Here is a 72089-nt window from a genome sequence, read left to right as displayed (position 1 = left end):
TCCTACGTCAATATCCATCCAGATAACAGGTATCATAACTCCTATAGGTTATTGTTTTCATATTTTTTGACAATATCTTTTGATATTGTTTGGAAGATATTGTCCTATTCTATCATCTTTCTAATTGTTCCGTTTTTATATGGTTTCATGCCTCAGTATATTCCATCTGCCTAGGGTTACCATCATGAATCATTATCACACATTATCAATATCATAGCTCGAAGATATTATTATTATGCATAATCATTAATATTAGAGGTATATATATATAAGAAAAGAGTCACCTTTTATTCAAGGAAATGTACAATCTACCCTTTGGCGGGAGAAGAAGATTATTGACAATACGCACCAATGAGATTATTAGATAGACTATCGTTGAAACAAGGGGTATATCCTATGTCACTATTCATCTAGACAAGGTTCTTCATAACTCCAGAAAAGTAGAGTTTAAATTCTATATAAACATCCAACTAATCTAAAGATTTACATGAATGGCTATCAAATCAGCAATGCTATTTTAATTATGTAGATGTCTTTCATAGATCTATGTTTTTATAGCATCTCCATCTCTATTTTCTAACTACAATAGGGATAACATAATTATTATCATGCAATATCGATACCGTAGCTCGTGTATATTATTATATACTATCATGCCTAATTGTTAATATTCTAGGTACATACGTCAATGGTTTCTTAGTTATATATTCCAACTGCCTAGGGTTACCATTATTTATCATTATCACGCATTATCGATATCATAGCTCGAAGATATTATTATTATCATACATATGGATATCTATTATATTTAAAAATATGCCATACATAGCCATTCATGTTTCAATATTTATTATTAAATATATGTAGAGAGCCATTGAGGCAAGAGGACTAGAATCATTATGGATTTTGGAGAAAGTGTATCATCACTATCCTTGGATCAAGGGTAGTCATACGTCTTTTAGAAATTGGGTTATATCTTCCAATGTCCTTATCCAGCTAGACTAGCAGTGCTGCCATTATTGACAACAATATTCTTATTATCACGTATAATCATTAATATTCTAGGTATGTATAGAAAAATGTGCAGCTTGTAGTTCAAGGATTATACCTTTCGACATCTGTCTAGATAGTCTTATCCTGTTACTCGTCACAACTATACTTCTAATCTTGTGATATTTTATGCATATGACTCTTTATATCCATAAAGATTAATTTGGTCTCATATATCCTTTTGGCCTTTTGAAGACATTTAATATAACATTTCAGTTCGTCTCTCTCTCTCTCTCTCTCTCTCTCTTTCTCTCTCCCTCTCCAGCACACACATACCCACAATAAGTTCCCGGATTGACATATGGATATCTACTATATTGAAAAATATACCATATATAGCCATTCAGGTCTCAATATTTATTATTATATACATGTAGAGAGCCCTCGAGGCAATAGGATTAGAATCCTTATGGCTGTTAGAGAAAGGGTATCACTATTATCCTTGGATCAAGGGAGTCATACGTCTTTCAGAAATTGGGTTATACATTCCAATGTACCTATCTAGCTAGACTCGTGGTGCTGCCATTATTGATGCTAGTGGTACCATTATTATTATCTCGCATAGATAGTCGTTAATATTCTATATACATATAATGAAAATAGTTTTTAAGATATATGTTTGTACGTTAATACCCATCCAGATTTGGGGTATCATAACTCCTATAGGTTATTGTTTTTATATTGTTTGACAATATCTTTTGATATTGTTTGGCAGATATTCTCCTATTCTATCATCTTTATAATTGTTCCATTTTTATATGGTTTCATGCCTCACTATATTCCAACTGCCTAGGGTTACCATCATGAATCATTATCACACATTATCGATATCATAGCTCGAATATATTAATATTATGCATAATCATTAATATTAGAGGTATATATATATATAAGAAATGAGTCACCTTTTATTTAAAGAAATGTACCATCTACCCTTTGGTGGGAGAACAAGTTTATTGACAATACGTACCAATGAGATTATTAGATAGACTATCATTGAAACAAGGGGTATATCTTATGTCACTATTCATCTAGACAAGGTTCTTCATAACTCTAGAAAAGTAGAGTTTAAATTCTATATAAACATCCAACTAATCTAAAGATTTACATGAATGGCTATCTAAATAAGCAATGATATTTTATTTATGTAGATTTCTTTCATAGATCTATGTTTATATAGCATCTCCATCTCTATATTCTAACTACATTAGGGATAACGTAATTATTATCATGAAATATCGATACCGTAGCTCGTGGATATTATTATATACTATCATGCCTAATTGTTAATATTCTAGGTACTACGTCAATGCTTTCTTAGTTATATATTCCAACTGCCTAGGATTACCATTATTAACCATTATCAAGAATTATCGATATCATAGCTCGAACATATTATTATTATCATACATATGGGTATCTATTATATTTAAAAATATGCCATATATAGCCATTCATGTTTCAATATTTATTATTACATATATGTAGAGAGCCATTGAGGCAAGAGGATTAGAATCATTATGGATTTTGTAGAACGTGTATCATCACTATCCTCGGATCAAGGGTAGTTATATGTCTTTTAGAAATTTGGTTATATCTTCCAATGTCCCTATCCAGCTAGACTAGCATTGCTGCAATTATTGACAACATATATGAACACGTTGCAGTTCGAGGATTATACCTTTCGACGCCTGTTTAGATACTCTTATCTTGTTACTCATCACAACTATATTTCTAATCTTGTGATATTTTATGCATATGACTCTTTATATCCACCAAGATTAATTTGGTCTCATATTTCATTTTGGCCTTTTAAAGAAATTTAATATAACATTTCAGTTCATCTCTCTCTCTCTCTCTCTCTCACTCTCTCTCTCTCTCTCTCTAGCACACACATACCCACAATAAGTTCCCAGATAGACATATGGATATCTACTATATTTAATAATATACCATATATAGACATTTGGGTCTCAATATTTAGTCTTGTATACATGTAGAGAGCTCTCGAGGCAAGAGGATTAGAATCATTATGGCTCTTAGAGAAAGGGTATCACTATTTTCCTTGGATCAAGGGTAGTCATACGTCTTTCAGAAATTGGGTTATACATTCCAATGTCCCTATCTAGCTAGACTCGTGGTGCTGCCATTATTGATGTTAGTGATCCCATTATTATTATAATGTATAGATAGTCGTTAATATTCTAGATACATATAATGAAAATAGTTTCTAAGATATAAATTCGTACATCAATATCCATCCAGATTAGGGGCATCATAACTCCTATAGGTTATGGTTTTCATATTGTCTGACAATATGTTTTGATATTGTTTGGAAGATATTGTCCTATTCTATCATCTTTATAATTGTTCCATTTTTATATGGTTTCATGCCTCACTATATTCCAACTGCCTAGGGTTACCATCATGAATCATTATCACACATTATCGATATCATAGCGCGAAGATATTAATATTATGCATAATCATTAATATTAGAGGTATATATATATAAGAAATGAGTCACCTTTTATTTAAAGAAATGTACAATCTACCCTTTGGCGGGAGAACAAGTTTATTGACAATACGCACCAATGAGAATTTTAGATAGACTATCGTTAGAAAAAGGGGTATATCCTATGTCTTTATCCATCTATACAAGGTTCTTCATAACTCTAGAAAAGTAGAGTTTAAATTCTATATAAAAATCCAACTAATCTAAAGATTTACATGAATGGCTATCTAAATAAGCAATGATATTTTAATTATGTAGATGTCTTTCATAGATCTATGTTTATATAGCATCGCAATCTCTATATTCTAACTACATTAGGGATAGCATAATTATTATCCTGCAATATCGATATCGTAGCTCGTGGATATTATTATATACTATCATGCCTAATTGTTAATATTCTAGGTACATACGTCAATGGTTTCTTAGTTATATATTCCAACTGCCTAGGGTTACCATTATTAATCATTATCACGCATTATTGATATCATAGCTTGAAGATATTATTATTAGCATACATATGGATATCTATTATATTTAAAAATATGCCAAATATAGCCATTCATGTTTCAATATTTATTATTACATATATGTAGAGAGCCATGGAGCTAGGAGGACTAAAATCATTATGGATTTTGGAGAAAGTGTATTATCACTATCCTTGGATCAAGGGTAGTCATACGTCTTTTAGAAATTGGGTTATATCTTCCAATGTCCTTATCCAGCTAGACTAGCAGTGCTGCCATTATTGACAACAATATTCTTATTATCACGTATAATCATTAATATTCTAGGTATGTATAGAAAAATGTATAGCTTGCAGTTGAAGGATTATACCTTTCGATGCCTGTCTAGATACTCTTATCCTGTTACTCGTCACAACTATAGTTCTAATCTTGTGATATTTTATGCATATGACTCTTTATATCCACCAACATTAATTTGGTCTGATATATTATTTTGGCCTATTAAAGACATTTAATATAACATTTCAGTTTGTCTCTCTCTCTCTCTCTCTCTCTCTCTCTCTCTCTCTCTCTCCAGCACACACATACCCACATTAAGTTCCCAGATAGACATATGGATATCTACTATATTTAAAAATATACCATATATAGCCATTCAGGTCTGAACATTTAGTATTATATGAATGTAGAGAGCCCTCGAGGCAAGAGGATTAGAATCATTATGGCTTTTGGAGAAAGGGTATCACTACTGTCCTTCGATCAAGGGTAGTCATACGTCTTTCAGAAATTGGGTTATACATTCCAATGTCCCTATCTAGCTAGACTCGTGGTGCTGCCATTAATGATGCTAGTGGTACCATTATTATTATCACGCATAGATAATCGTTAATATTCTAGATACATATAATGAAAATAGTTTCTAAGATATATATTCCTACGTCAATATCCATCCAGATTAGGGGTATCATAACTCCTATAGGTTATTGTTTTCATATTGTTTGACAATATCTTTTGATATTGTTTGCCAGATATTCTCCTATTCTATCATCTTTATAATTGTTCCATTTTTATATGGTTTCATGCCTCATTATATTCCAACTGCCTAGGGTTACCATCATGAATCATTATCACACACTATCGATATCATAGCTCGAAGATATTATTATTACGGATAATTATTAATATTAGAGGTACATATATAAGAAATGAGTCACCTTTTATTTGAAGAAATGTACAATCTACCCTTTGGCGGGAGAACAAGTTTATTGACAATACGCACCAATGAGATTATTAGATAGACTATCGTTGAAACAAGGGGTATATCCTATGTCACTATTCATCTAGACAAGGTTCTTCATAACTCTAGAAAAGTAGAGTTTAAATTCTATATAAACATCCAACTAATGTAAAGATTTACTTCAATGGCTATCTAAATAAGCAATGATATTTTAATTATGTATATGTCTTTCATAGATCTATGTTTATATAGCATCTCCATCTCTATATTCTAACTACATTAGGGATAACATAATTATTATCATGCAATATCGATACCGTAGCTCGTGGATATTATTATATACTATCATGCCTAATTGTTAATATTCTAGGTACATACGTCAATGGTTTCTTAGTTATATATTCCAACTGCCTAGGGTTACCATTATTAATCATTATCACGCATTATAGATATCATAGCTCGAAGATATTATTATTATCATATATATGGATATCTATTATATTTAAAAATATGCCATATATAGCCATTCGTGTTTCAATATTTATTATTACATATATGTAGACAGCCATCGAGGCAAGAGGACTAGAATCATTATGGATTTTGGAGAAAGTGTATCATCACTATCCTTGGATCAAGGGTAGTCATACGTCTTTTAGAAATTGGGTTATATCTTCCAATGTCCCTATCCAGCTAGACTAGCAGTGCTGCCATTATTGACAACAATATTCTTAGTATCACGTATAATCATTAATATTCTAGGTATGTATAGAAAAATGTACAGCTTGCAGTTCAAGGATTATACCTTTCGACTGCTGTCTAGATACTCTTATCTTGTTACTCGTCACAACTATATTTCTAATCTTGTGATATTTTATGCATATGACTCTTTATATCCACCAAGATTAATTTGGTCTCATATATCATTTTGGCCTTTTAAAGACATTTAATATAACATTTCAGTTCGTCTCTCTCTCTCTCTCTCTCTCTATCTATGTGAGTTTATTGATAAAGTATGTTCCTAATGTGCATCATGTTTTAGAGGACAACTCTAAGTTGAAAGATGACGGACCATTGACTGTAGAACCAGACTTAGTACTAGATAGGCGTTTTAAACATCTGAGAAATAGAGACATTGTGGAAGTTTTGGTTAAGTGGCAGAACTATCCAGTAGAGGATGCATCATGGGTTGATCTTAGTGTTTTGCAAAGAGAATTTTCCTCTCTTTAGACCAACTCTGAGGACAGAGTTAATTTTGATAAGGGGAGAATGTAATAGGACTAGTCTTTGAAGTTCTTAAAGTCAAAAAGAATGTAGCAGGACATATCTTTCGCTAGCACGATTTGAAAGATTTTTGAATAGTCTATTAAATAGAGCTTATACGAATGAGATGAGATATTAAGAGAGAACATATCTTCCTTTTTTAAAATAATACACTAAAAACGGATTTGATAAAGATTAATGAATAACAGATAGTCTATCTATAAACAGTAAAATTGTATTCCCGTCGTTTTGAGTACCTGGATCGCTCTGTTCTGAGTTCTTTTGTAAAAGTTATGATGAAAACAAACAGAAGGCAGCAGCAGTGTAGTGTACACAGGGACAGACAAACATACAACATCATACAGTTCTCCCTGCTATCAACCAAGAAGTGGATTGTTTCTTCATGGTAGAGTATGGCAATTGAGATTATGAAGGTATATAATTATGTTTTTTTACTTTGATTATCATGTTGAATTGGTTGCATGAGTATGTTCTTTTGGTTATTCTGTAGGCGATGCAGAAATCAATGTGTGAAACAGGATCTGTGCAAAGTGTCATGATAGAAATCTAACCTTTACGGATCGCTGAGCGATCACGTTCTTATATTATTCTCGCAGGTATACTTGGTACGAAAATCGTGCAGGATTTTCGAGGAAAAGAAGGATAAAAGCACGACGGGTGGTGCGTTTGGGGATCATTCAACGATCTCTTCTTCTGCGAGTGCGAGTGAGAGTGAGAGTGAGAGTGCGAGTGCGAGTGCAAGTGAGACGCTGCATGCAAGCGAACTGAAGCTCGGGGGTGGTTGGGAGGTTCGAGCTCCGTACAACGAAGTGCGCCCATATATTTTGCTCCTCTGTTGTATCAAAAACTATCAATACAAAGATCTCTTCCTCTGTTTTGCTGTCTATCTCTATTATTCGGTTCCCGTGACAAGAAATGAGTCACCTTTTATTTCAATGCAAGAAATGTACAATCTACCCTATGGCGAGAGAACAAGTTTATTGACAATACGCACCAATGAGATTATTAGATAGACTATCGTTGAAACAAGGGGTATATCCTATGTCACTATTCATCTAGACAAGGTTTTTCATAACTCTAGAAAAGTAGAGTTTAAATTCTATATAAACATCCAACTAATCTAAAGATTTACTTCAATAGCTATCTAAATAAGCAATGATATTTTAATTATGTATATGTCTTTCATAGATCTATGTTTGTATAGCATCTCCATCTCTCTATTCTAACTACATTAGGGATAACATAATTATTATCATGCAATATCGGTACCGTAGCTCGTGGATATTATTATATACTATCATGCCTAATTATTAATATTCTAGGTACATACGTCAATGGTTTCTTAGTTATATATTCCAACTGCCTAGGGTTACCATTATTAATTATTATCACGCATTATCGATATCATAGCTCGAGATATTATTACTGCCATAAATATGGATATCTATTATATTTAAAAATATGCCATATATAGCCATTCATGTTTAAATATTTATTATTACATATATGTAGAGAGCCATCGAGGCAAGAGGACTAGAATCATTATGGATTTTGGAGAAAGTGTATTATCACTATCCTTGGATCAAGGGTAGTCATACGTCTTTTAGAAATTAGGTTATATCTTCCAATGTCCCTATCCAGCTAGACTAGCAGTGCTGCCATTATTGACAACAATATTCTTATTATCACGTATAATCACTAATATTCTAAGTATGTATAGAAAAATGTAGAGCTTGCAGTTCAAGGATTATACCTTTCGACGCCTGTCTACGTACTCTTATCTTGTTACTCGTCACAACTATATTTCTAATCTTGTGATATTTTATGCATATGACTCTTTATATCCACCAAGATTAATTCGGTCTCATATATCATTTTGGCCTTTTAAAGACATTTAATATAACATTTCAGTTCGTTTCTCTCTCTCTCTCTCTCTCTCTCTCCCCAGCACACACATACCGACAATAAGTTCCCAGATAGACATATGGATATATACTATATTTAAAAATATACCATATATAGCCATTCAGGTCTAAACATTTAGTATTATATACATGTAGAGAGCCCTCGAGGCAAGAGGATTAGAAACATTATGGCTTTTAGAGAAAGGGTATCACTACTGTCCTTCGATCAAGGGTAGTCATACGTCTTTCAAAAATTGGGTTATACATTCCAATGTCCCTATCTAGGTAGACTCGTGGTGCTGCCATTATTGATGATAGTGGTACCATTATTATTATCACGCATAGATAATCGTTAATATTCTAGATACATATAATGAAAATAGTTTCTAAGATATATATTCCTACGTCAATATCCATCCAGATTAGGGGTATCATAACTCCTATAGGTTATTGTTTTCATATTGTTTGACAATATCTTTTGATATTGTTTGCCAGATATTCTCCTATTCTATCATCTTTATAATTGTTCCATTTTTATATGGTTTCATGCCTCATTATATTCCAATTTCCTAGGGTTACCATCATGAATCATTATCACACATTATCGATATCATAGCTCGAATGTATTATTATTACGCATAATTATTAATATTAGAGGTACATATACAAGAAATGAGTCACCTTTTATTTCAAGAAATTTACAATCTACCCTTTGGTGGGAGAACAAGTTTATTGACAATACGCACCAATGAGATTATTAGATAGACTATTGTCACTATTCATCTAGACAAGGTTCTTCATAACTCTAGAAAAGTAGAGTTTAAATTCTATATAAACATCCAACTAATCTAAAGATTTACTTGAATGGCTATCTAAATAAGCAATGATATTTTAATTATGTATATGTCTTTCATAGATCTATGTTTGTATAGCATCTCCATCTCTCTATTCTAACTACATTAGGGATAACATAATTATTATCATGCAATATCGATACCATAGCTCGTGGATATTATTATATACTATCATGCCTAACTGTTAATATTCTAGGTACATACGTCAATGGTTTCTTAGTTATATATTCTAACTGCCTAGGGTTACCATTATTAATCATTATCACGCATTATCTATATCATAGCTCGAAGATATTATTATTATCATACATATGGATATCTATTATATTTAAAAATATGCCATATATAGCCATTAATGTTTCAATATTTATTATTACATATATGTAGAGAGCCATCCAGGCAAGAGGACTAGAATCATTATGGATTTTGGAGAAAGTGTATCATCACTATCCTTGGATCAAGGGTAGTCGAACGTCTTTTAGAAATTGGGTTATATCTTCCAATGTCCCTATCCAGCTAGACTAGCAGTGCTGCCATTATTGACAACAATATTCTTATTATCACGTATAATCATTAATATTCTAGGGATGTATAGAAAAATGTACAGCTTGCAGTTCAAGGATTATACCTTTCGACGCCTATCTAGGTACTCTTATCCTGTTACTCGTCACAACTATATTTCTAATCTTGTGATATTTTATGCATATGACTCTTTATATCCACCAAGATTAATTTGGTCTCATATATCATTTTGGCCTTTTGAAGACATTTAATATAACATTTCAGTTCCTCTCTCTCTCTCTCTCTCTCTCTCTCTCCAGCACACACATATCCACAATAAGTTCCCAGATAGACATATGGATATCTACTATATTTAAAAATATACCATATATAGCCATTAACGTCTCAACATTTATTATTATATACATGTAGAGAGCCGTCGAGGCAAGAGGATTAGAATCATTATGGCTGTTAGATAAAGGGTTTTATTACTGTCCTTGGATCAAGGGTAGTCATACGTCTTTCAGAAATTGGGTTATACATTCCAATGTCCCTATCTAGCTAGACTCGTGGTGCTGCCATTATTGATACTAGTGGTACCATTATTATTACCACGCATAGATAGTCGTTAATATTTTAGATACATATAATAAAAATAGTTTCTAAGATATATATTCCTACGTCAATATCCATCCAGATTAGGGGTATCATAACTCCTATAGGTTATTGTTTTCATATTGTTTGACAATATCTTTTGATACTATTTGGCAGATATTGTCCTATTCTATCATCTTTAAAATTGTTCTATTTTTATATGGTTTCATGCCTCACTATATTCCAACTGCCTAGCGTTACCATCATGAACCATTAGCAATGATACTTTAATTATGTAGTTGTCTTTCATAGATCTATGTTTATATAGCATCTCCATCTCTATATTCTAACTACATTAGGGATAACATAATTATTATCATGCAATATTGATAACGTAGCTCGTGGATATTATTATATACTATCATGCCTAATTGTTAATATTCTAGGTACATACGTCAATGGTTTCTTAGTTATATATTCCAACTTCCTAGGGTTACCATTATTAATCATTATCAAGCATTATCGATATCATAGCTCGAAGATATTATTATTGTCATACATATGGATATCTATTATATTTAAAAATATGCCATATATAGCCATTCATGTTTAAATATTTATTATTACATATATGTAGAGAGCCATCGAGGCAAGAGGACTAGAATGATTACTGGTTTTGGAGACAGTGTATCATCACAATTCTTGGATCAAGGGTAGTCATACGTCTTTTAGACATTGGGTTATATATTCCAATGTCCCTATCCAGCTAGACTAGCAGTGCTGCCATTATTGACAACAATATTCCTATTATCACGTATAATCATTAATATTCTAGGTATGTATAGAAAAATGTACAGCTTACAGTTCAAGGATTATACCTTTCGACGCCTATCTAGATACTCTTATCCTATTACTCCTCACAACTATATTTCTAATCTTGTGATATTTTATGCATATGACTCTTTATATCCAACAAGATTAATTTGGTCTCATATATCATTTTGGCCTTTTAAAGACATTTAATATAACATTTCATTTCGTCTCTCTCTCTCTCTCTCTCTCTCTCTCTCTCTCTCTCTCTCTCTCTCTCTCTCTCTCTATCTCTATCTCTCTCCAGCACACACATACCCACAATAAGTTCCTAGATAGACAAATGGAGATCTACTCTATTTACAAATATACCATATATAGCCATTCAAGTTTTAATATTCAGTAATCTATACATGTAGAGAGCGCTCGAGGCAAGAGGATTAGAATCATTATGGCTGTAAGAGAAAGGGTATCACTACTGTCCTTGGATCAAGGGTAGTCATACGGCTTTCAAAACTTGGGTTATACATTCCAATGTCCCTATCTAGCTAGACTCGTGGTGCTGCCATTATTGATGCTAGTGGTACCATTATTATTATCACGCATAGATAATCGTTAATATTCTAGATACATATAATGAAAATAGTTTCTAAGATATATATTCCTACGTCAATATCCATCCAGATTAGGGGTATCATAACTACTATAGGTTATTGTTTTCATATTGTTTGACAATATCTTTTGATATTGTTTGGGAGATATTGTCCTATTCTATCATATTTCTAATTGTTCCATTTTTATATGGTATCATACCTCACTATATTCCAAATGCCTAGGGTTACCATCATGAATCATTATCACACATTTTCGGTATCATAGCTCAAAGATATTTTTATTATCATGCATGATCATTAATATTATAGATATATATATATATATATATATATATATATATATATATATATATATATATATATATATATAAAAGAAATGAATAACCTTTTTATTAAAGAAATGCCGAATCTACCCTTTAACGGGAGAACAAGTTTATTGACAATACGTACCAATGACATTATTAGAAAGACTATTGTTGAAACAAGGGGTATATCTTATGTCACTATCCATCCAAACAAGGTTCTTCATAAGTCTAGAAAAGTAGAGTTTAAATTCTATATAAACATCCAACTAATCTAAAGATTTACATGAATGGCTATCTAAATAAGCAATGATATTTTAATTATGTAGATGTTTGTCATAGGTCTATGTTTATATAACATCTCCATCACTATAATCTAACTACATTAGGGATAACATAATTATTGTCATGCAATATCGATATCCTAGCTCGTGGATATTATTATATACTATCATGCCTAATTGTTAATATTCTAGGTACATACGTCTATGGTTTCTTAGTTTTATATTCCAACTGCCTAGGGTTACCATTATTAATCATTATCAAGCATTATTGATATCATAGCTCGAAGATATTATTATTATCATACATATGGATATCTATTATATTTAAAAATATGCCATATATAGCCATTCAGGTTTCAATGTTTAATATTACATGTATGTAGAGAGCCATCGAGGCAAGAGGACTAGAATCATTATGGCTTTTGGAGACAGTGTATCATCACTATACTTGGATCAAGGGTAGTCATACATCTTTTAGAAATTGGGTTATATATTCCGATGTACCTATCCAGCTAGACTAGCAGTGCTGCCATTATTGACAACATATATTCTTATTTTCACGTATAATCATTAATATTCTAGGTATATATAGAAAAATGTACAGCTTGCAGTTCAAGGATTATACCCACAATAAGTTCCTAGATAGACATATGGATATCTACTATATTTAAAAATATACCATATATAGCCATTCAAGTTTTAATATTCAGTAATCTATACATGTAGAGAGCGCTCGAGGCAAGAGGATTAGAATCATTATGGCTGTTTGAGAAAGGGTATCACTACTGTCCTTGGATCAAGGGTAGTCATACGTCTTTCAGAAATTGGGTTATTTATTCCAATGTCCCTATCTAGCTAGACTAGTGGTGCTACCATTATTGATGCTAGTGGTACCATTATTATTATCACCCATAGATAGTCGTTAATATTCTAGATACATATAATGAAAATAGTTTCTAAGATATATATTCCTACGTCAATATCCATCCAGATTAATGGTATCATAACTACTATAGGTTATTGTTTTCATATTGTTTGACAATATCTTTTGATATTGTTTGGCAGATATTGTCCTACTCTATCATCTTTCTAATTGTTCCATTTTTATATGGTTTCATACCTCACTATATTCCAAATGCCTAGGGTTACCATCATGAATCATTATCACACATTTTCGGTATCATAGCTTAAGGATATTATTATTATCATGCATGATCATTAATATTATAGGTATATATATATATATATATATATAAAAGAAATGAATCACCTTTTTATTAAAGAAATGTCCAATCTACCCTTTAACGGGAGAACAAGTTTATTGACAATACGTACCAATGACATTATTAGATAGACTATCGTTAAAACAAGGGGTATATCCTATGTCACTATCCATCCAAACAAGGTTCTTCATAAGTCTAGAAAAGTAGAGTTTAAAATCTATATAAACATCCAACTAATCTAAAGGTTTACATGAATGGCTATCTAAATAAGCATTGATATTTTATTATGTAGATGTTTGTCATAGGTCTATGTTTATATAACATCTCCATCACTATAATCTAACTACATTAGGGATAACATAATTATTGTCATGCAATATCGATATCGTAGCTTGTGGATATTATTATATACTATCATGCCTAATTGTTAATATTCTAGGTACATACGTCAATGGTTTCTTAGTTTTATATTCCAACTTCCTAGGGTTACCATTATTAATCATAATCAAGCAATATTGATATCATAGCTTGAAGATATTATTATTATCATACATATGGATATCTATTATATCTAAAAATATGACATATATATATAGCCATTCAGGTTTGAATATTTATTATTACATGTATGTAGAGAGCCATCGAGGCAAGAGGACTAGAATCATTATGGGTTTTGGAGACAATGTATCATCACTATCCTTGGATCAAGGGTAGTCATACATCTTTTAGAAATTGGGTTATATATTCCAATGTACCTATCCAGCTAGACTAGCAGTGCTACCATTATTGACAACATATATTCTTATTATCACGTATAATCATTAATATTCTAGGTATGTATAGAAAAATGTACAGCTTGCAGTTCAAGGATTATACCTTTTGACCCTTGTCTAGATACTCTTATCCTGTTACTCGTCACAACTATATTTCTAATCTTGTGATATTTTATGCATATGACTCTTTATATCCACCAAGATTAATTTGGTCTCATATATCATTTTGGCCCTTTAAAGACATTTTATATAACATTTCAGTTCGTCTCTCTCTCTCTCTCTCTCTCTCTCTCTCTCTCTCTCTCTCTCTCTCTTCCCCCCAGCAAACACATACCCACAATAAGTTCCCAGATAGACATATGGATATCTACTATATTTAAAAATATACCATGTATAGCCATTCAAGTTTTAATATTCAGTAATCTATACATGTAGAGAGCGCTCAAGGCAAGAGGATTAGAATCATTATGACTGTTAGAGAAAGGGTATCACTACTGTCCTTGGATCAAGGGTAGTCATACGTCTTTCAGAAATTGGGTTATACATTCCAATGTCCCTATCTAGCTAAACTCGCAGTGCTTCCATTATTGATACTAGTGGTACCATTACTATTATCAATATAGCTACTCGTCAATATTCTAGGTACATATAATGAAAATAGTTTCTAAGATATATATTCCTACGTCAATATCCATCCAGATTAGGGGTATCATAACTCCTATAGGTTATTGTTTTCATATTGTTTGACAATATCTTTTGATATTGTTTGGCAGATATTTTCCTATTCTATCATCTTTATAATTGTTCCATTTTTATATGGTTTCATGCCTCACTATATTCCAACTGCCTAGGTTTACCATCATTAATCATTATCACACATTATCGATATCATAGCTCAAAGATATTATTATTATCATGCATAATCATTAATATTACGGATAACGTGATTATCATCAATGTAATATCCACATCGTAGCTCGTGGATATTATTGTATATACTATTATGCCTAATTGTAAATATTTTAGGTACATATGTAATCGGTATCTCAATTATATATTCCAACTGCCTAGGGTTACCATTATTAATCATTATCACGCATTATCGATATCATAGCTCGAAGATATTAGTATGATCATGTATAATCATTAATATTATAAATATGTATAAAAAATGACCTTTTTTTAAAGAAATGTACAATTGACCCTTTGGTAGGAGAAGAAGTTTATTGACAATACGTACCAATGACATTATTAGATAGACTGTCATTGAAACAAGGGGTATATCCTATGTCACTATCCATCTAGACAAGGTTCTTCATAACTCCAGAAAAGTAGTGTTTAAATTCTATATAGATATCCAACTAATCTAAGGAAATACATGAATGGCTATCTAGATAAGCAATGATGTTTTAATTATGTAGATACCTCTCATAGCTCTACGTTTATATAACATCTCCATCACTATATTCTAACTACTGAGGCGATCCGGGGCGGGCAACAAGAAGAGTGGCCTCTAAGCACTCTTCTAGGCTCCCGTGCTGCTCAATCGGGTTGGGGTTGGAAAAAACAACAAACACACATACAAACCCTCAACCTAACCCTACACAAATTTGGGACACCACCTAGTTTTGGATGCCAACTAGGACGCATAAAGAGAGAGAGAGAGAGAGAGAGAGAGAGAGAGAGAGAGAGAGAGAGAGAGAGAGAGAGAGAGAGAGAGAGAGAGAGAGATAGTGCTTGGGCTGCTTTGAAATGTATCGGCAATGATCAAGCAAACACAATTATATATGTAAGAAAGAGAGAGAAGGGGGAGGGGATGCTTGTTGCATTAATACCTTCTTACAAATCTGTCATGACCAATCAAAGTGAGATTAGTATTTGTTCAACATAGCTTGAGTAAATTACACCACAACACATCACAAGAAATGCCACCCCAATCACTATCTTAAGGCCAGGGGAGTCCTCTCCACCTTGTCGCCCTCTTACAGTATGTGGAATTTATGGCTAAATTGATGACAACACCCAGAGACAAGTTATCAAGAACTTAAAAAACACCAAGAAACTTACACATCATTGTTGTCCATTACTTTACGTTGGAAGAGAGAAAAAGTATCCAAGCTTAGTCCAAATCCACCCTCCTTGATTCAGCAAATGTTGGGCTTACACTAGTAGGAGAAATGATAGATTTCCTACTCTCAATTGAATGATCACTCTCTCTTACAATGTCATAGAGTTCCTTTGCTAATCACCCCTAATACAACACATGCATATGCATAAGACAATGATCTTCCACTCAAGAGCTCCTTCTAGAGAGGTTGAGCTTGGCTTCTCAAGCTATAGCATAGTGCTCTTGCTTATGGCTCTCCCTTTTTGTGCTAGCTACACCCTCCTTTTATAGCAATTTTGAGGGCTAGGGTTACCCCTCTAACCGTGGTTGGGTTAGATTTTCAGCACTTATCTAATTTCTTTTGCTTGGAATTATCAAGAAGTTGGTGTGGATAGATGAAGAAGAGAGAAAAGAGAGAAGTGGAGGTGATACGACTTTTCATAGTAGGTTAGTGTTAGTAGAGTTAGTATTTTTATTGATTTACAATTGGAATTGGATATTTACAATGGGAGTATCCAGGTAGGATACAAATAAGGAAGAAAAAACTCTTAATAGGTAAGAAGATATGGATACTTACAATGTTGATCATGATGCTCCAAGTGTCTTCAGTAGGGTCAATTTTGACGCTTGTTGATGGTCCACTAGCTTTGACGGTACGTTTTTTCTCCACTCTTGACCTTCCTTAGGAGCCAAGGTAAGTGAACATTAGTAATCAATCACCATGATGCTATCTTTCAAGAGAAGAGGCTGAATTTTTGTGGTTTTTTTATAGATATGGGTAATATGGATGAGGAAAAATGAGACTAGGCGGTCAGTTTTGGAATGGAAGTGTGTGTAGGAGACATGAGTTCACCATGGTTTCTCTTATTCTTCAAGGTTGAGAAGAAGGTGAGTAGGGTGCAGAGAGGATTGGTGAGAGAGGTGGGGATGATGAGTGGAGAGGTGTGTGTGAAAGAGGAAAATGATAAAGTGGAAGAGGGAGTGTGGGTGCATAGCATGGGAAAACTGGGGTCCACCAATAAAATCATAGGTCACAGCTCGTAGCTCAAAAAAAAATGAAAAAATTTAAGATAAAAGTTTAGCTGACGCGCTACAATGTTTGTTTGTATCACCTTTTCAAATTCGGGGAGCATTTGATGTTTAAAAATTCAGCAAAATCGACTGTTTTTTCCACTGCACAAAGTCCTTGTGAGGTCCTTCTTTGGATGATTCTTTTAAATACCTCCAAGAGTGAGCCCCCCATGGTGCATGCATGCATTCCACATACCCTTGACCTTATTTGGTAGGCCCTATATACAATGAAATATTTACACACAAATGGGCCATAATATACCTTTTTATTTTATTTTTTATTTTTTTTTGGCTCAACTAGCCCGGTGACTAGCTAATTGAGGGTTTTTAAGAAAATATAGGGAAAGTCCCCTAACTCACACACGCCTATGTACAGTGAAATGGTAGGGATAGCCACAGTGTTTGGGTGATTTTGGTAGGGTGAGGTAGCTTACTGTGGCAATTATGGAAAGCCAAAAAACGGCTATCATTAGCCCCCCCCTTAGATAATGGTACATTCATGTACCATTTATCCGACCATACAACATGTAGATTGTGTAACGTCTGTCTTTGTCTGCTCTCATCTTTGAAGAACCTTTGTTTTATGATTAAAAAACCTTGTGTGATATGAAAGGTTCTCAGAGCCAATAGCAGGATATAATGAAGTGACTGAGTAAACCTCCTCCATTGAGAAAGTTTCCATAAGCACCCCCCAGGATCAAAGATCTTGAAATATCTTTCCCAAAGAGAGATGTATGGTATGGAATCACTTACCGATTTCGGTTGAAGAAACTTGTAGATTTTATTGTTGTCCATCATTGCATCTATCACTATGAATGTGATATAAAATATTGGTTGCTCTTCCTCTTGTGTAAAGTTGATGTATCTGCTACGATCTTCAAGAGCTTGTATGAGCAAATTCCTGAAATGTAGCTCATAAAATTCATTCAACCTGGGTAGGCTCATCAAGTAAAAAATTCTATGAACTTCATGATTTATGAAATCTTGATCCATGCTTCCAACCGCTACTGGAGGATATTGCAAATAGTTTACCACATAAGTAGATAATAGACGAATGTTTCTATTGATTCCAACACATTGTAAGAGAATAGGTTTTGGTACTGATTGATGAAATATCCACATGTAGCAATCAACAAGTTTTTCATCTATGATGAAGACCAGAAGCATCACAATGTGCGACCTCCATACACCAAAGAACCAAATGAAGAAGGTTTGGAAACATCCGTTCATCACCAAGTATTCATGTCCTCTTCCACTTAAGAAGGTATGGTGCCCCCGATGAAAGGTATATGTGAAGAGAGGAGAAGTTGACTTTGAAGAGGTGAAACCCAATGTGAAGATGATTGAGACTTCCAAAGTTTGGATTTTCTTGCTAAGAGATTGTCCCATGAATGAAGAGCCACCCACTAAAACACCATTGGAGAGAATGATACCCTTCTGACAGTTTCCTTTTATGATTTTCTTTTTTACTACTCTCCCATGTTCTTCATCCCCTTCTAAGCCCCCCCTTTGGCAAGGTTGTAACTCCTCACATTGTACCACCTCAAAGGTTGATGGATTACTATCTGATCTTGTGAAAACTTTGGCTTCTTGCATGATAGGTTCCTCCATGCTTAATATACATGGGTCATACCAATGTTTTTCAACATCCTCAAACACTTCTTGAAGATTATCCTCACATGGATTCAACTCACACTCTTCTACTTTGTTTTGGAGTTGGCATTCCATGTACACAATCATCTCTTTATGATCAATGTGGTCTATGATCTCCCGACCTATGATTTCATCTTCTTCTTCATCCTCTTCTTTTAGACAAGATACACTCTCAGAACATTCCATAAGATCAAGGTTACCTTCAAGGTCTTCATTCTCCATAGAGTCATGTTGCACAAAAGCTTCATCTGCTGTGACTAGAAATTGATCCTCTGCCAAAAGGTTGGATGTATCCATTATTGAATCATCAATGCCATTTGAGATATCTTGTGTCAATTTTTGCATGCTTGTAATAAAGGTAGAAGAAAGAGATTCCACATTTGAATCTTGGCCACGCACTTTAGCACTTGAATGATCAGTTGGCATGTAAGTAACTTCTTCAACATTTGTCAGAGTAGAAGGAGACAAGTATGGCAAAGGAGATGACTCCTTGATAGAAACAGTTTCATGATGGTTGGTTCTTTCAGCATGATGGAAACCATTTTTGATGTAGAAGTACTTGTGAAACTTCCTTCGGGCAATAGTGACCGCTTCTTCAAAGGTAGAGGGTCCACTACAAGTAACCTTAGTCTTTAGGAAAGGAGACAAACCCGAAATAAATTCTCCATTTTTACATAATCTGGAAATGTAGAACTAAACCCATATCCTCCCCATTGACGAGAAAAAAATTCCTCATAAGCATAGTAGTCTTCACCATGTTGTTGAAGTCTCCCTAATGAAGCCCATGCTTTCTCCGTTGTTGGAAATTTAGAGAATCTGCTCTTGAAAGATTTGGAAATTTGGGTATACCCATCTTCAATCTGAGAAGACATACTCCAAAACCATTGCTCAACGTTGCCTCTAAGGCATAGCAATAGAAAATTCCCTTTTTCAATGTCATCCCTTTTACCAAGGATAAGACAAACCATTCTAAAATCAATAAGAAAATCATCAACATCTTCTTCTAGATTTCCGAAGAAGATTAGGATATCATCAAAGCTATAGTGTGTCATAGTCTCTCAATGCTAGAACCACACAAAAATTAGTTCCAAACAATCATTTTCTCTCATGACATCAACTAACTACAGAAACTTTTGAAAGGTCTCATGAATTCTAGATTCTTATGTGAAAATGTTTTTTTCCTTTCTCATGTTATGCTAATCCAAACCATATTCTAGATCAATTTTTCTTGCCTTGAAATTACACTCGGTCATACAAGTTTTCATGATTCATATCATCTACTTGATTATGCTAAAATTCAAGCATTCATGCAATACAACAACAATAAGCACAAAGTCATTCCTCCGTGGGGGCACCCATTTGAGGCGGTCCGGGGCGGACAACAAGAAAATTGGCCTCTAAGCACTCTTCTAGGCTCCCGTGCTGCTCAATTGGGTTGGGGTTGGAAAAAACAACAAACACACACACAAACCCGCAACCTAACCCTACACAAATTTGGGACACCACCTAGTTTTGGATGCGAACTAGGACGCATAAAGAGAGAGAGAGAGAGAGAGAGAGAGAGAGAGAGAGAGAGAGAGAGAGAGAGAGAGAGAGAGAGAGATAGTGCTCGGGCTGCTTTGAAATGTATCGGCAATGATCAAGAAAACACAATTATATATGTAAGAAAGAGAGAGAAGGGGGAGTGGATGCTTGTTGCATTAATACCTTCTTACAAATCTGTCATGACCAATCAAAGTGAGATTAGTATTTGTTCAACATAGCTTGAGTAAATTACACCACAACACATCACAAGAAATGCCACCCCAATCACTATCTTAAGGCCAGGGGAGTCCTCTCCACCTTGTCGCCCTCTTACAGTATGTGGAATTTATGGCTAAATTGATGACAACACCCAGAGACAAGTTATCAAGAACTTAAAAAACACCAAGAAACTTACACATCATTGTTGTCCATTACTTTACGTTGGAAGAGAGAAAAAGTATCCAAGCTTAGTCCAAATCCACCCTCCTTGATTCAGCAAATGTTGGGCTTACACTAGTAGGAGAAATGATAGATTTCCTACTCTCAATTGAATGATCACTCTCTCTTACAATGTCATAGAGTTCCTTTGCTAATCACCCCTAATACAACACATGCATATGCATAAGACAATGATCTTCCACTCAAGAGCTCCTTCTAGAGAGGTTGAGCTTGGCTTCTCAAGCTATAGCATAGTGCTCTTGCTTATGGCTCTCCCTTTTTGTGCTAGCTACACCCTCCTTTTATAGCAATTTTGAGGGCTAGGGTTACCCCTCTAACCGTGGTTGGGTTAGATTTTCAGCACTTATCTAATTTCTTTTGCTTGGAATTATCAAGAAGTTGGTGTGGATAGATGAAGAAGAGAGAAAAGAGAGAAGTGGAGGTGATATGACTTTTCATAGTAGGTTAGTGTTAGTAGAGTTAGTATTTTTATTGATTTACAATTGGAATTGGATATTTACAATGGGAGTATCCAGGTAGGATACAAATAAGGAAGAAAAAACTCTTAATAGGTAAGAAAATATGGATTTCTTACAATGTTGATGCTCCAAGTGTCTTGAGTAGGGTCAATTTTGACGCTTGTTGATGGTCCACTAGCTTTGACGGTACGTTTTTTCTCCACTCTTGACCTTCCTTAGGAGCCAAGGTAAGTGAACATTAGTAATCAATCACCATGATGCTGTCTTTCAAGAGAAGAGGCTGAATTTTGTGGTTTTTGATAGATATGGGTAATATGCATGAGAAAAAATGAGACTAGGTGGTCAATTTTGGAATGGAAGTGTGTGTAGGAGATATGAATTCACCATGGTTTCTCTTATTCTTCAAGGTTGAGAAGAAGGTGAGTAGGGTGCAGAGAGGAATGGTGAGGGAGGTGGGGATGATGAGTGGAGAGGTGTGTGTGAAAGAGGAAAATGATAAAGTGGAAGAGGGAGTGTGGCTGCATAGCATGGGCAAAATGGGGTCCACCAATAAAATCATAGCTCACAGCTCCTAGCTCAAAAAAATATGAAAAAATTTGAGATAAAAGTTCAGCTGACGCGCTACAACGTTTGTTGTATCACCTTTTCAAATTTGGGGAGCATGTGATCTTTAAAAATTCAGCGAAACCGACTATTTTTTCCACTGCACAAAGTCCTTGTGAGGTCCTTCTTTGGATGATTCTTTTGAATACCTCCAAGAGTGAGTCCCCCCATGGTGCATGCATACATTCTACATACCCTTGACCTTATTTAGTAGGTCTATAATTGAAAATATTGTTGAGACCATGATATAAGTGAATAGTACAACTAAGAAAATCAAATATTGAGGGGTCTAAAAAAAATATGTACATGTCAAATATAAATAATATAGGTGGAAAAAATATAAAGGGATTAAAATAAATCTCTCTCATTATAAGTCTACCATAAAAAAATGAATATTTTTGGTGGTCTAATTCATGACAGTAATAGAGAATAGATGTAGGAAGGAAAAAAACACAATAGTGAAAAATTATACACATAAATAGAACTAGTTTTTTGTAACAGGACTTGATTTTGAGGTGTTTTAGCAATTAATTTTGTTTTTCTAGAAAGCTTTGGTCGTTTTAAAGTTAGTCCACTGTGTAGAAGGATGTGTGGATTGTTTTCGTCCAATAAATGTTTTTGATCCGGAAGGCACTTTCTGGGGCATTTTTGAAGGTGTTAATGTGGGATTTTGGAAAAGTGATGTATGAAGCGATTTAAGCCTGTGTTATAAGGAACAACTTTGGTTCTCTGAGTCTTTAGAGATTTTGATGTTTTGATGCTCGTTGAGGGCCAAAGATTAAGAAAAAAGTGGGATTTGCTGTTTTTACATCGTTTTTGTAGAAAATGCTGTTTTGCAGGTTGATTTTCAGCAAATCAGAGGAGGCTATGGAAATTTTCCATCACATAGTTGTCGAAGAGCGCAGCGAGGGCAACAAGATTGTGTGAGACGGACTTGGGCTGTTTTGACTCCGTTTGGGAGTTATGCTCAGTTGAAGACAGTTTCAAAAATCTAACATTTACGGATCGCTTCGCGATCATGTTTTTTTACCTTATTCTTGCAGGTATACTTGGTGCGCAAGTCGAGTCGACCGAACGCCAAAAATAGAAAAGTGGCTATTTTGGGAGGTCGCATGCTTTTGGAGGAAAAACGAGAAAAGAAAGATGGGTGGTGCGTTTTGGGCCGGGGATCATTCAACGATCTCTCTTCTACGAGTACGAGTGCCAGTGCGAGTGCGAGTGAGACGCTGCATGCAAGCGAACTGAAGCTCGGGGGTGGTCGGGAGGTTCGAGCTCCGTACAACGGAGTGCGCCCATATATTTTATTGCTCCTTTGTTGTATCAAACACTATCAATACAAAGATCTCTTTCTCTGTCTTTGCTATCTATCTCTATTATTCTGTTCTTGTGACATTTTTTTGGATTTTTGTTGGGATGGAGTTACACCAAAAATAAGAGAAGCTTGCATGAAATTATTTTTATATGGAATAAAGAGTATGCAAAATGGTAAGAAAAAATATGGTAATGGTGAGTCAATGTACATAGCATAAATAACACACCATAGGTAGGAATATTTAAATAAATACCAAAATAATTATGAAAAATCCTTTTATTTAGGCCCTATATACAATGAAATATTTACACACAAATGGGCCATAATATACCTTTTTATTTTTTATTTTTTAATTTTTTTGCTCAACTAACCCGGTGACTAACTAATTGAGGGTTTTTAAGAAAATATAGGGAAAGTCCCCTAACTCACACACGCCTATGTACAGTGAAATGGTAGGGATAGCCACAGTGTTTAGGTGATTTTGGTAGGGTGAGGTAGCTTACTATGGCAATTATGGAAAGCCGAAAAACGGCTATCACTACCTTAGGGATAACATAATTATTATCATGCAATATCGATATCGAAGCTGGTAGATATTATTATATACTATCATGCCTAATTTTTTATTTTCTAGGTACATACGTCAATGGTTTCTCAGTTATATATTCGTACATCGATCACTATCCATCTCGACAACGTACGTATATTATTATTATCACATATAATCATTAATATTCTAGGTATGTACAGCTTGCACTTCAAGGATTATACTTTCGTCCCCTGTCTAGATACTCTTATCCTGTTACTTGTCACAAGTATATTTGTAATCTTGAGATATTTTATGCATATGATTCTATATAGTATCAATTCTTATATTTTATGCATATGCTTCTATCCACCAAGATTGTATTAGTTTGGTCTCATAGATCATTTTGGCCTTTTAAAGGCATATAAAATAACATTTCAGTTCATCTCTCTCTCTCTCTCTCTCTCTCCCCCCCCCCCCCACCCCCCCCCCCAGCACACCCACCCACCCATAGTAAGCTCCCAGATAGACATATGTATATCTACTATATTTCAAAATATGCCATATATAGCCATTCAGGTCTCAATGTTTTTTATTAGATACATGTAGAGAGCCATCGAGGCACGAGAATTAGAATCATTATGGCTCTTAGAGAAAGGGTATTATCACTATCCTTGGATCAAGCGATGTCATACCTCTTTTAGAATTTGGGTTATATATTCCAATGTCCCTATCCAGCTAGACTACCACTACTACCATTATTGATACTAGTTGTACCATAATTATTATCACACATAGCTAGTCGTTAATATTCTAGGAAAGTTGAACTTCTTTGGGTTCCCGCCTCCACACACACACACACACATATGTCACATATTATGGAGCACCCATTTTCTGCATTCCCTAGAGATATGACAAGAGGGTGATTCTCATGATGTCTCTAAAGTCAAGCTGTAATTAGTTTTCTCTCAATTGCAACGCAATACCCACTTGTTACCTTCTCCTCAACAACGCATCGAGAAGTTGCTTCTCATGAATTTGGCGCTTCATCACAATCATCATGCTCTTCAATTGCGCCAACGTAAACTCACTCTACTCAGTCGGGCCACCCTTGTCTCCAACTTTGAAATTTCAATTGAAGGCACGCGATACCTCTAGCTCAATGATTGAGATGGCTTCTCAATGGTATATAACACTCAATTTTTGCTACTGGATAGATTTTCCTTTACCAATGGTTGTAGTGTTTCAACATAAAATATTTCACTCCTGTCTTGTCTTGTCTTGTCTTGTCTTGTCTTTAGCTTTAGTGTTTTAATTATTCCCTTTCACTCTTGTGAGTTGTGCAATGTGCAGTTCTCCAAATGTGAACCTTGACACTAGTTTGGTGGTGGCATGGGACACTCCAACAGTGATTGAATTTGTTGAAAAGTTTTTGGGTACATCTCATTACTCTGAGGCAATTTTAACCAATTTAATTGATGGAAAACTTTTCCTTTACATGACCATTGAAGGCTGGAATGAAATAGGTATAAGGTCAGTGGCCCATAGGCATGCTTTGGTAGGTTGGTCCAATAGAGTATTAGAGGGTGGTCACACTTTTGTTCCGAAGCCTCAAACATCATCGAGTCTCCATTCATCACAAAATATGAGTACGAACTTAGGGAACGAAGCTCTAGAATACAATCTCCAATCTCAAGACAAACCTACTTTGCCTGATGTTCTCAATGTTCCTAATGTAAGTAATATTGGTACCCCTACTAATGATGCACGGCCAATAATATATGATAGAATATTCTGTCTTAGGAAGGTTAAGTAAATGTACACCACTATGGGGAAAGACTTTCGAAAATGGCTTTTGCGGACAAGACAAGGATGATTTTTCGTTCATTAATCTACGCAATAGTCGAGAAAAATTGAATCAAATTCTTGATTTTATTGAGGCAAATATGAAGCAAATTCCACCTCTCGACTTTGGAAAACTTGGCCCCTTGCCATGGCGAGTCGAAGATGTGTACATGAAGGTCTTCGAACATAGGAACTACATCAGAAAATGTGGCAAGGGGGTGGTCGATGCAAAGAGGCAGCGTTGCTACGCACAAGGCGACAACATTGATCAAAGTGTCGCTCCTAACCACATCGGAAAACAAATGGTATTGTATATGTCTTAGTGTTTTATGTATTTCTTGCTTCTTATTCTAATTTTTATCAAATTTGTCAATCTTTTAGAATGAGGGATTCATGAATGACACTCCTATTAAGAGCACCCATGGTTATGATGTGAGTAATACATCTAAAACATTGCGTAACACTAGGTTGGTAATGGGACACTTTTATGTCCTGTTAAGTGACCATTTTTCTTGAATTATGTCAAGAGTTTCAAAATGGATTTTGAGGTTCTATCTATCTAGAAAGTTGTCTCATGAGCTGAAAAAAACTCAACATTTTTTTGGAATATCAATTCCATCTTTAACCTTGTCCTTGCACAACATTTCACAACCTAAACTGTGTAAAAAAACGGGTCCTGTTTTTGCCTTTTTTCAACTTTTTGCAACTATACCACTCTAGAATTCATGTTTGTGAGGTCTATAATGCTAGAGAACTATCTTTAGTAGTCCTCAACATATCCTGATGCTTCTAGAGAGAAATAAATATTAAAGTTGTAAGTTATGACCAAATTACAAAAATTATCAAATCCTGTTTTTTAGCCAATTTTAGCTCTTCTATGATTTTTTTCGTGGATTTCATGATATCCAAATGTATTTTTTATTCTCTATGCTGCATATTGTAACATAAATCTAATATTACTTGAGTTTTGGGGCACCTAATACCCTATTTTTCATAGTACACAACGATGGTTGATTTTTTCAATTATAGAAGAAACGAAACATTCTAGTATATCAAGTATAGCTTTTTCAATATTGTTAGTTTCTTGTGACAACTACATGCATTTTCTAGGTAGTAACCATATCTAGTCATAAGGATCAAATTTGGCTAGATATTGAATAGTTTCTATGGGATTCTACAACTCATAATGTTGAACCCAGTTTTTTCATGTTTGCTGTATTTAGCACTTCATCTTTGTCCCCAAGATTCCCCTTGGTAAGAGATGTATTATTATTTTGACATGCTCCATGGCTCCTTATGAACATAAAGGACAATAGGGAACTAAGAAAACATGCAATATTATTTGTATTGAGCGTGGCTATAGAAAATTTGATGATAGGTTTGTAGAATGGTAAAAATTCAACCTTTTTTGTACCTATTTATTTTGGCAAAACAAAAAATAGTGAGTGAGAAGCAATCATATGTTCTGGTCACCAACCCATTGAAGTTAACTAAGGAATTTATATCAAGTCCTACAAAAATCCCTAATCTTATTTTTATGCAACAAAACGTAAGAAATGACTATTTTGATGAAAATGCACTGTTCCATCAACTTTGGAGGCTTGGTGTGACCAAAAGATGAGAAATTTTACAAGTTTCTTATTTTTTCCATGTGTAGTAGGCCTTGAACTATAACCTCATGAAAGGATTTTACAAAATGAGTGGATCTACTATGGTTTTGGAGGTTTTTTTCAAAACCCTGAAAGGACACTTTTATGTCCTGTTAGGTTACCAACCTAGTGTTAAAGAGGGGCAGCCTCAAAGTGCATTCTACATGGGTCTTGTCCAAGGGGTCATTGACCTCGATGACAATGATGAGGTAATTGTTGGAAAATTTTATTGAAAACGTATAATATTATTATAATATGTTGAGAGAGAAGGAGAGAGCACAGAAGTAGAACCCCAAAGTGTGTAGAATACACACATGAGATGATGTATATATAGAGGGGACCTGGGTGCCATATATAGAGAAGCCATATATTGAGTAGCTTCACATATAAGCTCAACACCCCCGCTCAAATAAGGGTCCCTAACTGTGGATGAAAAAACCCTTGGGGGATCAAGGGAAAAACCCACAGCTCTATATACACCCACCGTTATATTATAAAAATCATTGAATATACAAATGTTTACGAGGAGCTACATCACTCCTTTTACAATGAATGTTTTATGAGGAGTTACATTACTCCTATCCTATCAAATACAATAATGAATACAAAGGTTCAATAAAGAGGTGTAAAAGCTATCGATTAGCTTGTAATCAAAAGTGTCTCCGTGAATCTGCTGTGTAGCTTGCCATCAATATCGCATCACCAAACATGTCTTCATGTTGTCATCAATATGGCATCACCAAACATATCTTCATAAATCTTTTATTGTCTCCAAGTTTGTCTTCATAAAATCAATTCTTTGATCAATCCTACATAGATCATAGACTCCAAAAAAAAAAAAAATCTTGAAAATTATTAGCATCGTTAATGAAATAATTACGTTCACAATGCCATAAGAGATGGTTCGCGACGCCACTCTTTTGTTGACATATATATGCACGACAACATATGGTACATAAAGTATAAACGTAAAAGTACAAAATGTGTAATTACGTGATACAAATGATATGTGTATATACTACATAAAACAACATTTATCAATGTAGTGATCAATGAATACCATCAAAGTATTAACAAAATATCATCATTATATCAATAAAAATGAATAAATGATCATGGTATCAATGAAAAGCATCATGATATCACCGAGAATAATCATTGTATCAACGAAACAACATCATGGCATCACCAAGAATAACCATGGTATCAACGAAACACCATCATGGCATCACCGAGAATAACCATGGTATCAACGAAACAACATCATGGTATCACCGAGAATAACCATGGTATCAACAAAACATCATCATGGTATTAACAAAAATCACCATGGAATCAACGAAATATCATCATGGAATCACCGAGAATAACCATGGTATCAACGAAATATCATCATGGCACAACCGAGAATAACCATGGTATCAATGACATAGAAGCTCCATGGTATCAATGACATATCATCATGGTCAACGAAAATCACCATGACCAAAGTATTAACAAAACATCATCATGGTACCATCAAAATCACTATGGTATCAATGAGAAATTATCAATAAAACGACGTAAATTATATCTCTAAAAGAATAATTATACGAGAACCAATGAACGAGTATATCATATAACAAAAGATCATGTACCAACAGTAGCTCGATAGAATTTGGACGATCATCAACGGCTCAACTGAATCGGAACGATGTGTAACTGGCTTCTGCAGCAAAGTTACGTCAGTAACAAATATATGATTGATGAAGAAAAACATAATTGAGAAGTTTTCAATTATGAGAAAAATCAAAAGCAAAAAGTAAAATTTTGATTTTCAAACATATTCGCAGTCCGAGACGATAACCCAAAATCGGTGCAGAATTTAGAGAAACTTTCTTCTACAAAGTTATAGACCACATCGATTCAAATCCCCATCGCGGGTAGTTTCTTCTGCAAAGTTGTAGAACACATCGATTCCGGTCTCTCACGCGGGTAGTTTCTGCAAAATCGTTTTCAATAAGCAGAAAAATAAAAAACAAAAAACGAAAGTTGCTTTTCAGGTATGTACGCAGTCCGCAAACGATAACTCAAAATCGGTGCAGAATTTGAAAAAACTTCCTTCTGCAAAGTTGTAGACCACATTGATTCCGGTCTCGTGCGCGAGTAGTTTCTGGAAAATCGTTTTCAATTAGCAGAAAAATCAAAAAGAAAAGGTGGAAGCTTTTTTTCAGGTATGTACGCAGTGCGCGAACGATAACTCAAAATCGGTGCAGAATTTGAAGAAACTTCCTTCTGCAAAGTTGTAGACCACATCGATTCCGATCCTTGAGTTGGGTAGTTTCTGCGAAATCGATTTTGATCAGGAGAAAAATCAAAAACAAAAATGTACTGCTCTGATACCATGTTGAGAGAGAAGGAGAGAGCACAGAAGTAGAACCCCAAAGTGTGTAGAATACACACATGAGATGATGTATATATAGAGGGGACCTGGGTGCCATATATTGAGTAGCTTCACATATAAGCTCAACATAATAATTATGCATTATACACGTTGTAGGAGGCTTGGTTGCAAGGAGAATTACAAGCAAGCTATGAAACCCTCCATCCTTGTACTGATAAAGATATCTTGGATACACAAGATTGCCACAGTAGTCATTATCGACCGGTAAGGTTTAAAAAGCTCATTATTCTATCAAGTTTTAAGTACTCATTTGATTTTGTGCTATTGTCTTATATCTTGCACTCATAGTTCCTTTGGTGGTTTTGTTGAAAGGAATCGCCTATCACCAATACGGTGGATATTGTGGAGGAACACTCACCTAAAAGTAACTTTGAAGATTGCACAATGAGTCTTTCTTTTTACAAAGACAAGCAAACTCCAATAAATTTGGAAAATGTGTTTTCTGTAAGTGAATTTGATGGCATTTCTCACACAGGCATATACTTTTACATGAATGTAGGATAGTATGTGTGGGTTTATGCTCTAATCTTTTGTTTATAGGTTCATAAAGTCTAAGGCAAGGTTTTTTTACCTTCTCTTGTTTTGTATAAGTCTAGCCTTTATGTTACTCAAGCTATTGTGAAATAGGTACTCAAGCTATTGTAAAATAGGAAAGGGTTTCTTTTCACAAGTTTTATTTTGTAAGGTGTATGTTCATGCTTTATGTAAAATGGAGGAGGTCTTGTCTGCTTTGTGAAGTGTATGTTCATGCTATTGTAAAATAGGAAAGGGGGTTTTCTCTCTTTTCTTTTTTGCAAAGTGTGTGCATGCTTTATGCCTTTATAAATATGCATAAGTATAGTAGGAAAAGGTAGCAATCTTTTTTTTTCATATCAATTAGACAAAAAAAAATTTATTTCCCTTCACCATCTCTTTTTTAATTTACTTAGGGATACGTTCTCTCTACACCTACTACAAAAATAAAAGCACTATCCTCTTACATCTCTCTCTCTCTCTCTCTCTCTCTCTCTCTCTCTCTCTCTCTCTCTCTCCCCCCCCCCTTAAGTGGCTTATTTGTATTTAAAAGTAAATTAAGTTCTAATAAACTCTTAAAAATGAAATATTCAAAAAATTATTTTATAAGTAATTCGTTGCAAACATGTGTAGAAAACCATACTTCCCTCTCACGCAAGTGTCTTACAAGATCTTAATGAGCCAAGCGACGATTCCAATGTGCAATGTTTGGGTGGTAATGAGCATTCAAGTGTGAGGGATGATTTTTCTCAACAAAAGATTTGCAGCATAGAGTTAGAAACTTTTGTAAGTAATATTAGTATGAAAATTGCTTTATTTCTTTTCCCATTTCTCTCTCTCTCTCTCCATTTACATAAATGTTATGAGCTATTTGTTAAATTGTAGTTTTGATTCATAGGAAAAATCAATCAATACCAAGAAGAAGACAAAAAAATTCACAAGCCTATCTTCGGTGATGGTAATCATTAGCAACTTGAGTTGATCTAATTTTATGTTTGTTTAGATATGCTTACAGGAGATGTATGCCTTGCACTTAACAAGAACTTTTTATCTTAGAGCACCTCTAGCGAGGAGCTTATTAAAAAGAGAAAGAAGGTACCACCTCCAAGTGACAGGAAGGTGCGTTTGTGCAATAAACTTAGATTTCAAAATTATACATCAAATCTCAATATTCTCTATCTTGTGTAGGCACTGCAATGAAAATCATCCAGCAGTGATTGTGAAACTCATGTTTGAATATGTGAAGATGTTTTCACTTAGCTAATGCTACTCTTTGATAAATGGTTTACTCTTGTGTATAGATGCCGAAGGAAACTAGGTCATGTAGAATTATTAAAAAGCCACCAAGGTTCAATGAGAACTATGAAGAAGAGGTAAGATTGACAAAGTGTGAATTTCAACGATCAATCAATTATTGAAAACTAGTGTCTTGCAAATCACTAACTATTGTGTTATGGGATGTTTAAGGTTGTGGTGGAGCTCTTGAGCATTGATCGCATGGAAGAAATTGCAATGGTTGTACTTGGCCTAAATGATGTAGATGAGATGTATGGATCACTTTGGCCAACCATATTAAGGGTTCTAAAGATCACACACAAAGCACATTTCAAACATTGTACTAGCAAATCAAATCAAGAACATCTTTTGAGATGTTATGTAGAGTGGATTGATGCCACTAAAGCTTTTTGACGGCTTTACTTAATTTCAATCACTTCAAGAATGAAGCCTTGATAAGTTCTCTTCTTTGATTGTCTCTTAAATATATCGAAACAATCTTAAGGAAAGACAAATGGTTGTTTAAAGCGTTGTTTCAATGTGATCATGTGATTTTTTTCTAGCATTTAGCATTTATGAGACCAATTTGTTTATAAATTAGAAGTATAATCTTCCATATGTTTCCCCTGTAGGTTAGTAAAAGACACACATCACTTGTATTTCACTGAATAAAGATAAGGAAATGAATTGTAGATGCATGAGAGTATGAGATTGTAAAGGGGATGAGTTATGGATATGGTCTAGTGGTCACTAAATAAACTCTAGTAGCCATGTTTGCTCTTTGTTGTGCAATCTCTTGGGGTAATATTGTTGAGTTATAGCAACGGAAACACTAAAAATATGAAGGACAAAAGAGGTGTAAAAAATTAACACTAACTCTTCTTATACAATTTGAAGTGCATGAGCACATTTAATTTTTCTATATGGAAACTTAGTTTTTCATGTGGAAATTTGAATATGTCAAGTGGAGATGTTTTCAAGTTGGGAGGGAAAGATTTTTCCACATAGGAAAACTAGATTTCCACATGCCACAAAGAAACCTATGAGGGAAAGTCTTGATTTCCTTATGGCAAAGATTCTTAGAAGTGTTTTACATAATGAAAAACATTCCAACATGGAAATGAAAACGCCATTCTTTTCTCATAATGGAAATTAGAATACCCGTATACATTTCCACTTGAAACTAGAAATGTAAATAGAAAAGAGGGTTACTTTTCCAACAAGGAATTGTTCATGAAGTTCTTGTGACTGAAGGACCCTGTTTTGCTCAATGCAACGGTCCAAAGGTATGTGCGAGGTAAGTATGTGCAACATGCTACTTATCCTTTTGTTTTGTTGAAGTCTGAACATTGAGTGTTACCTTTTTCACCTACAAGCCTACAGCTTTTTCAACAGTTTTTCCACATTTTTCTGCAGCAAACTTGCAGGCGGCATTGAATGAGTGCGTACTTTTGATGTCTAAAGAAACAAGCTGGAATGCTACAGAGCCTTATGAGTGGCTCAGGAATATATACGAGGCATTCATAGCAATGTTAGATCTCTACGGCTCCAACTTTGAATTTTGAATTTTGGAATGTGGCAAACGAGACAATAGCAAGCTCACTTTCACACTTACGAATAATCGAAGTAATCGACTCCAAAATCTCCCTCGGCATGCAATTGAATTGGACAAAATATGTTGCCGAATGCACGACCCTATTTATTGTGATGTGGTGAAGGGAATCTCTCTTGTCTCCAAGTTTTTTGGAGCATTGGCTCAGATAGGTGGGTTTGGGGCACTCATGCTGCTTGTTATTAGAAAGGTTCTGTGGCCCTTGATTCGTATCCTCGGTGGTTGGAAGACCTGTGTGGGGATGAGTCGCAAAAGAGGTTCTAAGTTCTGAAAGCTTGTGATCAAAGAGGATTTTGATGGTTTTTGTATAGCCAGTGTATCCACCCTGGAACAAGTGAGATATGGTGGACCTTTACTACACATTGGACCATAGTTTTGACATACTAGATACTGCTAGTGGAGCTTACACACATCACAAATTTGTGGCCTCCTCAGGTTTTGCAAGTTTGTTGAACAAGTTTGAGGTGATGGCATTGGCTGTCGCTTGAACGAGGCGTGTCTTTTCTTGTATCCAGTATATTCATACACATGAGCATATAATTTTGTACCCTCCAGAGCCCTTATTCTTAAGGGAGTTCATATCCCTGAAAACATCCCAACTACACAAAATTCATCAGAGTGTTTATCTCTAGTTCGTTTTGTAACATACATTTTTCATTGTAAACATGGACCATCATGATGCGAGTTTGTAATTTTATGGGCTCATGGAAGTAGAAGGACACTACAAGAGGCTATTCATATTAGCAACGCTCAAAAAAAAAAATCCCGGCGTCGCTATGAGCGTCGCAAATTTACAAAGAAATTTGCGACGCTCATTGCGACGCCGACTGGGCTAAAAAAATAAGAGAGAGCGCCCAAAAACTTAGATTTGAGATCTGAGTTTTTCGGCGCCCTCAAGCAAGGAGCAGGTAACGCTCTCCCTCTCTCTCTCTCTCTCTCTTTCTTCTCCACACACACACACACACACACACACACACGAGGAGAGGAAGGAGAGCCAGGTATGCTCCTTCCCTCTCCTCACTCTCATGTTCCCTTCCCCTCTTTCTCTCTCCCTCTCTCTCTCTCTCACACACACACATACACACACACACATAGTGTTTTTGAGAGAGAGAGAGAGAGAGAGAGAGAGAGAGAGAGAGAGTACAAACACAAACAAAAACGCACACACACATACATAAACAAAGAATGCACACACACATTGAGAGAGGAAAAGAGAGAGAGAGCATGCATAAACAAAAAACGCACACATTGAGAGAGGAAAAGAGAGAGAGAACATGCATAAACAAAAAACGCTAGATTTAGATTTACGTTATATTAGATTAGATTTAGGTATCCATAGACTGCGATGCCTGCATGAAGCGGGTGAAGAAAGCCCTCAATGGAATATAGGGTATTGCTGCCTTCACTCATGGTGGGCTCCGTCGATCCAAAAGTACTGGTGAAATGTCTTCAGAAGATAGGGAAGAAGGTGGATCTTCAGGGCGGCAAGAGTCACTACATCCCCGACACAATGACCATCTAGACAACCTCTAGTCATTCAACAGCAACTTCAAAGTTAGTAACAAGAGCAAGAACGGTCTAAAGGGCCAATTGCTGTCGTCAGATGTGGATGGAGATGAGACAGCGTCACCGCCGGAAGTTAACTCTCACATCTTTAGTGATGAGAATGCCAACTCTTGCCGAGTTATGTGAAAAATTATGTGTTAAATCAGTTTTAAGGTTCATATAATCCCTGTTACTTTAGTTCTTTGTTTTTACTATAACATAATTTATGTTAGATTTAGATTTATGTTATATTAGATTAGACTCAGGTTTATTTAGGTTTATTTAGGTTTACCCACACACACACACACACACACACACACACACACACACACACAACAAGAAGAGAGTTTTAACGTCGTAGGAAACTATTCCAAAAGACGTTAAATATTAGGTTAGATGTAGACTTACGTTAAATTAGATTTAGGTTTATTTTTAGTTAGATTTACGTTTATTTAGATTTACGCTTATTTACGTTAGATCGAGTCCACGCAAGAATTACTTACGGTTTAGGGTTTAGAGTTAGACGAACAGTGAAAAGATCTACTGTGAAAAGATGTTAAGATGCTGTGAATGTTAAGAGAGAAGGAGAGAGCACAGAAGTAGAACCCCAAAGTGTGTAGAATACACACATGAGATGATGTATATATAGAGGGGACCTGGGTGCCATATATAGAGAAGCCATATATTGAGTAGCTTCACATATAAGCTCAACACCCCCGCTTCTTCTGCAAAGTTATAGACCACATCCATTCCAATCCCCATCGCGGGTAGTTTCTTCTGCAAAGTTGTAGAACACATCGATTCCGGTCTTTCACGCGGGTAGTTTCTGCAAAATCGTTTCCAATTAGCAGAAAAATAAAAAACAAAACGCGGAGTTGAGCTTATATGTGAAGCTATATATTGAGTAGCTTCACATATAAGCTCAACAGTGAAGTGCTACAGCTAGAGAAGAGGCAAAGGGGTTTTGTCCACTACATGCAGTATCATGTAGACGTGGGTCTGTAGATTTCTTGTACCCACAAATATAGGTATTGACCAATAAAGACGAGATTATAACCCGGCGGTTCTGATCTCCGTGCACCTCTAGACTGAGGTGTGCGGGGATTGGACATGACTAGAGAATGTGAGGTAAAGAGAGAGAGAGAGAGAGAGAGAGAGAGAGAGAGAGAGATAAGACGAAGAATACCAATAGAATATTAAATTTTTTATCCAGGTTATAAGATTTTTATCCTCATTATGAGTAGTGACAAGGATGTGGGACCGTCCAACCGAAACACCTATCTCTCAACGAGGGTCTTATGTCCTTGTAATCAATGCAAGCATGCTGTGCGACGGACAAGACGTGTTTCTTTGCAGCACGTTCACGAATTTGGCGAGTTCGATCCATATATTATAGATCTAGTTGTTGCCAATTATAACTCGTCGGACTCTGATGCTGGCCAACAAGCAGCAATCTTGCAACCCAATAGACGTGTTCGCAGGCGCTTTGGTCAAGTAGCATATGTGAGGCCACAAGATGTAGCCTCTGACAGCTCGAGGGATGATCATGCAGAGCACATTCCCAACGAGGCAATGTTTGAGTCCGAGATTGATGAAATGATCGAGACGATCATGGATTCAGAAAGGCTTATCTATGATGATATGAAAAGTGAAGCCGATACGCCATTGTATAATGGAGCACGTATGTCTAGATTGAAAGCACTCTTGGTTCTTCTCAACATGCAGGCAAAGTTTGGATGGAGTGACACTAGCGTCACAACGCTTTTCAGGTGATCTATTACAATTAGTTTACTTTAATAAAACTCTAAATGTATAATGATCTGATAGATTTTTACACGACTGTATCGTATTTTTATGTTGTGTAGATTGCTTAAAGAGCACATACTACCAGCTGACAATGTGATGCCAGATTCCCGAAATGAAGCAAGAAAGATTTTGCAAAACTTGGGGATGGATTACAATTCTATCCACGCTTGTCCTAATGACTGCATTCTTTTCAGAGGGGAATACATAGACATGGAGAAGTGTCCAAAATGTGATTCCGAAAGATATCGAGTAGATCTCCATGGGACAAAAATTCCACAAAAGGTTTTGCGACATTTTCCTCTGCTTCCTCGCATCAAGCATTTCTTCGAATGTAAGTCCATGGCCGCCCTAGCATCATGGCATGAGGAGAATAAATCTTTGGATGGTGTGCTACGAATTCCTGCAGATTGCGCAGCCTGGAAACATATAGATGGAACATGGTCGGATTTTTCCAAGGAAGCTCGAAATTTGCTCTTAGGCCTGGCTATGGATGGCGTAAATCCATTTGGTCAAAGATCAACATCTTACAGTGTATGGCCCGTTGTCATCGTCAACTACAACATTCCCCCGTGGTTGACTACGAATAAGGGGCACCTATGGCTAAGCTTGATTGTGCCAGGGCGATATAAAGTGGGGAATATGGATGTGTATCTTCGTCCACTATTGGAAGAGCTACAACAATTGTGGATTGGCATAGAGGTGGTGGATATGAGCCGACACACAGGACGACGGAATGCTTTGATCAGAGGCATTCTAATGTGGACCATGCATGACTATCCCGGGCTAACAGAATGCTCAGGTGATCTATTGACACTCCTCACTCAGACACTGTAAATCATGTTTTTTCCCATAGTTGATCTATTATCATGTGTATACATGCAGGGCTTCAAACAAGCGGATACAGAGCATGTGTCACATGTGGACCTAGACTGAATGCACGTAGGGCGCCCTCACTGAAGAAGCAAATCTACGAAGGTCATCAAGCGTATCTTCCAGAGAATCATGTGTTACGCGACGGCTTTTTGGGAAGAGAGCCACCAAGGATGTCTGCACAAGCATGGTTAGAGCAGAAGGAGATGTGCGATGACGGATTGCCTCCAGGGATGAAGAGACTATCTCTATGGTACGAGTTACCATACTGGCCCCAACTCATGATCAATCACTTGCTCGATCCAATGCACATATTCAAGAATGTGGGTAATCTACTATGGGACCATCTGACCGGTAAGAAAGATACTTTGGGAGCCAGAGTTGACCTTAGAAATGTGGATCGTATGGAGCAATATTGGCCGCAAACAGCGTTTGATGGATTGATAAAACTCCCTAAAGCACCATGGATTTTCACAGGAGCCCAAGAACGCAAAGTAAAAGAGACCATTCGATCTTTGCGGACCCCCACTGGCGTAATGCACTCGCTCCGAACATGTTTTACTAAAGAAGGAAAGCTTACCGGTTTGAAGTCACACGATTGGCATAAAATGTGTCAGGTACGTTCATAGTGGACTTTAATATCATTGCATAAAATGTGGACTTTAATATCATTGCTGCACATACTTTACAGTTTATTTTACCGATTGCCATTGAGGGATGTTTGTCTCTCAACATCCGTAACACAATCTACAAACTTGCAAAGCTGGTGCAATGGATCTCACAAAAGGAGATCAACGTAGACTCCATACCATTCGCCAAACTAAATGCTGCGGAGCTTGTGTGCATGTTTGAGAAACATTTTCCTACTACCATGCTAACCATTCAGGTGCATCTTCTTGTTCACATAGTTGATGAGGTGGAAATAGCTGGCATAGTTCATTCCATATGGATGTTCTTCTTAGAACGTTTCATGAAAACGCTTAAGGGATATGTGCGTCAAAAGGCACGTCCGGAGGGTAGCATGGCAGAAGGTTGGTTGGTATCAGAGTCCCTAGTGTACATTGGAGAGTGGCTAGACGGATTTGATAAAGCCCAGGACACGCTATGGAGAACCATAGATGATGAGCGCATATCTGGGATTTTCATGTGCAATCTCGGTGTTGAGAAGAAGATGACGGAAGATCTAGAGGCTAAAATCAACCAATTTTGCATGCTTCACAATCTAGTGATGCAAAAGTGGATTTCACAATATGAGGATGCAAAGCAAGAGCGACCAAGGGCACGAATCGAGTGGAGACGGGGAAGACGACCACCGATGCACTATCCGACCTTCATGAGCTGAAGATGGTTGCACAACCAATTGAAAAGCGCACAACAATGCGGTGACGAAGTGACTGAGGAAGAGTGGGAGTACTGTCGGGGTTGCGCGACCAAGGTAAGTTTGCAATGTACGACTAGCTAGTGACTTTATTTCTAAACGTTTGAACGGCCACTCAAAATCTTTGTTCGTTGTAGTATAAGGCATACACAGCAGCATGGTGTAAAGGTCGACATTTTAGGGTGGAACGAATCGACAAAAAGCGTTTTACTCAAGATTGTGGAATCATGGCAAAATTTCAACAGTCTAGTCGACGACTTTTCTCTGATGCAGATCCTGTGGTGGCGGAACTCACTTACTTCGGCACGCTGCAAGAGATTTTGAGGATCGATTACAGAGGATTTTTTGTCGACTTTTTTGACGTGCAATGGTTCAAGATAATCATGGAGGGTCGCAACGCTACTGTGCGTAGAGGAGAGTCTGGTTTTCTTGAGGTGGATTCTACTAAGAAATGGACTGACCTAAGAGACACTTTCGTACTACCCGAGCATTGTGAACAAGTAATTATGTAAATAGTTAACATCCCCCTTTTACAAGTTATGTGCTTGAAAGCTCTCATGTAAGTTATGTGGCTCTGGCAGGTAATATTTCATCCTACAAAGTCTACATCAAACTGGTGGTACGTCATAGAGGTAGCCCCTCGTAGTGCAAGGACATATGAAGGCTACCATGTGCCAATCACAACGGCATCAATGGAGGAGATTAGAGAAGATGCTCAATCAGAAGCCGCTGCGGTGGTGCCAGACGAGCATCAAGATGCTACTACTCTATATGGGGTGCATGCAGAGGAGCTACAAAATGAAACAGAGGATATGTGTTTAAACGGAGAGCTCTATATAGATATAGGAAGTTATGCTGAGTTATGCGAGGATAAGAGAGAGATCTCTTAAAGCCACAAATATTGTATTTGAACAATTTTGCTCCGTGTTGTAAAAGCTCTGGCTCTCTAAGTACCTTCCATGGTGTATAATGCTCTTTTCTACTCGCGCTCACATCTTTTGATTCAAAATTCTGAGTTTTCGACTTGCCTCTTCTATCACTCAATTCATTGTGTCATTGAATTTATATGCGTCATTACGTCATTGTATTTAATGGTCTTTACGTCATTGTCTACTCTATTCATTCAATATTACGTTGAAATATTTGTGTGTTTAATGCAAGTATGGATGATGAGGAGTTTCTTTCTTCTTTGTCACCGCAGCAGAGACAGTGGTACGTGGAGCGTCATCGCTCTGGCGCATCATCGCGCGTTCCTACTCCATCCGCATCTCCCTCTATTTCGGAGCATTCGGCGTGCTCTGAAGCTTCGGCGTCGACGAGACGAGCTTCACACTTGTCTAGACACCGACGCTCTAGTGGTGGCGGTGGCGATTGTTGTGGGGATTCCGCCACTGATGCCTCCACACCGCCTCGTGTTCGACGAGGCTCTTTACCCTCCCCTTCTTTGCCCGCCCCCACACCAGCCACAACATCACCATCTACGCCAGGTTTTGCACGGCTGACTGTTCGTAGCAGCTACACACCTCTACCTACTCCGCCAGAAGCCACCCCACACGACACTCCTCGCTTCGGGGCCCAGACACCGGTGGAGACACCTGACGTCCGTACCCCCATCGACACGCCGCTAGAGACCCCTGCCGGGACACCCAGGTTCACGCGTCACCGGCCAGAGGGCTTGCCTTACGCCGTCGACTTCAACGACGGCATCATCATGGATGATGACGGCAAGAAGGTGATCTCGCGCATGCGTGGTCTTTGCTCTCAGCTGTTTAGACACTACATACTAAACAAATGGAGTGAAGTACCAAGTGATTTAAAAAACAGAGTCATCAGCATACTTCATGATGAGTTTCCCATTCCAACACAGGATTAGCGCTTCAATGAAGACCGGATGAAGATTCGAATGCGCGAATACTGCAAACACAAGTGTTCCGAAGTGCAAAAAGCAATCAAGCATGGGTGGAACAGGCCAGATTGGCTGGCCAAAGAAGATTGGAAGAATGCGAAGAAAGCAGTGCGCGAGAATCCCGACAAGTGGAAGCAACAAAAGGATGTAGCCAGAGCGCGAGTAGAGACAGGGAGCTCGCACCACTTGGGGAGCGGTGGATGGGCATCATTTGAGACCAATTTTGTAAGTGTTTTTGCATTGCTCTTTATGTTCAATAGTTTAGGGTTTATAAGTTTTTTAATTCTAACATAATGAATTCTTTGTATGTTTTGACAGTGGTCGATGACAGGACGTGATCCCACACCGTACGAGCGCGAGTACGCAGGCAGGAAGGGCTTAAACGCCCTGATAGACATTCTCAGTTCTCGCGGCGGCATGGTTAGTATTAGGGTTTACTCTTTTCTATTTTTTGTATTGTTTTATAAATGTCGTTATGCGTTTATACTTACTGAAAGCTGTCTTATTGTCTTTTTTTGCAAAATCCGACAGATACGCCGCTTGGACGCGATGAGACGTCTGACTAAACGACGTCAGTTTAGCCGTAGCTAGATAGCATTAGTTTAGGGTTTCTCATAGCTTATGTATCATGAGACGGATTTTATACGTCTTTTTGAACCATGTATATTATTACATTTGTCACCGAAGCTCATTTTGCCAATCAATTCTTTATGCCTATGATGTTGTACAATTGTCATTATTACATTTGCCAATCAATTCATTTTGCCTATGATGTGTACAATTGTCAATTTTACGCTTGTCAATTTTGCAAACAATGCGTCTTGTGGGTGACTATTTTGGGTCTATTATCTACCCTTGCACTTTTTTTAAAAAGTGAATCAAGTACAATATGGTTGATGGGTGGCAGGGCATTCAATGCCCTGTCACCAAAAAAAATTTCTCTCGGGCGTCGCTATAACCGTCGCTATTTATGGCTCTACAGCGCCGCTATAGACTTCTGTGTAAACGTCGCTATAACCGTCGCTATGAGCGTCTCTATATAGCGACGCTATTAGCGACAGTTTTAGCGACGCCGGGGGTTATAAAAACCCAGTGTATTTCCGTCGCTAACAGCGTCACAAGAGCACACAACCTCTTGTAGTGGGAATCTCCTACTAATGCAGACAAGAGGCACTTGTTGGACATTTGTGGAATTTAGCAAGCAAAGCCCCACCATAGCATTAGACATACTCTCGAAGGCCAAAAAGGATTTCTCAAAATTTAGGAGACTAGAGGCATTTCTTGGACATTTTCTTGAAGGAAAATTTTACCCCTATACAATTATTTGTAATCACAACTTTTTGCGTTTTCTGTTGTACCGAATTCTAAGCTGCTGGGTTGTTGCAATTTATGGAGTCACAAGTGAGGGAAATCAACAGACAACACTTTCAAGAAAGCAATCCTTATGAAGTTTATTTTGATATTAGTAGAAATTCGAGGAAGTTTAGTTCATTTATATTCAAGTGGTTTTATGCAACAATAGCAAGTTGATTGAAATTTTGAGTGCAAAGTTTTTCTAGAAGTTAACATTTAGTGAGGGGTGATGGCTTCTCAACTCTATCAAGATATCAATGGTCCTAATAAGTCGCAGCGTTGGAATTGCACTGTCAGATGCTTCAAACCCCATGTGACCTCAATCTAAACTCCTAAGTATCCTTCTAATGCTTACAATAATCAGCTCTCCACAGCAACATCTACACAAAATTCAAATCTTGTTTCTTCCCACTTGATACATAACCACGGTGAAGACAAGTTCCCAAACCTCCTTTCACTTTTCTAGGTTTCATTGCTTTAGTGAGGAAATATCTTCTTTTGGAGTTTGCAAACTTGTGATGTTTGCAAAAACCGTGGTCGAGTATTTTAAACTGGGTAAAATTGCAAAATCAAGGTTAAGAGTGCAAGCTTGCAAGTTTCACCAAAAATTGGTAGAGTTATAATTGTGCACTTATATTTTCGGCCAGGAAAAATGTTTTTGAAAAGCCCTACCCCGAATACTTTTTCACACATGTATTTCAAGTACCAACATTCTATCTAGTGTGATGAACCTAGTAAAAGAGCTTATTGAGTTTAAAAGAACATTTTTTAATTGTATCTGTATTCATGTTTTCCATGGTATGGATGGGAGCCTATACACCATATCATAGAAACTTTCAAGCCATTCCAAATGATGAAGCTGCATCATTTTTGGCAAGAGGTGGCTCTATGCTTATATAATTTGGATGTTTCGAAATGTTTTTTTCTCGTAAACGTGAAATCAAGAATGTCAAAGATATCAATGACAAATTGATATCAAGGAAAAATTGTAGGAATAACTAGTTTGTTTTTGTTAAACCCCCCCCCCCCCCCCCCCCCCCCCCCCCCCCCCCCCCCCAACAGGTTAATACATTTGTAGAGGACAAGGACCATGTGGCTAAACTAAAAACATATTTAAACAATTGTGGTTATTGTTGTTGGGTATGAATCAAGGGTAACATGACATTTTGATCTCTGCATTTGCATCAAAAGAGCCTAAAATGCTTGTTGAAATTGCCACATTGCCAAGGGAGTTTCAAGGATAGATAATGACTACTTAGTCAGCTATTGTTGAAGAAAAGGAACCAACACCTTCCATACAAGATGTAATTAACTCGTTGCAAGAGGAAGAGAGGAAGCACAAGATGGACTTGAGTACGTACAAGGAGAGGGCCATTACTTATATCTTCAGAAAATTATCAATCTTAATCAAATAATTACAAGAGTTACGAATGTAGGAAAACAAGGCAATTCTCAAAGGATTGTTTCACCGACATTGCATCTCTCCTTTTGAATCAGATAGTGTTCTTAGGGAGTAATTGGTCACCGGCTAAAAGATATGATGAAATTGATTGGCCACAGTATATGCAAAGGCCAATTTTGCCTCACTATGTCTCTAATAATCTACAACCACCTTGCAACAATATATTTGAGCACTCAAATTTTTATGAATAAAAAACCTAAGAATTATGAATTACTAACACTTGATAGTCTACCTCGTGGGATCAAAGGTATCTCAAAACACTACTAGGTGATGGTGGTGCCTTCATACAAAGCGTATCAAGATGTTGCACACTACAAGGGTTTGGAGGCCATTGATTGTACATGTTGAAATGCTTACTAACGGCACTGCAAGAGAACAAGGTGGTTGCACAAGGCTTCAAATAGGCAATCCCATAGACGATTCTCACAATCTTTTAAAATGTTGCTGAGTTTGTGTCCGGCAAAAGGTGCATCTTAAAACGCTTCTTCTAGTTCGTGGCATTGGTGATGGTGGTCGACAGACAGTGCTGTGGTCCAAGAGGTAGTGGGCAAGGTAGAGCAAGGTGTTGACTCTTTCTTGAGGTATTTGTACACAAAGCATCCCCATCCAAATTTAAAGAGAACATTGAGACTCACTTTTGGTAAGACTATCAAAGAAAAAGCGATCTTGAGGAAGGCAACATCTCATTACTATCCTGATCTTAATATCAAGGTACGGGGATGGATGGAAGGTGTTTTGCGAGTAGATAATTCAATATATTGAATTTTTTGTTGTCAACACCACATCATCCATTTTATGTCAAAGTCTTGTTTTAGTTTGTCAAATGTTGGTTATTGTCTAATAAGTATTGTATGTGTATACTATCACAGACAAAAGTGGTAAGACCTCCCATATTTGTCTATTTTGGTTGAGTTCTTGTAGTCCCCACTCTGCTAATCATTGTCCAAGGGAATTATCTCTTGTTGGGGACGACGCTCGATGGAGCATAGTTCTAACCCATGATTTCTCCTCAATCCACTGTCTTGGCACATTGCGTACGATGCAAGAGGATTAGAATCATTATGGATTTTGGAGAAAGTGTATCATCATTATCCTTGGATCAAGGGTAGTCATACGTCTTTTAGAAATTGGGTTATATCTTCCAATGTCCCTATCTAGCTAGACTAGCAGTGCTGCCATTATTGACAACATATATTCTTATTATCACGTATAATCATTAATATTCTAGGTATGTATAGAAACATGTACAGCTTGCAGTTCAAGGATTATACCTTTCGACGCCTGTCTAGATACTCTTATCTTGTTACTCGTCACAACTTTATTTCTAATCTTGTGATACTTTATGCATATGACTCTTTATATCCAACAAGATTAATTTGGTCTCATATATCATTTTGGCCTTTTAAAGACATTAAATATAACATTTCAGTTCGTCTCTCTCTCTCTCTCTCTCTCTCTCTCTCTCTCTCTCTCTCTCTCTCTCTCTCTCCAGCACACACATACCCACAATAAGTTCCCAGATAGACATATGGGTATCTACTATATTTAAAAATATACCATATATAGCCATTCAGGTCTCAATATTTAGTATTATATACATGTAGAGAGCCCTCGAGGCAAGAGGATTAGAATCATTATGGCTATTAGAGAAAGGGTATCACTACTGTCCTTGGATCAAGGGTAGTCATACGTCTTTCAGAAATTGGGTTATACATTCCAATGTCCCTATCTAGCTAGACTCGTGGTGCTGCCATTATTGATGCTAGTGGTACCATTATTATTATCACGCATAGATAGTCGTTAATATTCTAGATACATATAATAGAAATAGTTTCTAAGATATATATTCCTAGGTCAATATCCATCCAGATTAGGGGTATCATAACTCCTATAGGTTATTGTTCTCATATTGTTTGACAATATCTTTTGATATTGTTTGGCAGATAATGTCCTATTCTATCATCTTCATAATTGTTCCATTTTTATATGGTTTCATGCCTCACTATATTCCAACTGCCTAGGGTTACCATCATTAATCATTATCACGCATTATTGATATCATAGCTCGAAGATATTATTATTATGCATAGTCATTAATATTAGAGGTATATATATATATATATATAAGAAATGAGTCACCTTTTATTTAACGAAATGTACAATCTACCCTTTGGCGGGAGAACAAGTTTATTGACAATACGCACCAATGAGATTATTTGATAGACTATCGTTGAAACCAGGGGTGTATCCTATGTCACTATTCATCTAGACAAGGTTCTTCATGACTCTAGAAAAGTAGAGTTTAAATTCTATATAAACATCCAAATAATCTAAAGATTTACATGAATGGCTATCTAAATAAGCAATGATATTTTAATTATGTAGATGTCTTTCATAGATCTATGTTTATATAGCATCTCCATCTCTATATTCTAACTACCTTACAGATAAATTATTATCATGCAATATGGATACCGTAGGTCGTGGATATTATTATATACTATCATGCCTAATTGTTAATATTCTAGGTACATACCATAGGGGTATCATAACTCCTATGGGTTATTGTTTTCATATTGTTTGAATTTTTTTTTTAATATTGTTTGGCAGATATTTTCCTATTCTATCATTTTATAATTGTTCCATTTTTATATGGTTTCATTCCTCACTATATTCCAACTGCCTATGGTTACCATCATGAATCATTATCGATATCATAGCTCAAAGATATTATTATTATCATGCATAATCATTAATATTATAGGTATATATATATATATATATAAGAAATGAATCACCTTTTTATTAAAGAAATGTACAATCTACCCTTTAACAGGAAAAAAATTGTATTGATAATACGTACCAATGAGATTATTAGATAGACTATCATTAAAACAAGGGGTATATCCTATGTCACTATGTTGGAGCTATATATGGCTCACTCTACTGAACTTGGTCTCACCCATATATTTGTATCTTGTCCTCAATATTTGTATATGGTGTGTCTCTTGTCTCGTCTCTCTCTCTTTCTCTCTACATCTCAACATGGTATCAGAGCGGTAACGATCACGCGCCGATTCAATTCATGGTGACAACAGTATGTGTATGCGATTCGCATGTAAGATTCAAAATTGTTACAAATTTTATTTTTGAGCGTTGATTCTTGTTAACTGTGGTTGTTTTGTGTTAAGAAGAATATGATTAGTGTTTTATGTGGAGTTTATTTATAATCAATCTAATCGTTGATTACGTTTTCTTGTTAATGACACCCTAAACTTCATCTCAATTTTTCTTGCTGTTCTGCTCAAAATTTGGAGAAACGAGAAAAGCGCAATGGCAGTTTTCATCCAAAACTTGTTCGTCTCCTCGAGCTCTTCGATTTGAGTTCTAGGTTTGCGTCAATCGGAGTTCGCAGCAGAAAGTTATGTTGTTTTTACTGCAATAGAGCTTGACGCAGCTTTCTTCGTCCTACTTCTTCGTGAAGCGTCCGCGATCGTTTTTCTTATTTTGGCGTTAACTTTTTCGAGAAGATTTAGCTTTTTGCTATTCGTATTGTGGCCATGAATCTTGCGTCTCACGCCACTCTATTTTGAGGACTCGTTTATTATTAACGTCTCCTTTACCCTGTCTTTTTTGGGTGACGTCTCTCACATCTTTGGACGTTCCTTGAGCATCCTTCTTACGTTTATCGTTGACAGAATGCAGTACTCATATCTCTCTCATTCTCAATTGCGGCCTTCACCATATATGGTGTGCAGATTCTGCGATCTTATCTTATACGTCTTCTCGCAACAAGATATGGCTATGAATATTCTCGTCAACGGCTTTCCTTCTGGCCAAAGTTCTGTTCCTCCTTTTCAAGGTCAAGGATTTCCAGGCTGGAAAGCAAAGATGTTGTTAATTCTTGAAGGCGATGAACTCTCCGATGTTGTTCTTGGAAATCGTGTTTGTCTGCCTCAGCCTGTTGATACGAATAATGATAACGTGCTTATCACTGAAGGACCTATATTTGAAGATTGGAATGTTGCCTATACGGATTGGCAACGACGTGATAAAGCAGCTCGTCGGTATATTCTTTCTGCTCTTACTGATTCCCTTTTGCTTGATATGTATGAACTGCCTACTTTCCATGACGTATGGAAGTACCTTATTGCAAACTTTCAGAAGAAATCTGTTACAGAAATACTTTATTTGAGAGGGTTGCTTAACAAGTTACAATATGAAGTTGGTACTGCCATGACGGGACATATTGAGTCTTTCAAATCTATTATTAATCAACTTGCTGCTGCCGGTGATCTTGTTCAACAAAAGCAACTGATTACACTTCTCCTTGATACGGTGAAGGACTCTTCTTATGATAACATTATTACTATTCTCTCTAATAAAGATGGTCTTGATTTCGACCAAGCTTGCATGTCTTTAATTGAATACTCTCAACGTCAAGAACGTCGGAATGCTGGTCACAATACAGCTATGATTTCACAAGAGGAGACTGAGTCACAAAAGATGGAACGTGCTTTTTATGCTCGAAGGCGTCCATTTCAATGAGGAAACCGCAGAGGTGGCCGTCGCGGTAATATTTTCTCTCGTCTCAAATTTCCTAATAAGCAATGTTCTTACTGCAACAGAAATGGCCATACTGAAGATGATTGTTAGGCACGTCAATATGATGAAGAACACAATATTACCACAAAACAACCACGTTTATCTAGAGACTCTTCTTCTTCTTCTTGTGAATATTGCGGACGATCTGATCATCCCACTCATATGTGCTATAAGCGTCGATTCGACACAGATCGGAATAGAGCATATGCTACTGAACATCGAAACAACATTGTACCAGAAACAAGCTGCGTCCTATGTTCAGTTTCTCCAGACAGAATACTTCATGTACGTGATGGATCACTTTTTATTGTCGATTTTCGTGCTACAGGAAATATGACATATCAGTCTAAGTGGCTCCATAACTATCATCCACTGCCAGATCAACGTGTTGTTTATCTTGATGATGATACTACTTGTCAAGTAAAGGGTATTGGAGACTTATATCTTGGTACCTTATCTTCTTCCACTCGAATTTTGCGAGGAGTATTACATGTACCAGATCTTCAACGTAATCTTCTTTCAGTTGCTAGACTTGTTGATCTTGGTCTGTTTGTTGGATTTGATTATACCAAATGCCGAATTGAGAAAGATGGACAGACTATAGCCACTGCTCCTTGAAACGGTAATTTATTTGAACTCTCTCTCAAAGATGCTGTAGCAAATATTGTCACTGCTCCAGGTGATCATGATTGCAAAGTATTGCATCACCGTTTTGTTCATGCTGATTTCTCAAAACTCCTTGATCTTCAATGTCGTGATCTTGTTCATGGCATGGATCTTAAAGCCCATCCCCATATGGGAATTTGTGAATTTTGTGCTCTTGGGAAACACAATCGTAAACCCTTTCCTCTTTCAAATACAACTCATTCTCATGACATCTTGGATCTTGTTCATACTGATATATGTGGACCTCTACCTTCTTCGAGATCACAATATCGCTACTTCATTACTTTCATTGATGATTTCTCAAGGTATACGACTGTATTTCTACTTAGACAAAAATCTGAAGCCTTATCTATTTTCAAACAATTCCACAAGGCTGCGGAACTTCAAACTGGTCGTCGCCTTAAGAAGCTTCGTAGTGACAATGGAGGCGAATATGTTTCTCGAGAGTTTGTGAGTTACTGTGCTGACACTGGAATTCATCATGAACACACTATTCCATATTCGCCTCAACAGAATGGTGTTGTTGAACGAAAGAATCGCACTATTCTCAATGCTATAAGATGTATGCTGATTCATTCTGGCTTATCTCGTGTTTTCTGGGCTGAAGATACTTTGACAGAAACATTTATTCAGAATCATCTTCCTACTACTGCACCCTCTGGTAAGATACCCATCACAGCATGGGCAGGTGACATTCCTTCTGTATCTCATTTTCGAACCTTTGGATGTATTGCTTATATTCATGTTCCCAAAGAAACACGAACAAAGCTTGATGCTCCTGGTCTTAAAGTTATTTTTATTGGATATTCTGACACTTCCAAAGGCTACAAATTCTATGACCCTTCCTCCAAGAAAGTAACTGTGAATCGTGATGCTACTTTTAACGAACAGCTTATGGGAGGCTCATGGTCCATGGATGATTCTGATGATACTAAATCATTGCTTCAGGCTTTTCCATTTCTTTCAGAAGATGAAACACTTCCTATAGAGCAACTTTCCTCCTCACAACCATCCATTCCAAATGTTGCCAATGATGATATTGATATTTTTGTTGATCTGCCTATTGATTTTGAACATGGCTCATGTCATGTTTATGATGACGATATTGCTGATAATGCTTTTTCTACTTCTACAGATCCCGTTACTTATGACGAAGCTATCTCTTCACCACAAAAGGATCAATGGCAAGAGGATATGGAAGCAGAGTACGATTCTCTTATCTCTAAAGGTACATGGATACTAACTGAATTACCTCCTGGTCGTACAGCTATTAAATGTAAGTGGGTGTATAAAACAAAAGTAAAAGCAGATGGATCTTTTGACAAGTTCAAGGCGCGTTTAGTTGCAAAAGGTTACTCCCAAGTAGCTAGTGTTGATTATCAAGAGACTTTTTCACCAGTTGTTCGCATTACAAGTGTTCGAGTTTTATTGTCATTTGCTGTTCAATTTGATTTAGAAGCTCATCAAATGGATGTGCGAACTGCTTTTCTTAATGGTGACTTGGAAGAGGAAATTTATATGGAACAACCAGAAGGGTTTGTTATTCCAGGTAAAGAAGACCTTGTTGCTCAACTCCATAAGGCACTATATGGTCTCAAACAAGCTTCGCGAGCCTGGTATACAAAATTTGATCTTTTTCTCACCTCTAAAGGATTCATCTCTTGCTCGTCAGAACCCAACTTATACATAAAACGCCAAGGTAGCAGTTTTGTGATTCTTACTCTTTATGTGGATGATACCATCCTTGTTTCCAATGATTTGGGATTTCTTCAGCAAGTGAAAAATTTATTGTCTTCTGCATTCGATATGGTGGATCTTGGAGAGATTCACTCTTGTCTTGGCATTCAAATCCAACGGAACCATACAAAAGGTATTTTATTCCTTCGACAGTCAAAGTTTATTGCAGATACTATTCAAAAATTTGGTATGGAATCTGCACATTCAGCCAACACACCTTGTCTTGCGAGCTCTACGAAGAATACTTCTGACAATGGCGGTCAACTTGTCACAAATCAACCTTATGCTAACTTGATTGGATGTCTTCAGTTTGTTGGCATGAACACTCGTCCTGATATTCTGTTCGCTGCTAACTATCTTGGACAACATCTTGCATGTCCTTCTCTTAAGCATTGGTTTGCTGCAAAGCGTGTATTGAAATACTTGAAAGGCACTACAGATTTTGGTTTAGTCTATCGACGATAACTCACATCGGATTCTATGCAATCTCTTTCTCTTTTGGGTTACACAGATGCAGACTGGGCAAGCTCACATTTATCTATGCGATCTACTAGTGGAAATTGCTTCTTTATAAATGGTTGTCTTGTTTCTTGGACCAGCAAGAACCAACGTTGTGTTGCAGTTTCTATGACTAAGTCAGAATATGTTGCAGCATCACTTGCAGCTCGTGAGTTGATTTGGCTTCGACAAATGCTGGTTGATATTGGTCACTCTCCTCTTTCTAGCACACCCTTGCGGTGTGACAACCAAAGTGCTATTAGTCTTGCAAAAGACTATGTTCAACATAATAAGTCAAAGCACATTGCTGTCCATTATCATTATGTCAGGTATGAAGTACGCAAGGGAACCATTATGGTTGAACACTGTCCAAGTGACCAGATGATTGCAGACATTTTGACCAAAGGCCTCAATGAGTCACGTTTCATCCTCTTGCGCTTGGAGCTTGGAGTTGCTTCGGCCTCACTCTTTCTAGATTAGCTTCTTTTCTATTGTAATAGCTTTGTACATATGACATTGTAATGTTTTAGGTACCATGCACTATGCACACTCCACATTTCACCTTGTGATATCTAAGTCACTTGAATATTTGTACATAGATGCACAATTCACTTTCACATCATCACCACTGGTTTATATTTCACATTGTATAGGGGCTTGGGTTTTTCCCTTGAACTCCCCAAGGGTTTTTTCATCCAAAGCTAGAGACCTTTGTTTGAGTGGGGGTGTTGGAGCTATATATGGCTCACTCTACTGAACTTGGTCTCACCTATATATTTGTATCTTGTCCTCAATATGAATGAGTCTTTGGGAGCATATATGGTGTGTCTCTTGTCTCGTCTCTCTCTTTCTCTCCACAATTTTTCAGTTGTCTTCAACTGAACATAACTCCCAAACGGAGCCAAAACAGCCCAAGTCCGTCTCATACAATCTTGTTGCCCTCGCTGCGCTCTTCGACGGCTATGTGATGGAAAATTTCCATAGCCTGCTCCGATTTGCTGAAAATCAACCTGCAAAACAGCATTTTCTACAAAAACGATGCAAAAACAGCAAATCCAACTTTTTTCTTAATCTTTGGCCTTCAACGAGCATCAAAACATCAAAATCTCTAAAGACTCAAAGAACCAAAGTTGTTCCTTATAACGCAGGCTTCAATCGCTTCATACATCACTTTTTCAAAATCCCACGTTAACGCCTTCAAAAATTCCCCAGAAAGTGCCTTCCGGATCAAAAAATTTTATCGGACGAAAACAATCCACACATCCTTCTACACAGTGGACTAACTTTAAAATGACAAAAACTTCCTAGAAAACAAAATTTATTACTAAAACACCTCGAAATCAAGTCTTGTTACAATCTCCCCTTTTCAAAATTAACTCTGTCCTCAGAGTTGGAAGGAGGGAAATTCGCTTTGCAAAACACTAAGATCAACCCAAGATGCATCCTCTACTGGATAGTTCTGCCACTTAACCAAAACTTCCACAATGTCTCTATTTCTCAAATGTTTGACACGCCTATCTAGCACTAAATCTGGTTCTACTGTCAATGTTCCGTCATCTTTCAACTTAGAGTTGTCCTGTAAAACATGATGCACGTTAGGAACATACTTTTTCAATAAACTCACATGAAATACAGGATGCACTTTGACATGAGAAGGCAATTCCAATTTGTAAGCTAATGAACCAATGCGCTTCAAAATTTTAAATGGCCCAGCAAATCGTGGAGACAATCGCTTATCCTTCCCAAGAATTAAATGAGACTTCTCAGGAATAACTTTTAAGAAAACCATCTCCCCAGTTTCATACTCCACAACCCGATGTTTCTTGTCATAATACAATTTATGTCTCTTTTGGGCTTCTCTAATATTCCCCCTAATTTTGGCCAACTCGTTATCCATCTTTTCAAGCATCTCACGTGACAGTTCTACCTTATTCCTTGAGCTAAGAAAATTTATAGGTGTGGGACAGTTATAGCCATACATTGCTTCAAACGGGGTCATCCTAATAGATGAATGATATGAACTGTTGTATGCAAATTCAACCAAAGGCAAATATTCATTCCAGTTAGATTGGTTTTCATTCACATACATTCGTAACATATCTTCTAAAATACGATTCACTCTCTCCGTTTCCCCATCGGTTTGAGGATGAAAAGCAGTAGACATGCGTAACTGGGTACCTATAGAGTCAAAAGTCGCTCTCCAGAAATGTGAAGTGAACTTAGAATCTCTGTCAGACACTATGCTCTTGGGCATGCCATGCAAACGAAATATCTCTTTCACAAACAAGCGTGCAATGGTCAAAGCACAAAGATCGAGTCATACCCTCCACGAGTAGTAGGAAGTCTAATAATAAAGTCCATGGATATAGACTCCCACTTCTGTAAAGGAATGTCTAAGGGTTGAAGGTCACCAGGCATCCTCTTATGTTCAATTTTAACTTGTTGACATTGAAAGCATTCACGCACATAATTCTTAACATCCAATTTCATACGTGGCCAAAAGAATGAACTTTTAATCTTTTCATATGTCTTACTCAATCCAAGATGACCAGAAAAAGGTGAGTTATGACACTCATGCAGAATTTGACTCTTAAAAGCAGAATTTGCAGGAATACACAAGCGGTCATAATAATACAGATTTCCCTTATACAAGTGATATCTGTTCTCATACATCTCACCAATATTCTCACGCAAGAATTTCAAAATAGGCATGTAAAAAGAATCGCTTTCAACTTCGGCATGTATCTCATCAACCAAATTGGATCGCACAACAGTCAACAAATTACACATGGGCCTACGACTCAATGCATCTGCAACTTTATTTTCTTTCCCACACAAATACTTCAAGTCAAAATCATACTCAGCCAACAATTCAATCCATCTCCTTTGTCTGTTGTTTAACAATGGCTGCGTGAAAATATACTTCAAACTTTGATGATCAGTACGCAATTCAAATTTGACACCAAGCAAAAGATGACGCCAATGTTTCAATGCATGAACAACAGCAAGCAATTCTAGATCATGTCTTCAACTGAACATAACTCCCAAACGGAGCCAAAACAGCCCAAGTCCGTCTCATACAATCTTGTTGCCCTCGCTGCGCTCTTCGACGGCTATGTGATGGAAAATTTCCATAGCCTGCTCCGATTTGCTGAAAATCAACCTGCAAAACAGCATTTTCTACAAAAACGATGCAAAAACAGCAAATCCAACTTTTTTCTTAATCTTTGGCCTTCAACGAGCATCAAAACATCAAAATCTCTAAAGACTCAAAGAACCAAAGTTGTTCCTTATAACGCAGGCTTCAATCGCTTCATACATCACTTTTTCAAAATCCCACATTAACGCCTTCAAAAATGCCCCAGAAAGTGCCTTCCGGATCAAAAAATTTTATCGGACGAAAACAATCCACACATCCTTCTACACAGTGGACTAACTTTAAAATGACAAAACCTTCCTAGAAAACAAAATTTATTACTAAAACACCTCGAAATCAAGTCTTGTTACACATACCCACAATAAGTTCCCAGATAGACAAATGGATATCTACTATATTTAAAAATATACCATATATAGACATTTAGGTCTCAATATTTAGTATTATATACATGTAGAGAGCCCTCGAGGCAAGAGGATTAGAATCATTATGGCTGTTACAGAAAGGGTATCCCTACTGTCCTTTGATCAATGGTAGTCATACGTCTTTCAGAAATTGGGTTATACATTCCAATGTCCCTATCTAGCTAGACTTGTGGTGCTGCCATTATTGATGCTAGTGGTACCATTATTATTATCACGCATAGATAGTCGTTAACATTCGAGATACATATAATGAAAATAGTTTCTAAGATATATATTCCTATGTCAATATCCATCCATATTACGGGTATCATAAGTCCTATAGGTTTTTGTTTTCATATTGTTTGACAATATCTTCTGATATTGTTTGGCAGATATTGTCCTATTCTATCATCTTTCTAATTGTTCCATTTTTATATGGTTTCATGCCTCCCTATATTCCAACTGCGTAGGGTTACCATCATGAATCATTATCACACATTATCGATATCATAGCTCAAATATATTATTATAATCATGCATAATCATTAATATTATAGGTATATACATATATATAATAAATGAATCACCTTTTTAGGAAATAAATGTACAATCTACCCTTTAACGGGAGAACAAGTTTATTGACAATACGTACCAATGAGATTATTAGATAGACTATCGTTGAAACAAGGGGTATATCCTATGTCACTATCCATCTAGACAAGGTTCTTCATAACGCTAGAAAAGTAGAGTTTAAATTCTATATAAACATCCAACTAATCTAAAGATTTACATGAATGGCTATCTAAATAAGCAATGATATTTTAATTATGTAGATGTCTTTCATAGATCTATGTTTGTATAACATTTCCATCTCTATATTCTAACTACATTAGGGATAACATAACTATTATCATGCAATATCGATACCGTAGCTTGTGGATACTATTATATACTATCATGCCTATATGTTAATATTCTAGGTACATACGTCAATGGTTTCTTAGTTATATATTCCAACTGCCTAGGGTTACCATTATTTATCATTATTACGCATTATCGATATCATAGCTCGAAGATATTATTATTATCATACATATGGATATCTATTATATTTAAAAATATGCCATATATAGCCATTCATGTTTCAATATTTATTATTACATATATGTAGAGAGCCATCGAGGCAAGAGGACTAGAATCATTATGGATTTTGGAGAAAGTGTATCATCACTATCCTTGGATCAAGGGTAGTCATACGTAACTCTAGAAAAGTAGAGTTTTAATTGTATATAGATATCCAACTAATATAAGGAAATACATGTAGATGCCTCTCATAGGTCTATGTTTATATAACATCTCCATCACTATACTAATTCTAACTACCTTAGGGATGGCATAATTATTATCATGCAATATCGATATCGTAGCACATGGATATCGTTATATACTATCATGCCTAATTGTTAATATTCTAGGTACATATATTATATATTCGATTATATATTCGAATGGGGTTTTGAAATTGGGTTATATATTCGAATGTCCCTATGCAGCTAGACTTGCAGTGCTACCATTATTGATACTAGTGGTACCATTATTATTACTATATGTTAATATTCTAAATACATATAATGAATATTCTAGATACATAAAATGAAAATGGTTTCTAAGATATATATTCCTACGTGAATATCCATCTAGATTTGGGGTATCATAACTCCTATAGGTTATTGTTTTCAAATTGTTTACCAATATCTTTTGATATTGTTTGGCAGATATTGTCCTATACTATCATCTTTCTAATTGTTCCATTTTTATATGGTTTTATGCCTTACTATATTCCAACTACCTACGGTTACCATCATTAATCATTATCACGTATTATCGATATCATAGCTTAGCTCGAAGATATTATTATTATCATGCATAATCATTAATATTAGAGGTATATATATATAAGAAATGAGTCACATTTTATTTAAAGAAATATACAATCTACCCTTTGGCGGGAGAACAAGTTTATTGACAATACGTACCAATGAGATTATTAGATAGACTATCGTTAAAACAAGGGGTATATCCTATGTCACTATTCATCTAGACAAGGTTCTTCATAACTCTAGAAAAGTAGAGTTTAAATTCTATATAAACATCCAACTAATCTAAAGATTTACATGAATGGCTATCTAAATAAGCAATGATATTCTAATTATGTAGATGTATTTCATAGATCTATGTTTGTATAACATCTCCATCTCTATATTCTAACTACATTAGATATAACATAATTACTATCATGAAATATCGATACCGTAGCTTGTGGATATTATTATATACCGTCATGCCTAATTGTTCATATTCTAGATACATACGTACGTCAATGGTTTCTTAGTTATATATTCCAACTACCTAGGGTTACCATTATTAATCATTATCACACATTATCGATATCATAGCTCGAAGATATTATTAGTCTCATACATATGGATATCTATTATATTTAAAAATATGCCATATATGGCCATTCATGTTTCAATATTTATTATTACATATATGTAGAGAGCCATCGAGGAAAGAGGACTAGAATCATTATGGCTTTTGGAGAAAGTGTATCATCACTATCCTTGGATCAAGGGTAGTCATACATCTTTTAGAGATTGGGTTATATCTTCCAATTTCCCTATCCAGCTAGACTAGCAGTGCTTCCATTATTGACAACATATATTCTTATTATCACATATAATCATTAATATTCCAGGTATGTATAGAAAAATGTACAGCTTGCAGTTCAAGGACTATACCTTTGGACGCCTGTCTACATATTCTTATCCTGCTGCTCGTCACAACTATATTTCTAATCTTGTGATATTTTATGCATATGACTCTATCCACCAAGATTAATTTGGTCTCATATATCATTTTGGCCTTTTAAAGACATTTGGTATAACATTTCAGGTCATCTATCTCTCTCTCTCTCTCTCTCTCTCTCTCTCTCTCTCTCTCTCTCTCTCCAGCACACACATACCCTCAGTAAGTTCCCAGATAGACATATGGATATCTACTATATTTAAAAATATACCATATATAAGCATTCAGGTCTCCATATTTAGTATTATATACATGTAGAGACCCCTCGATGCAAGAGGATTAGAATCATTATGGCTGTTAGAGAAAGGGTATCACTACTATCCTTGGATCAAGGGTAGTCATACGTCTTTCAGAAATTGGGTTATACATTCCAATGTCCCTATCTAGCTAGACTCGTGGTGCTGCCATTATTGATGCTAGTGGTACCATTATTATTATCACGCATGGATAGTTGTTAATAATCTAGATACATATAATGAAAATAGTTTATAAGATATATATTCCTACGTCAATATCCATCCGGATTAGGGGTATCAGAACTCCTATAGGTTATTGTTTTCATATTGTTTGACAATTTTCTTTTGATATTGTTTGGCAGATATTGTCCTATTCTATCATCTTTATAATTGTTCCATTTTTATATGGTTTCATGCCTCACTATATTCCACTACCTAGGGTTACCATCATGAATCATTATCACACATTATCGATATCATAGCTCAAAGATATTATTATTATGATGCATAATCATTAATATTATAGGCATATATATATATATAAAAGAAATGAGTCACCTTTTTATTAAAGAAATGTACAATCTACCCTTTAACGGAAGAACAAGTTTATTGACAATACGTACCAATGAGATTATTAGATAGACTATCGTTGAAACAAGGGTATATCCTATGTCACTATCCATCTACACAAGGTTCTTCATAACTCTAGAAAAGTAGAGTTTAAATTCTATATAAATATCCAACTAGTCTGAGGATTTACATGAATGGCTATCTAAATAAGCAATGATATTTTAAATATGTAGATGTGTGTCATAGGTATATGTTTATATAACATGTCCATCATTATAGTCTTACTACATTAGGGATAACATAATTATTGTCATGCAATATGGATATCGTAACTCGTGGATATTATTATCTACTATCATGCCTAATTGTTAATATTCTAGGTACATACGTCAATGGTTTCTTAGTTTTATAGTCCAAGTGCCTAGGGTTACCATTATTAATCATTATCACGCATTACTGATATCATGGCTAGAAGATAGTATTATTATCATACATATGGATATCTATTATATTTTAAAATATGCCATATATAGCCATTCAGGTTTTAATATTTATTATTATATATATGTAGAGAGCCATCGAGGCAAGAGGACTAGAATCATTATGGATTTTGGAGAAAGTGTATCATCACTATTCTTGAATCAAGGGTAGTAATACGTCTTTTAGAGATTGGGTTATATCTTCCAATGTCCCTATCCAGCTAGACTAGCAGTGCTGCCATTATTGACAACATATATTCTTATTATCACATATAATCATTAATATTCCAGGTATGTATAGAAAAATGTACAGATTGCAGTTCAAGGATTATACCTTTGGACGCTAGTCTACATCCTCTTATCCTGCTGCTCGTCACAACTATATTTTTAATCTTGTGATATTTTATGCATATGACTCTATCCACCAAGACTAATTTGGTCTCATATATGATTTTGGCCTTTTAAAGACATTTTATATAACATTTCAGTTCGTCTCTTTCTCTCTCTCTCTCTCCAGCACACACATACCCTCAGTAAGTTCCCAGATAGACATATGGATATCTACTATATTTAAAAATATACCATATATAGCCATTTAGGTCTCAATATTTAGTATTATATACATGTAGAGAGCCCTTGAGGCCTGAGGATTAGAATCATTATGGATGTTACAGAAAGGGTATCCCTACTATCCTTGGATCAAGGGTAGTCATACGTCTTTCAGAAATTGGGTTATACATTCCAATGTCCCTATCTAGCTAGACTTGTGGTGCTGCCATTATTGATGCTAGTGGTACCATTATTATTATCACGCATAGATAGTCGTTAATATTCTAGATACCTATAATGAAAATAGTTTCTAAGATAGATATTCCTACGTCAATATCCATCCAGATTACAGGTATCATAACTCCAATAAGTTTTTGTTTTCATATTGATTGACAATATCTTTTTATATTGTTTGGCAGATATTGTCATATTCTATCATCTTAACAATTGTTCCATTTTTATATGGTTTCATGCCTCACTATATTCCACCTGCCTAGGGTTACCATCATGAATGATTATCACACTTTATCGATATGATAGCTCAAAGATATTATTATTATCATGCATAATCATTAATATTATAGGTATATACATATATATAATAAATGAATCACCTTTTTAGTAAAGAAATGTACAATCTAGCCTTTAACGGGAGAACAATTTTATTGACAATACGTACCAATGAGATTATTAGATAGACTATCGTTGAAACAAGGGTATATCCTATGTCACTATCCATCTAGACAAGGTTCTTCATAACTCTAGAAAAGTAGAGTTTCAATTCTATAAAAATATCCAACTAAGCTAAAGATTTACATGAATGGCTATCTAAATAAGAAATGATATTTTAATTATGTAGATGTCTTTCATAGGTCTATGTTTGTATAACATCTCCATCTCTATATTCTAACTAAATTAGGGATAACATAATTATTATCATGCAATATCGATACCGTAGCTTGTGGATACTATTATATACTATCATGCCTAATTGTTAATATTCTAGGTACATACATCAATGGTTTCTTAGTTATATATTCCAACTGCTTAGGGTTACCATTATTTATCATTATCACGCCTTATCGATATCATAGCTCGAAGATATTAATATTATCATACATATCGATATCTATTATATTTTAAAATATGCCATATATAGCCATTCATGTTTCAATATTTATTATTACATATATGTAGAGAGACATCGAGGCAAGAGGACTAGAATCATTATGGATTTTGGAGAAAGTGTATCATCACTATCGTAGCTCGTGGGTATTATTGTATATACTATCATGCCTAATTGTAAATTTTTAAGGTACATACGTAATCGGTTTCTCAATTATAGATTCCAATTGCCTAGGGTTACCATTATTAATCATTATCACGAAATATCGATATCATAGCTCGAATATATTATTATTATCATGCATAATCATTAATATTATAAATATGTATAAAAATTACCCTTTTTTAAAGAAATGTTCAATCTACCCTTTGGCGAGAGAACAAGTTTATTCGCAACACCAATGAGATTATCAAATAGACTATCATTGAAACAAGGGGTATATCCTATGTCACTATCCATCTAGACAAGGTTTGTCGTAACTCTAGAAAAGTAGAGTTTAAACTATATATAGATATCCAACTAATATAAGAAAATACATGAATGGCTATCTAAATTACCAATGATGTTTTTATTATGTAGATGCCTCTCATAGGTCTATGTTTATATAACATCTCCATCACTATATTAATTCTAACTGCCTTAGGGATGGCATAATTATTATCATGCAATATCGATATCGTAGCTTATGGATATCATTATATACTATCATGCCTAATTGTTAATATTCTAGGTACATATATTATATATTCGATTATATATTCGAATGGGGTTTTGAAATTGGGTTATATATTCGAATGTCCCTATGCAGCTAGACTTGCAGTACTACCATTATTGATACTAGTGGTACCATTATTATTACTATATGTTAATATTCTAAATACATATAATGAATATTCTAGATACATACAATGAAAATGGTTTCTAAGATATATATTCCTACGTCAATATCCATCTAGATTAGGGGTTTATCATCTTTATAATTGTTCCATTTTTATATGGTTTCATGCCTTACTATATTCCAACTACCTAGGGTTACCATCATTAATCATTATCACGCATTATCGATATCATAGCTCGAAGATATTATTATTATCATGCATAATCATTAATATTAGAGGTATATATATATATAAGAAATGAGTCACCTTTTATTTAAAGAAATATAAAATCTGCCCTTTCGCGGGAGAGCAAGTTTATTGACAATACGTCCTATTCTATCATCAGTATAATTGTTCCATTTTTATATGGTTTCATGCCTTACTATATTCCAACTACCTAGGGTTACCATCATTAATCATTATCACGCATTATCGATATCATAGCTCGAAGATATTATTATTATCATACATAATCATTAATATTAGAGGTATATATATATAAGAAATGAGTCACCTTTTATTTAAAGAAATATACAATCTACCCTTTTTGCAGGAGTTTAAGTTTATTGACAATACGTACCAATGAGATTATTAGATAGACTATCGTTGAAACAAAAGGTATATCCTATGTCACTATTCATCTAGACAAGGTTCTTCATAACTCTAGAAAAGTAGAGTTTAAATTCTATATAAAAATCCAACTCATCTAAAGATTTCCATGAATGGCTATCTAAATAAGCAATGATAGTTTAATTATGTAGATGTCTTTCATAGATCTATGTTTGAATAACATCTCCATCTCTATATTCTAACTACATTAGGGATAACATAATTACTATTATGCAATATCGATACCGTAGCTTGTGGATACTATTATATACTATCATGCCTAATTGTTAATATTCTAGATACATACATGAATGGTTTCGTAGTTATATATTCCAACTGCCTAGGGTTACCATTATTAATCATTATCACGCATTATGGATATCATAGCTCGAAGATATTATTATTATCATACATATGGATATCTATTATATTTAAAAATATGCCATATATGGCCATTCATGTTTCAATATTTATTATTACATATATGTAGAGAGCCATCGAGGCAAGAGGACTAGAATCATTATGGATTTTGGAGAAAGTGTATCATCACTATCCTTGGATCAAGGGTAGTCATACGTCTTTTAGAAATTGGGTTATATCTTCCAATGTCCCTATCGAGCTAGACTAGCAGTGCTGCCATTATTGACAACATATATTCTTATTATCACATATAATCATTAATATTCTAGGTATGTATAGAAAAATGTACATCTTGCAATTCAAGGATTATACCTTTCGACGCCCGTCTAGATACTCTTATCCTATTGCTTGTCACAACTATATTTCTAATCTTGTGATATTTTATGCATATGACTCTATCCACCAAGATTAATTTGGTCTCATATATCATTTTGGCCTTTTAAAGACATTTTATATAACATTTCTGTTCGTCTCCCTCTCGCACACACATACCCACAATAAGTTCCCAGATAGACATATGGATATCTACTATATTTAAAAATATACCATATATATCCATTTAGGTCTCAATATTTAGTATTATATACATGTAGAGACCCCTCGAGGCAAGAGGATTAGAATCATTATGGCTGTTAGAGAAAGTGTATCACTACTATCCTTGGATCAAGGGTAGTCATACGTCTTTCAGAAATTGGGTTATACATTTCAATGGCCCTATATATCTAGCTAGACTTGTGGTGCTGCCATTATGGATGCTAGTGGTACCATTATTATTATCACGCATAGATAGTCATTAACATTCTAGATACATATAATGAAAATAGTTTCTAAGATATATATTCCTACGTCCATATCCATCCAGATAACGGGTATCATAACTCCTATAGGTTATTGTTTTCATATTGTTTGACAATATCTTTTGATATTGTTTGGCAGATATTGTCCTATTCTATCATCTTTATAATTGTTCCATTTTTATATGGTTTCATGCCTCACTATATTCCAACTGCGTAGGGTTACCATCATGAATCATTATTACACATTATCGATATCATAGCTCGAAGATATTATTATTATCATGCATTATCATTAATATTATAGGTGTATACATATATATAAGAAATGAATCACCTTTTTAGTAAAGAAATGTACAATCTACCTTTTAACGGGAGAACAAGTTTATTGACAATACGTACCAATGAGATTATGAGATAGACTAACATTGAAACAAAGGGTATATCGTATATCTCTATCCATCTAGACAAGGTTCTTCATAACTCTAGAAAAGTAGAGTTTAAATTCTATATAAATATCCAACTAATCTAAGGATTTACATGAATGGCTATCTAAAAAACCATTGATATTTTAACTATGTAGATGTCTGTCATAGGTCTATGTTTATATAACATCTCCATCACTATATTCTAACTACCTTACGGATAGCATGATTATCATCAATGCAATATCCACATCGTAGCTCGTGGGTATTATTGTATATACTATCATGCCTAATTGTAAATTTTTAAGGTACATACGTAATCGGTTTCTCAATTATATATTCCAATTGCCTAGGGTTACCATTATTAATCATTATCATGAAATATCGATATCATAGCTCGAATATATTATTATTATCATGCATAATCATTAATATTAGAAATATATATAAAAATTACCCTTTTTTAAAGAAATGTTCAATCTACCCTTTGGCGAGAGAACAAGTTTATTCGCAACACCAATGAGATTATCAAATAGACTATCATTGAAACAAGGGGTATATCCTATGTCACTATCCATCTAGACAAGGTTTGTCGTAACTCTAGAAAAGTAGAGTTTAAACTATATATAGATATCCAACTAATATAAGAAAATACATGAATGGCTATCTAAATAACCAATGATGTTTTAATTATGTAGATGCCTCTCATAGGTCTATGTTTATATAACATCTCCATCACTATATTAATTCTAACTACCTTAGGGATGGCATAATTATTATCATGCAATATCGATATCGTAGATCATGGATATCATTATATACTATCATTCCTAATTGTTAATATTCTAGGTACATATATTATATATTCGATTATATATTCGAATGGGGTTTTGAAATTGGGTTAAATATTCGAATGTCCCTATGCAGCTAGACTTGCAGTGCTATCATTATTGATACTAGTGGTACCATTATTATTACTATATGTTAATATTCTAAATACGTATAATGAATATTCTAGATACATACAATGTAAATGGTTTCTAAGATATATATTCCTACGTCAATATCCATCTAGATTAGGGGTTTATCATCTTTATGATTGTTCCATTTTTATATGGTTTCATGCCTTACTATATTCCAACTACCTAGGGTTACCATCATTAATCATTATCACGCATTATCGATATCATAGCTCGAAGATATTATTATTATCATGCATAATCATTAATATTAGAGGTATATATATATATATAAGAAATGAGTCACCTTTTATTTAAAGAAATATAAAATCTACCCTTTGGCTGGAGAACAAGTTTATTGACAATACGTCCTATTCTATCATCTTTATAATTGTTCCATTTTTATATGGTTTCATGCCTTACTATATTCCAACTACCTAGGGTTACCATCATTAATCATTATCACGCATTATCGATATCATAGCTCGAAGATATTATTATTATCATACATAATCATTAATATTAGAGGTATATATATATATATAAGAAATGAGTCACCTTTTATTTAAAGAAATATAAAATCTACCCTTTGGCGGGAGAACAAGTTTATTGACAATACGTCCTATTCTATCATCTTTATAATTGTTCCATTTTTATATGGTTTCATGCCTTACTATATTCCAACTACCTAGGGTTACCATCATTAATCATTATCACGCATTATCGATATCATAGCTCGAAGATCTTATTATTATCATACATAATCATTAATATTAGAGGTATATATATATAAGAAATGAGTCACCTTTATTTAAAGAAATATACAATCTACCCTTTTTGCGAAAGTTTAAGTTTATTGACAATACGTACCAATGAGATTATTAGATAGACAATCGTTGAAACAAGGGGTATATCCTATGTCACTATCCATCTAAACAAGGTTCTTCATAACTCTAGAAAAGTAGAGTTTAAATTCTATATAAATATCCAACTAATCTGAGGATTTACATGAATGGCTATCTAAATAAGCAATGATATTTTAATTATGTAGATGTCTTTCATAGATCTATGTTTGTATAGCATCTCCATCTCTATATTCTCACTACATTAGGGATAACATAATTATTATCATGAAATATCGATACCAAAGCTCGTGGATATTATTATATACTATCATGCCTAATTGTTAATATTCTAGGGTAGCCATACGTCTTTCAGAAATTAGGTTATACATTATTCTAGATACATATAATCAAAATAGTTTCTAAGACATATATTCCTACGTCAATATCCATCCAGATTAGGGGTATCATAACTCCTATAGGTTATCTTTTTCTCATTGTTTGACAATATCTTTTGATATTGTTTGGCAAATATTGTCCTATTCTATCACGTTTATAATTGTTCCATTTTTATATGGTTTCATGCCTCACTATATTCCAACTGCCTAGGGTTACCACCATGAATCATTATCACAAATTATCGATATCATAGCTCAAAGATATTATTATTATCATGCATAATCATTGATAGTATAGGTATATATATATATATAAGAAATGAATCACCTTTTTACTAAAGAAATGTACAATCTACCTTTAATGGGAGAACAAGTTTATTGACAATACGCACCAATGAGATTATTAGATAGACTATCATTGAAACAAGGGGTATATCCTATGTCACTATCCATCTAGACAAGGTTCTTCATAACTCTAGAAAAGTAGAGTTTAAATTCTATATAAACATCCAACTAATCTAAAGATTTACATAAATGGCTATCTAAATAAGCAATGATATTTTAATTATGTAGATGTCTTTCATAGATCTATGTTTGTATAGCATCTCCATCTCTATATTCTAACTACATTAGGGATAACATAATTATTATCATGCAATATCGATACCGTAGCTTGTGGATACTATTATATACTATCATGCCTAATTGTTAATATCCTAGGTACATACGTTAGTGGTTTCTTAGTTTATATTCCCACTGCCTAGGGTTACCATTATTAATGATTATCACGCATTATGAATATCATAGCTCGAAGATATTATTATTATTATATATATGGATATCTATTATATTTAAAAATATGGCATATATAGCCATTCATGTTTCAATATTTATTATTACATATATGTAGAGAGCCATCGAGGCAAGAGGACTAGATACATTATGGATTTGGAGAAAGTGTTTCATCACTATCCTTGGATCAAGGGTAGTCATACGTCTTTTAGAAATTGGGTTCTATCTTCCAATGTATCATCCCAGCTAGACTAGCAGTGCTGCCATTAATGACAACATATATTCTTATTATCACGTATGATCATTAATATTCTAGGTATGTATAAAAAAATGTACAGCTTGCACTTCAAGGATTACACCTTTCGACGCCTATCTAGATACTCTTATCCTGTTACTCGTCACAACTATATTTCTAATCTTGTGATATTTTATGCTTATGACTTTTATGTCCACCAAGATTAATTTGGTCTCATACATCATTTTGGCCTTTTAAGGACATTTACTATAACATTTCAATTCGTCTCTCTCTCTCTCTCCTCTCTCTCTCTCTCTCTCTCTCTCTCTCTCTCTCTCTCTCTCTCTCTCTCTCTCTCTCTCTCCAGCACACAAATACCCACAATAAGTTCCCAGATAAACATATGGATATCTACTATATTTAAAAATATTACCATATATAGACATTCAGGTCTCAATATTTAGTATTATATACATGTTGAGAGCCCTCGAGGCAAGAGGATTAGAATCATTATGGATGTTAGAGAAAGGGTATCACTACTGTCCTTGGATCAAGGGTAGTCATACATCTTTCAGAAATTGGGTTACACATTCCAATGTCCCTAACTAGCTAGACTCGTGGTGCTGCCATTATTGATGCTAGTGGTAACATTATTATTATCACGCATAGATAGTTGTTAATATTCTAGATACATATAATGAAAATAGTTTTTAAGATATATTTCCTACGTCAATATCCATCCAGATTAGGGGTATCATAACTCCTATAGGTTTTTGTTTTCATATTTTTTGACAATATCTTTTGATATTGTTTGGTAGATATTTTTTCCTATTCTATCATCCTTATAATTGTTCCATTTTTATATGGTTTCATGCCTCACTATATTCCAACTGCCTAGGGTTACCATCATGAATCATTATCACGCATTATCGATATCATAGCTCAAGGATATTATTATTATCATGCATAATCATTAATATTATAGCTATATTATATATATATATATATATAATTTATTTATTTATTTATTTATATATATGAAATGTATCACCTTTTTATAAAGAATGTATAATCTACCCTTTAACGGGAGAACAAGTTTATTGACAATACGTACCAATGATATTATTAGATAGACTATCGTTGAAAACAAGGGGTATATCCTATGTCACTATCCATCTACACAAGGTTCTATATAAATATCCAACTAGTCTGAGGATTTACATGAATGGCTATCTAAATAAGCAATGATATTTTAAATATGTAGATGTGTGTCATAGGTATATGTTTATACAACATGTCCATCACTATAGTCTTACTACATTAGGGATAACATAATTATTGTCATGCAATATCGATATCGTATCTCGTGGATATTATTATATACTATCATGCCTAATTGTTAATATTCTAGGTACATAGGTCAATGGTTTCTTAGTATTATAGTCCAAGTGCCTAGGGTTACCACTATTAATCATTATCACGCATTATTGTATCATGGCTCGAAGATAGTATTATTATTATACATATGGATATCTATTATATTTTAAAATATGCTATATATATCCATTCAACTTTCAATATTTATTGTTACATATATGTAGAGAGCCATCCAGGCAAGAGGACTAGAATCATTATGGCTTTAGGAGAAAGTGTATCATCACTATCCTTGGATCAAGGGTAGTCATACGTCTTTTAGAGATTGGGTTATATCTTCCAATGTCTCTATCCAGCTAGACTAGCAGTGCTGCCATTATTGACAACATGTATTCTTATTATCACGTATAATCATTATTATTCTAGGTATGTATAGAAAAATGTACAGTTTGAAGTTCAAGGATTATTTTTGGACGCCTGTCTAGATACTCTTATCCTGTTACTCCTCACAACTATATTTCTAATCTTCTGATATTTTATGCATATGACTCTATCCACCAAGATTAATTTGGTCTCATATATCATTTTGGCCTTTTAAAGACATTTTATATAACATTTCAGTTCGTCTCTTTCTCTCTCTCTCTCTCTCTCTCTCCAGCACACACATACCCACAATATGTTCCCAGATAGACATATGGATAATCTACTATATTTAAAAATATACCATATATAGCCATTTAGGTCTCAATATTTAGTATTATATACACGTAGAGAGCCCTCGTGGCAAGAGGATTAGAATCATTATGGATGTTATAGAAAGGGTATCCCTACTGTCCTTGGATCAAGGGTTGTCATACGTCTTTCAGAAATTGGGTTATACATTCCAATGTCCCTATCTAGCTAGACTTGTGGTGCTGCCATTATTGATGCTAGTGGTACCATTATTATTAACACGCATAGATAGTCGTTAATATTCTAGATACCTATAATGAAAATAGTTTTTAAGATAGATACTCCTACGTAAATATCCATCCAGATTACAGGTATCATAACTCCTATAGGTTTTTGTTTTCATATTGTTTGACAATATCTTTTGATATTGTTTGCCAGATATTGTCCTATTCTATCATCTTAATAATTGTTCCATTTTTATATGGTTTCATGCCTCACTATATTCCAACTGCCTAGGGTTACCATCATGAATGATTATCACACATTATCGATATGATAGCTCAAAGATATTATTATTATCATGCATAATCATTAATATTATGGGTATATACATATATATAAGAAATGAATCACCTTTTTACTAAAGAAATGTACAATCTACCCTTTAACGGGAGAACAAGTTTATTGACAATACGTACCAATGAGATTATTAGATATACTATCGTTGAAACAAGGGGTATATCCTATGTCACTATCCATCTAAACAAGGTTCTTCATAACTCTAGAAAAGTAGAGTTTAAATTCTATATAAATATCCAAATAATCTAAGGATTTACATGAATGGCTATCTAAATAAGCAATGATATTTTAATTATGTAGATGTCTTTCATAGATCTATGTTTGTATAGCATCTCCATCTCTATATTCTCACTACATTAGGGATAACATAATTATTATCATGAAATATCGATACCAAAGCTCGTGGATATTATTATATACTATCATGCCTAATTGTTAATATTCTAGGGTAGCCATACGTCTTTCAGAAATTGGGTTATACATTATTCTAGATACATATAATCAAAATAGTTTCTAAGACATATATTCCTACGTCAATATCCATCCAGATTAGGGGTATCATAACTCCTATAGGTTATCTTTTTCTCATTGTATGACAATATCTTTTGATATTGTTTGGCAAATATTTTCCTATTCTATCACGTTTATAAATTGTTCCATTTTTATATGGTTTCATGCCTCACTATATTCCAACTGCCTAGGTTTACCATCATGAATCATTATCACAAATTATCGATATCATAGCTCAAGGATATTATTATTATCATGCATAATCATTAATATTATAGGTATATTTATATTATAATATATATATATATATTTTATATATATGAAATGTATCACCTTTTTTTAAAGAAATGTACAATCTACCCTTTAACGGGAGAACAAGTTTATTGACAATATGTACCAATGTGATTATTAGATAGACTATCGTTGAAACAAGGGGTATATCCTATGTCACTATCCATCTACACAAGGTTCTTCATAACTCTAGAAAAGTAGAGTTTAAATTCTATATAAATATCCAACTAGTCTGAGGATTTACATGAATGGCTATCTAAATAAGCAATAATATTTTAATATGTAGATGTGTGTCATAGGTATATGTTTATATAACATGTCCATCAATATAGTCTTACTACATTAGGGATAACATAATTATTGTCATGCAATTTCGATATCGTATCTCGTGGATATTATTATATACTATCATGCCTAATTGTTAATATTCTAGGTACATAGGTCAATGGTTTCTTAGTTTTATAGTCCAAGTGCCTAGGGTTACTGTTGAGCTTATATGTGAAGCTACTCAATATATGGCTTCTCTATATATGGCACCCAGGTCCCCTCTATATATACATCATCTCATGTGTGTATTCTACACACTTTGGGTTCTACTTCTGTGTTCTCTCCTTCTCTCAACATGGTATCAGAGCAGTACATTTTTGTTTTCGATTTTTCTCCTGATCAAAATTGATTTTGAAGAAAATACCCAATCAAGGGATCGGAATCGATGTGGTCTACAACTTTGCAGAAGGAAGTTTCTTCAAATTCTGCACCGATTTTGAGTTATCGTTCACAGACTGCGTACATACCTGAAAAACACTTTGGCGTTTTGTTTTTGATTTTTCTGCTGATTGGAAACGATTTTGCTGAAACTATTCGCGAGGGAGACCGGCATCGATGTGGTCTACAACTTTGCGGAGGGAAGTTTTTTCAAATTCTGCACCGATTTTGAGTAATTGTTCGCGGACTGCGTACATACCTAAAAAGCAACTTCCGCTTTTGTTTTTAATTTTTTCTCCTAGTTGGAAACGATTTTGTAGAAACTACTCGTACAGGAGACCGGAATCGATGTGGTCTAAAACTTTGCAGGAGGAAGTTTTTTTCAAATTCTGCACCGATTTTGAGTTATCGTTCACGAACTGCGTACATACCTAAAAAGCAACTACATTAGGATAACATAATTATTATCATGCAATATCGATACCGTAGCTTGTGGATACTATTATATACTATCATGCCTAATTGTTAATATTCTAGGTACATACATCAACGGTTTCTTAGTTATATATTCCAACTGCTTAGGGTTACCATTATTTATCATTATCACGCATTATCGATATCATAGCTCGAAGATATTTTTATTATCATACATATGGATATCTATTATATTTTAAAATATGCCATATATAGCCATTCATGTTTCAATATTTATTATTACATATATGTAGAGAGCCATCGAGGCAAGAGGACTAGAATCATTATGGAATTTGGAGAAAGTGTATCATCACTATCCTTGGATCAAGGGTAGTCATACGTCTTTTAGAAATTGGGTTATATAATCCAATGTCCCTTTCCAGCTGCCATTATTGACAACATATTCTATTATCACATATAATCATTAATATTCTAGGTATGTATAGAAAAATGTACAG

The sequence above is a fragment of the Adiantum capillus-veneris genome, chromosome 2, assembly GCF_014529385.1.
Source record: "Adiantum capillus-veneris isolate H3 chromosome 2, ASM1452938v2, whole genome shotgun sequence".
Taxonomy (NCBI): Eukaryota; Viridiplantae; Streptophyta; class Polypodiopsida; order Polypodiales; family Pteridaceae; genus Adiantum; species Adiantum capillus-veneris.
The sequence above is the reverse complement of the archived record's forward strand: the minus strand, read 5'-3'. Positions refer to the sequence as shown.